We start from the raw sequence: 72,089 nt of genomic DNA, 5'->3' as shown, positions 1-72,089 counted from the left end.
ATCTGTGTTTTTTCCAGTACCAGCAGGAAACTGGTTAGGAGGTTTCATCAGTTGGTTGATTTATATGAAAGAACATAGATTTCTGTGCTCTGGATTGTGGCAATAGTTTTCAATTTGTTTTGACCTTTTTTCCACTCCTGTCAGTGGCAGCAATTACTTTTGTTGACCGCAGCTATATTTCTAGGTCTTTTGGGGATATAATATTTTTGGCTGGTCCTGTGTTAGTTCCCACCCCCTCACACAGTGCAGTTTCATGCAGAATGTCTATCTGTCTCTTGCATGTCATCCCTGCATCTTCCATAATGTAGCGCATCCTCAGTAATCCTGTACTTGATGCCATAACAGAGGCACACAGTGATATTTTGTAGGTAGCAATCCAGAAAACAACAGACTTACAGCCACGTTAATAGAGTATTTCAGTAAATAGGATGGTAGTGCAGTGTATTTCTGTGAGGTGATCTGTTTCTGTTAGTGGCCACTGGGTGGAGGAAAAACTGAAAAAGCTGAAAGTAGGTGCGTAGAAGAAAGTGGCCTGATTCCCAGGACATTCAGGGCGCCTGCAAGTCCTCTTGTCTTGCTGACAATACTCAGCAGCTCCTGGAAATCAGATCATTTGTTTAGGTGCCTGATTTTGAAATATGGCAGGCTGGGACTGGGCTTGTGATAATTCCAAGACACAGTTTAGCAAAAAGGTCAAGAAAAAAGTAAGCAATGACTGAGCGAACGAAGCTTGGGCAGCTTACGGTGGCACGCTGAGCCAGCACCAGTGGAAACAGGGTTTGGAAGGGAGCTTTTCAGGAGGAGATTGCTAAGACACGTCAGTATTTATGCTTGCTTTTTCTTTATAATTTTCCTCCCTATTAATTTAAGGTCTGGGGACCAGAGAATTTGCAAAAAATCAGTGGGAATGTGACTTGGCCATACAAATACATTTTCTGCCCGCGTGATGTATTGCATATAGAAATGAACTATGGGCAGAATGATTTAAAATACTTTTCCTTTTGATCCCCCTATTAACCTGAGGTTATATGCAAGAAATTACTGTTTATAACCTAGTTTCTTCACTCTCCTGCAGGCTGGGGATGAGACGCCCCTTAAGTTGCTGCTAACACTTCTGCAGCATGGGCTCAACATGAAAATGAAGCAGTTGCTTGGAAACCCTCCTCCTCTTTCTGCTACTTCTTTTACTTTCTCAAGATGCCTTTTTCCAGACTATTAATTGTAAGTGGCAAAAATATTACAGGTGGAGCTGCTGGTGTCTCTTGCTGTGAAGGTTGTGTAACGTTGCCTCTTACGAGCCCCTGTTCTGATTGGCGTAGGCTTTGCCAGACTTCACCCATTTTGAACAAAATTTGGAGGGAACTTGCTGTGCTGGGTGTCTCCCTAAACTCCTTAGGAAATTTTCAGCCAAAAGGATTCCTAAGAACAATACACTGGCCAAAAGATGTGGTGAACTTTGAGAAGGTAAAATATCTCAATGCTTTGAAGCAAGAACCTGAAATTCTGGGGGGAAAGGATTGTCTGGCTCTTTACCTAGGGATATAAGTCTTACCATTTCTAATCTATGAACGTTTGGCTAAATTGTAGGGATTTCCATAGCTTAAAATTTGCAGGTGGCCCACAGGGACAGCTTTGGTGTATTTAGCAGCTAAAACCAGAAGCAATTTCAGCCACACTGGCTACTCTGGACCTAACTGAAGTCAGCCCTCCAGGGGTTATGCCTTATTGAAGGCATATACAGAAAGTGGATAAATTATGTGCCAAGAAATCCTAATTCTGACATATCTGAAATTCTGAGTACTTCACTTTGCAACCCTAATGCTCTTATGGGATAGTTTTCTTGTGCAAAGTATATATTTTTAAATTGGGCAATTGAAGCATCAACTGCATATATCTTAGAATATCTGTGGCACTTCTGGTATGCAAAACTAAATTTTCCATACAATTTTATTACTGTCAATCTGTTGGGAATTCCAACAGGCATGGGACCCCATATCTTTGATAACGGGGATGTTTGTTAGTGCAAAAGGCTATGTGTAAAATTTAAAGTGTACGGATCCATAAAATGCCTCAGGATTGCCCCTATTATCTGTAGGAGACAGCCCTACAGAGAATAAAATGGGACTGGATAATTCTGAGAAGCGCCTTTCCTGACGCTGGATCAATGATTTATTTTATTTTGGAAATCTCTTCTGAGGAGTGGGGTGGGGGCAAGATAATTCTGAAGAGGGTTTAGCAGCGTGAGATCTCTTGTGCAACTCAGCAAATAGCTGGGCAGTCTGGTTACACAGTTTCAAAGTACACTAATCATGCAAATATTTTTTTGAGTGAAATAGTAAAATGCCGTTTGTTTCAGTGGCATGCAGAATATGATACATACTTCAAAATTTTTATGTGGAAAAAAAATATTGGTGGGAAGCCCTGGATTGTAGGAGTGAGGCAGGAATTCTTTGCCTCTCTATTTTTCAGATGTTACTACAAACCATTTTTTTCCCCCCTATGTGCTAATGGCAGCGCTATGTAACTGGGTGTTTGGAGGCACAGAACTATTTTTGTGTTCAGCAGACTCTCACATCTTTCTGGGTCTGCATCTCCTAAATGAGGATGGGATGAGAGGTATCTGTAGGTTGATGGAGCTACGAGGCATCATTTGGGTAGAATCAAATGGGGTAGGCAAGAGATCAGACATTTGTTTTTGACTGTGAAGCCTGGTTTAAAACAGATGTATTGCTTTATGGTCAACAAAGGACTACCTGAGCTACCTGCACCTTCTTTTTCCACCTGAAAATTCTGTTTGGAATTTGAGGACTTTGGCAATTTTTGAATGTTTTAAATATGTGGAAATCCTGGAGACTCAGTACCTTGCATAGATGGTGTGCCCAGGCAGCTTGACATGGCCCAGCTACCCATCTTGCTGGGCCTGCTCTGCCCACAGCATCTGGACGTGTAAGTCCCTGGGATGTCCTGCTTACAGATGCTACAGCCCAGGCCTACCTGCCTGAATGCACACGGGTGCTACGTCTCAAAATTTCCATATCCCAGAAAGCTGGCAGAAAGTACATGTCAGTGGTGCTAAAATACGGCTGAAAGCTGTGTGCATCTATCGGAAGCTGTGTGCTAGCATTCCCTCACTCAGCAGGGGTGTGATGAGTTTTTCATTAATATTAGCTCTCTGGAAGGAGCAGATGGTGCCAAGATCTTGCACCTCAGAGCCAGAATTACAGTTTGGAGCCAGCTGCATAATTTTCATTAGCTCTAGAGTTTCACAGACCCCGTCTAGCCTTCATTTACCTTTGTAAGCGGGCTGAGAGTGCCAGCTCAATGAACTGATGTATTAAACGTGAATAACACATTGAATGATTATTCTGAGCATCAGTGCTGACTGATGAGGGAGTGCCACGTTTCCAGCCTCTCTCTTGCTGATGGCATATGTTGCACTCACTGATAAAATCTGTAGACTCTAGAAAACTGCCTCTCGGGTCACCTGGAGAAGGTCATAAGGCAGCAGCAGGAATGTTCAAGGGCAGGATGGCAGGAAAGCCTCTGGCAGTTCTACATAACTGCTACCTGGATGGTGAGACTCTTGAGAAGAGGTAGCAGAGAGGCAACCTGGGAAGAATGGATTGTAGCAATATTTTGTACTTGTATTTTTGTGTATCGGATTGGTGAATGTGGCATCAGCACAAGTTGATGAAGATAAGTTTCATAATACTGAGGTGATAAACAGAAGCATTTTTAATGCTATAAAGGACAATGACAAAATGAAGATAAAGATACCGTGGTGGACCAATGAGGTGTAATCCTTACAGATAGCGCAGAGAGGGAGAGGAGAAATCAAAGGATCTTTAGGCAAGTTACTCAAAGGCTTCTAAAATAGAAATAGCAACTTCAGGTTGCGGTGGTGTGGTGGGTTTCCATAGGCTGGTTCAATTAACTATACTCCGCTTAAGCTCACTAGGAATGTGTTCAGACACATGACTGAAGATACAGTGTGTGTAGCTTGTACCAATAGCAAGTGGAATTTTGAACATTTGGCTTAAGTAATGCAATGTGTCATTTGCTTCCCAATGCACTGTAATCTGCTTTAAAACACAGATGGGTTGTCTCAATACCGTAGAGCTACAGACTTTAAATGTCCTGTTCATGGCAAAATAATTTAACTCCAAGAGAAAGGATATCTCCATCTCAGTGTTTACATTCATTTGTCTAACTGTTCTGACACTGGCATACAACCGCTCTTCTCCAGGATCTGATCAGCATACAGAAGTCAATGGGAACATTGCTTTCAGCTTGGCAGGGGCTATAACCAGTACTGACAGACATTATTGCTCTTGCTACACTGTAAATTTGGACACGCTAGCTAAACTGTGCAGTCTTTTAAGTGGTGGTTGTGAAAGGTTTTTAAATCTTGGGGTTTTTTGTCCCTTGATGGCTTTTCCTTGTTTGTTTTTTCTTGTTGATCCACTTGGTTTGATGCAAATGCAGCGAAACCACCCAGGAATACAAAAAAAGTATCAGAAAATAACTTTCAGAACACTTAAAAATAACTCTCTAAGACTTCAGCTAGGTATAAAGGGGTCTCATGGTAGCATTTCTTTTTTAAAAAAGAACTTGTTGATTATTACTACTGTGTCTGGATTTAATGGAATGTAATTTATTCTTCCCCTAACAACTGGCAATTAAACACAAAAGGTGAAACAGATCCCACTGAAGTGAAGGGCAAAATTCCCACTGTCTTTGGTGGGACCAGGAATTTCACCCGAAGTGTATGTGGAGAAATACTTTGAACACGATGTTAAAAGCTATGCTTTGTGGTAGTAAAGAGCTTTTACTAAGCCCACAGCTCTAGCTGTTCACATGATGTATTGGTTTTTCTGACTACTTAAGGGCACGTGTAACTAGTTATAAAAGGGGAATTGGTGGGTGTGTGTGTGTCTTTCAGGCAATACGTATAAACAGGGCCTCCAGGTACCAGCCTGTGTCTGTAAGGTGGAGGAAATGTATCTCTTGTAAGAGAGGGAAGTCTTGGCCCAGCCTTTATTTCTTTTTCCTGGGCCAAAGGACAGCTTAATCAGCTCCACCAGGTTTCTGCTCCAGCCTTAGTCACTGGGATTAACTGTTGTTGTGACTTCTTTAACCAGGTTGGTTAATGGGTCCATGTTTCTTGGCTGGCTGGTACCTACTGCCCCCATGCAGAGTTACACAGCTCACGGTAAGCCAGTTCTATGATATCCACTTAAAAAAAAAAAAAAAAAAAAAAAGTGCTGTCCAGTCACATTGCTTCTTGTCTGCCTGGTCGCCAAGGCTTCATTAAGAAAAGAACTACTGACCTCATTAGTAAATTAAATAGAGTTGGGCTGGCAACATAGAAATATAATTTGTGGGGTAAGAGAGAGCAGGAGAGTACCTGAGGCAGGGATTAATAATTATTTTGGCCCAAACTTCCCTCACAGCAAAGAGATTCCCGTTTAGCTCCAACACCTTTACTTGTTGCAGGGACTGCCGGAGGCTTATCTGCCCCCCTGAGTTCCAGCCCGTTTTCTGCTTGCAGGTCTCTATTGAGGTCTCGGGAGGAGGAAGGGAGGACAAGAAAATTCAGCATAAATGAATGAAACCCAGTCTGGAGTGGGAACACGGCAACAGCTGCTCCCAGAGCCTGGGAGCTCTTGTGGGGCTCTCGGCTGGTCACTCGTAGGGATATTGCTTGTTACAGCATGGGAGTAGTCAGTACAGGGAAAAAGAAATGTTTAACAGCCATAAAGCTGAATGCACTGATTTCACCACAAAAGTGCATTGTGTTCTACTTCTAAAATGGCCCCAGGTGCATAGAAAACGTGCCTGCGCTGGTCCCCTTCCAAAGGGTATTATGGGTGCCCGCCACATGGAGGTTATTTACAAGTTCAAGCAGCGATCATTGTCCATAGGGCTTTAGTTCCAACAGATGAAACTCCCACAAAACAGCTTCTGCTTGATCTCACCAAATAAGCCGGGTAGTTTTGTGGTTGGCTGGTGTGCTGGTGAAAGCAACACATACTACTGCACTTTGCACAAACAAAGGAGGGCCCAAAATGGGAGAAGCTTTAGCTTTCTGTTGATGCTTCTTCCAAGGGTATCTTCTCCTTCTTCTCAAGTTTGAATGTCAATAACTTGGAAGTCCTTTGGTAATACAGTTTTCTTTTCTCACTTCGACAGAGTAAAATTAAACTGCACGGTGGTATAAATGGATGTATGGGGTTGTTTCTGACACTAAATGCCCCAGATTATGCTCGCGTGCAGGGAATTGATGTTGGACCTACTGTGGTCGTGGGACAGAACGACAGATTCTCTTCTCCCCTGATATATATTGCATGCCTTGTTCATTCTTAAAACAATGCAGGTTTAATATTTGTTCACACTACAGCTGCATGTGGGCTCCTGTAGTATGAGAAATGGGGGTTCGCGGCTTTGGTCTTTTTTTCCATGTGATTGGACATGAAAAGATCGACTTGAAGAGATTTTTCTGGCAGAAATAGGGGGATCGCTGAACATTCACTGGAGCTTTTCTCATTTAAAGATAATTTGCTACATGCAATGCACATAAAGGAAGGAGTCACCATTTAGAGAGGAATATTAACAAAGGATCTTTTTGTTCCCAAACCATACCCTATATAGTGAATACTGTGGCTGTTAAAGAGATTTCCTGTGTACAAAGGGTAGGATACAGTAACAGTTTTTCAATTAGTATAATATTAAAAATATACAGTAGGGTAGTACAGAGCTGAAAAATGGTGTTTTTGTGATATAGTCAAGGGAGTAAAACAGTGAAAAAATACATTTTCATCTAGCAAGAGCTGACATATGCATCCACTTCAGGTTTTGTTAATAATGTTCTTAATTTGCAGTGTGTCATAGGAGGGCAGCATTAGTTATTGTAATGCTGTATTTATGATGTTATCAGTAGCAGAGCTGCAGTATAGTTTTCAGCACAGAGCAGAATTCAGATAACTGGGGATTTAACATGAAAGTTCAATAACAATAATTTAATATGTACTATGTACAGTTCGAATGATAGTTTTTCTCTCTCTCAGCAGGAAATAAATGTGCTGGATCATTAAGCCTTGCTACTCTGTTCCCCATTCAGAAAATAAATATACGTATAGGTCCATATCGTTCCATGGTTTCATTTTATGTAGTTACATTGGCTTTAGTGGTGTGACATTGATTTACAGCAGGAAAGTATCCAGCCCAACTGTCGAAGATAGTATCTTTATATGGCCATAAAAGTCATGGAAGAAATAATATCAGAATATCAAAGGTATTGACTGTATTTTAATATAATTTGGTAAAAAGGAAACGGGTGGATTGAGGAAAAAGTGAGTTTACTTTTTGGTTTCTGACTTCTAACTTCTGGTTCAGACCAAGTTGTCAAAGACCAAACAAACACTGATTTCTAAAACTTTTTCCAAGTGAATTTATTGCTCATGATACGTGCTGAATTAACAGCCCTGGAGACTGAAGCCTTTTAATTTGGGTGGATTTCAGGATTCCCACGCAAAGCCTGATTGTTTCCACTTTTGGGAAGGGACTCTGTCTATGTGTCCATCGCGCAGTTCCAGGCGTGCTGTTGATGCTCAATAAATAATCATAAATACCAATAAAATCAGAGTAATGTGATCTACACAGCTGTCCTGGATGGGGCTTGGAAGATGAGACCCACCTCGTGCTGGGTCCCAGTGCTGCTGCTCCTCTCCGTGCTGCCTATGGACCGCAGGAGCAGCTGCTGGCCTCTGCCTGGTTCTGTAGGGGCTTTATAGGGAGCTCCAGCCTGCTCTCTTTTTTTCTGTTCTCTGACAGATTTAGGAATCTCCAGCTTAAAGGAAGGGATTTGTTTTCTTCCTGCTGCTAAAAGCAATTTTTCACTGTCCCTCCTGGGGTCAGGCTGCTCATTCCACACCTGAAGCTGAATGTTTTTCGAGCCAAACCAGCTGGGATTGCTATACCGTTTGCATGGGGTGTGAGGAGCAGCCTGGCTTTCGGAACGGAGGGAAGGGTGCCGTAGAGCAAGTGTTGACCCTTCGGCAGCACTGCCACCACGCGTAGCTGTCCGTGTACTTGATGAGAATTAAGAAGAAAGGAACTGCAAGGTTCTGTGGAAAATTTCTCAAGCTTAATGTCACATAACAAATTGAAGCTGTTACAAGTTATAGAAGTTTCCCGTCTAGCTTCCCCTTAGACTTAAGCATCGGCCCTGGGCTTGGTCAGTTGGTGAGTGGGGGTAAGAACACCAGGGAATACTCTGCTCCTGCAAGGTGTCAGCCCAAATGTTGATGGTTCCTGGTGTCACCACAGGAGCAAAGGCTGGTAGCACCTTGCAGGAAACACACACATCTTGCAGGACTGGTCTGCAAAGTCTTTCTGCTTTCCTCATCCAGTAAATCTGCTGGATGTAGTCAGTGAGTGGAGCAACAGGCTTGAAGTGTCCTATATAGGGGATGTATGTTGGCGTTTGGACTTAGTTATGTGACCTTGCTACTAAGAATGATCTTGAGCGGTTCACTTATACTTGGAAACAAGAATTTGACAAAAATGACCAATATAGGATAAGAATGACGTATGCTAAAATCAGGATGTGGGAGAAATGTGAAAAAGCTGAGCCAGGTTTTTGCCCTTTGAAGACAGGGGAATCTCTGTGTAATAAGCTACCCTTTATACCAGAATAAAAAGAAATCATTCTTTCTTATTGTTGTCAAATTGGCATGAAGTATCGCTGTGAATACATCTAGCTGTTTCCAGTTGCCTTTAACTGAGCTAGATATTGAATATTTGAGTTCCTTATAAGCACAAGATGAAATTATCACCATTTTCCAGAAGGCTCACAATGCAGTACAAACAATTCAGCTAAAGTAAAGTATTTTTTAATAATCTCTGAAACACTGTAAAGATTATTTCCTTGTCTGTAGCTAGAAAGTGCTACAGTCCCTGCCGCTGCCTCCACAGGAACAAAACGTTGCTGGCTCACAGGCACTTCCTATGGGAAGGCAGAGAAAGAGTCGTTCCTTACAGCATTCCGTATCCAGTATCTGCTGGTTACGGGGACAGTGATTTCTGGTAGTTGTTGGTCTCTGGCTGTTTATCAATGGCCAGAAAACCAGACATTAAACTTTCAAGGCCATTAGCAGGACTTGGGCTCATGTGCTGAACTGATTGATGCTGCTGTATTATCAGAGTTGGCGTCCTTCAGACAAAATAAGGGAGGGGGTTTTATTTTGACTCGCTTCAACTACAGCTCCACCTGCAAAGGGAATGCCTTGTTTCTCTTTTATTAATGAAATTTTGGAATTTTTTTCCCCCTCACTTTCTCTCCTCTGTTTCCCCAGCCTCCCACCCACCGCCCTGCCAGCTCAGCATACTTCTGATTAACAGGAAAAGATTGTATCCATCCCTAATGTTAACCTGGTCTGCCTCTTTGCTCTTGTGGGAATGAAAAAATCCAATGGCATTACAAAAGGAACCATGAAGACTCCTAATGTCATCCTGTTCAGCATTCCCCTTCTTAGTAAAATAAGCTTTAATATTCAGGACATTGAATAAGCTGTAGCGAGTGCCAATTTCTTGCTTGTGTACTTGTTGCCTTGCCAAAGTCTCTTTGGCTCTCCAACAGGGATGCACAATAGTAGAAATGAGTAAAGCGAAATACCAGATCCAGCTCTGATCAAACTCTGGAGGAGTTTTTATTTAGATTTGAACTTTCTCACACCCATTTCTATGCAATAGTTGCTGGTGCTTGGTGGCTTGCCACAGCATAAATATCATATACTGGCATGTGTTTAGCTTTAGAAGATTACCTGGGAAAAAAGCCCTTCCAGTTGCAACGCTTTGAAAGTTCTGTTTCCACTCTGACTTCCCTCACCCCTCCTCACTCGCTTTTTAACATCTGCATGTGAATATAATAAAGTGCAGATTGGAGCTGGTCATTTACAGAGAAGGAAGAGCACTGGCGTTGTAATTGAGATGTTACGGCCTGCCTCTATGGCACATATTAGCTGAATAAAACATGCAGTCAATAAAGTGAAACACAACAATAAAACTAAGCCCTTTGGTGCTCTGTTATAGGGTGTTATGCAACATAGAAACCTGCAGTCATAAAACTGCGAATGAGGGAAACCTTACACTTTCAAGAACAAAGGCATCCAAGCATTAAGTTGGAAACGGCACTAAACTTCCATTCTCTGTGCACCTGGAAGCAGTTAGTTTTAAAAGCCATACCAGTTTATACCGTTCTCTTCCAATTTAAATAGGGCCTTCATGTGCTCTTGTTAGATGCTTATACAGAAACATGGTTTTAATTAAGGCATGCATTGATCCAAGTCCAAAAGATACATTTATTTCGGAAGATAAATTCATTAGCCATAGGCATAAAAAGCTGGTGTTCTTACTGAGACAATTCCAGCCTTGGGAATGATGTTCTGTATCCTTCCTAAGCGTATAGTATGCCATACAGCTCTGTTTTGTATGGCATCCATCAAATATACTGTATCCTTAAGCCGTTTGGCATAGTTAATTCTGAGAAATAAAGGCAAGCTGAAGGAAGGAAAATTAAGATGTATAAGCATAGGAGGACAGATGTTTTCAGCTGTCAGATTTCACTAGCATTTATCAGCAACTTCTATGTGATATTTAGTTATGGAAAATAAATCCTGATGAATAATTTATTGAAATATATGAGTTTCAGTAAATTGCCCAGGCACAGTAGCAAGTTTCTAGAATGTCTTTGTAGGTATTTATAGCTTAAAGATATTTTTTCAGTACTTCTTGGGGTGTAAATGAATAGATCTCTCGGGGACATGCTGTATTTCTCATCAGAGGGGCATAACTCACTCCCTGTACTTAGAAGTTGAAAAATGTGTAATGTTTTTCACAGTTCTTACTTTGTTAAAATCTATTCCCCCAAATATCCTCCCATGTGTACTCCTGAAACTTCCAGGGGCACGTGGAAAGCATATAATGGAAAAAAATACTGCACAAATAAAAATGGCTATTTACGGCCATTTCTTTACAGTGGTAAATGATTAAAATGTTTATATAGTGATATAAACTATATACAGGAAGAAGTTGCAAAACGATAATGCGAAAACTTAGCAAGAATTAGAAATTTGGAAAAAAAACCCTTTTCTGCCTTGCTTTCTCCCTCTTCTACTTGTAGATAAAATTTGGTATAATGTGCCAGTTTCTGAAAATGTATTAATGTGCACGCTTAGAGATGCTAAGAATGGTACAGCATTTTCTGATAAACGCTTTAGTAAAGTCTGGCCTTTTTCCATGAACGCAGGCTTGAAATGATTTCAGGCAAACATATTCTTGACTATCTTCATTCACAAGAAAGGCCCCATCTGACTCCTGACCACTTTCATGCTTGATGTTTTTTATGGACCTCATTTAAAGTCAGGGCACATGACAGATGTGCCTTGACATCAATGAACTTTGAACATGGCACTGCAGGTTCAAATGCTTGCAGGCCTGGGTCATTAGCGTGCCATCTGCTTTCCATGGGGCTGCGAGATAGACCTTATTGTACCGTTTAAAGGGACTTGGATTGCATGATGAGAAATACTCCTCGGTGACATATATCTCTTCTTTGATTTTGCTGTACCAAGCTAAAGAAAATAAAGCTTTTCCACTTTATTACTGCTCATATTGTGTGTTTAGACCTCGTTATTTGCACCTTTTCTTAATGTGGAGTTAAATATTCAATATCGCTTGCAGATTCTTGCTCTATATAAATGTGAGATTATGGGATACTGCATCTCCTAAATCAGTAAAGTTTGAACGGTTCAGCACCAAGATTTTAGTCATGAAACACTGCAGAGATAAATGAACCTTAACATGTCTTTTTACTGGTATCTGTGGATGTAACCATCACAAGGCTGGATAACTGTTTGAACTCAAAACATTTAAGTCCTGGATGGTGAAAGTATTGATAGCCTGATGACCTGTTCAGAGTGAATAAACTTATTGTGAATTGGTTTGTTGCAATGGTAGCATCGCTACAGAGACTCCCCTACATAGTGTATATTTATCTCTTCTGTTTTCTACTCCACTTCAGGAAAGGCTCAGCATGAAGTAAACTGACAGTTTGCCAAAGCTACTAGATATGCATTGAAGAAGTCTCTGCTGTACTGTGTGTGTCTTTGAATATAGATTACTTAAAAACCCATAAAAATATGAGTTAAGGCAATCAGATTACTGTATTTACCTTTAGTATGGAATTTTATTAGAAAATCCATTTACTTCAGTTCCTTAAAATCTAATCCTGTTTTGTTTTGAAAAACAGAATATATATGTTTTCCTCACATAATATAGGGTGGTACTTGTTTCATTAAACTTCATTTCTTCACATGTAAATGCTAGTTTATGATTTTGGAGAGGTGGGAAGTCTGAGGATGCAGTGCTTGTGGAAAGAAGTTAGTAGCCATCAAATAGTGCTTTTGTTTCAGCCATCAAATAGTGCTTTTTTCCACCTCAGCGTTTGCTTGCTTCCTGTTTTATTTGTTTGAAGAATTATTACAAAGTTTTGAAGTGATCAAACTGATGGCGTTTTTTTGCTATTAGAAAGGCCTCCAAAAATAATAGAGACATCCACTCCCCACCCACCTCTACAGCCAGAATTAACAGAAAATTCATGTTTGCATCATCACTAGGGGAAGATGTACTGGAGAAGGAGGGAAGGCGGCAGTGATTTTTCTCAAAAGCTTTATGATCTAGTAACATCAATTAAGCGCACAGCCTTCAACCCGATGAATTCATTTTTCCTGTCACTTTTCTTGCTGGCTCATTTGACGAGTTTTCATTGGCATTTGAAGGACATGGAAGGAAAACCAAGATTCCGCTCAGGAGATATTTTCCATATTGTTCCATTATTTATGTCAGAAGTCCTTTTTGTTCTGTATCAGTATGGCACCTATTATAAAAGGACCCTGGTCTACGATCAGAGGTCCCACCTGTTACTCTGATTTCAGAGAAGGAAACTGGATAGAGAGTTTGGTTCACCCCCGGACATGTTTAGATCAGAAAAAACCTCAGGGCAATGTCAGCTTTGATTTGAAGAATTGCGGGTTGCTTTTTTTATTTCAGGCAAAATGCTTACCCAAACTACGGCAAATACATGAAGTAATTTTGTGGCCTCTTAAATGAGTGTAATATAACCCAGCTCTCCGGCTCTGGCTTTCTGCCTCCAGTGCTGCTCTCGGAGCATTAAACAGAGGGGCTCTGTTAGAGGTGAACCTTCACGAGTTCTGATCCTCAGAAATTTGCTCCTTTCCTAGTCAACAATCCTTAGAGCTTTTTCATGTTCAAGTGCCTCATCATGCTCTTGTCTCCCTCTCTCTGGAAATTAGTTTCTCATTTAGTATAGACACAAACAACATACCACATACAATGCGTGTAACTGTACTACGTCCATTCATGTTAAACTTTGAACATACAGATCACCAATGAACACAAAAATAAAGGTCATAGAAGGTGAACTAGTATATAAGATACTATGTAATATAGGAGAATCCTGATGGTTTTCCAAGATTTCTTTTTAAGAATTCAACAACATACCATTTACTCAATATTAGAGAAGGATTTTATAGACTAAATAATGGTTGTTCATGAACTTAGGTGCCAGCATACAGATTTACTGTGGTGAACTACAGCATTTCTTCCTTAGAGAAAAACACAGCCTTGCTCAACATCCTCCACTAAAATAAGCATTTTAAAAGCACTGGAGTTACAGTATAATTTATAGTTATCATTTTAAGCACTGAATTTTCAGCCCATTTCCCTCTGTTTTCTCACTGGAGAGGAATGTTCAAGGACTGTAATATCAGCATGTCTCCTATTACAAAGTTAAACTCCAGAAACATTTAACAAGGTGAAAGTTCTAAAATTAGCCCGTTTTCTCCAGCCCACACATCACACACCTGTGGGAGAACATGGCCATGTACAGTGTACTCTACACTTTCTTCTTCATTACAAATCAAAACACTCTAACCTCACATACAAAATCAAGCATTGCCTATTTTCATTAAGTCAAGAGTGCTATTAATTCCAGATGTGAACCATTCCATTTATCCTTCTCGAAGCTGGAAAAGGTATTTTCCTGTACCTGCGTCTGGCTTTTTGCACGTGATCTTTCCCTCACGTTCCCTGGCCTGCCTATTGCACGATGCACCCCTGAAGATTTGTTGTGCAGCTGGTGCGCAGTAAAGGTATGTCTACACGTGAGGAATTCAGCTAGTTCAAAGTTTTTAACTTTCTCCAGCACCCTTTTAAGATATTTGATCAATATGTGCTCACTTTCTGTACTTTAAGTGTACTGCTTGACCTGCGGTTGCTGAACTTGGGGCTACAACCCCCTAATTGTCCAAGGCTGCTTTGGAGAGGTATATGACAGTTACAACAAGCCTAAGAAAAAGAAAGGTTATTATTATTATATGATATAGGGTCTTTTTTACAGCTAGAAAAAATTTAGATGCTTGCAAACAGAGAAGGGTAGAGAACCATTGACTCAGATAATTTGTTTTCAAAGTAAGGATCGGCTTAATCCTGAACCATTGTTGGATGTTTGCGGGTCTAGCTTATTTCTTAAAAACTATGTGTTTCACTGATGGCAGTTTTTTAGCTGGTCTGTTGGCGGGAGCTTCTTTGTGAACAAAGATGATTTCCCAGGAACCACTGCAGCTGAACCAGTTTGCGGTACAGGTAGTAAGTCTGTAGTAGTAACTAACAAAAATGACTGCATCACTTCATGCACTGATGGTTTCTGTGACAATTAGGGTTTTTTTAAGCATTGATGTGATGGAAGGAGCAGATCCTTTAGTCAGTTAAATATGTGTGGATTTGAATAATCTGCTTGACTGCCAGTTGACAGTGAATTTATCTGAGGTAAAGGGCCCATAGAAGCTGATTTTAGCTGTAGTCCTTCCAACACAAGAGGAAGAGAGAAAGCTGGTCCTCTCATGAAATGGGCACTGGATGTGACTCGGCAGACCTCAGAAAAACTTATTAGTTCCATTGCTACTTGACTAAGCAGCAGTGCACAATATATTGCTGCTGCTAATGAAATTTTATACTTGTGTTGATCTGCACAGCAGTAAAAATTGATTTTGATCCTAATATTAAAAAAGGGGAACAAAATTTGGAATATACGGATAAACCCATCAACAGCTGGTCTTGGGCATAAATTTTACGGGAGAAGTTTTCAGGGGCAGCGATTGCATCTTTGATGTGTGCTGGCGTCGTGACTAACACTAAGGGGTAGCAATCTATGCCTGGGGCTTGCAAATGCCACGGTAAGACAAATGATTGTTAAGTTGGCCTTGCCACTGCTAGCTTTGTGATGTATCTGAGTACATAAGTGTTTATACAAATTATTTACGCCATATCTTTGCTTTCTTTGTATTTCAGGACAGCACTTAACCAAGATAGAGAAGTAGGCCTGTGAACAACCAGGGGGAATAAAATTGTCACTGTATTGCTGGCAGACTTTGTAATGAAAGTGCCATGTAAAATTTTTTCCCTGTTTTTCTTTAACTAAGAATTAAAAAAAAGAGTGTTTAAGGCATAATTCAAGTCGAAAATGACAATTATTTTTGTTGGAAACATGATGGAAAATAGAAAATTAGAGACAGATGAGTCACATGATTCTTAGGTATAGACCCAGCATATGAAGTTCACTGCTTGGACTGCTGCCTTTGCAGCTGAGAAATCCTTTAAATTATTAATTTATTTTTAAAGTGATTCATTTGGCATGCTGAAGTAAAAGGAATAGAGGAAAAAAATTTTTTTTCAAGTCTACTGTATACATAGTTTGGAGATAGTAATCTACCAATATTTCCAGTAAAAATTTTTGTTGTGTTGCTTTGGGTCTTGTAAAAAGTGAGTACTTTATAGCATTTTCCAGCTATCTGTTCTCTAGTGGACCTTAAATGCAAAGACTACAGAAAAAGCCTCTTCTGAAAAGTTACTTGTGTGCCACTGAAACACTGACTGCTAGTAAATTAAAATAAACAGTCTTTGTATAATTTATGATTTGATTGCTTTCAAGGCTGGAGCATGGTGCTTGCAAAAGGACTTAATCTTTTATTTTATTTTTAGCTGGCATAGCTTGCAATGAGAAAAAGCATCATGTTAATCATATGTAAAAGGAAACGCAGGTTTTTTATGAGAGATAGAAGGGGTAACATTTTCCACTGTGTTACTGTAATACAGTACATTGGGAAAATCCAAGCTGTCATTCATTAGGAGCGGTTCTTGCTACAGGCTGGCTGTCGCTGAACATTCCCCAACCAACGGTGCCCATGAACAGTGGGATCAAAAATAACCAGTTGGGAAACAATAAAATGAGAAGGAGATCAATGATGATGAAGACGTCTTGGGAGCGAAGTCCATCTGCACGGTGCTCTTAAAGAGCTGTTGACTACATACAGTGCATTAGCATGTTAAAATGCCAGGGAGAGAAGCCCTAGAGCAGGAAACTGGCTTTCTGATAGCTACATGAACTATATAAAGGTTGTGAGGGTCCAAGCTCCGTGGCCCTGCACAGCTGGTGTTGGATGCCATTGCTCAGAAATCTTCATGCTACTTTTGCGCAACAAGCGAGTCTCTGTTTTGAATATGAATGAGTGAAGTCAACTGCCCCTTAATTTATACACGCTGTCAGAGACTGTCCCAGGGTTTGGAATTAAATACTCCAGCACAAATCTCTTTAAACCTCTCCTAAATAAGAAATTATGCTAAAGCTCTTTAGTAAGGAGGTTCTCCCCCCGTTGAAATAAAAATCAATTATGTTTGCTCTGCTGTGAACAATGTCGCTCCGTAGCCTTGCTTTCTAATTGGGTAATGCCTTAATGACCTGCTGGGAGGCTATGATGCATTGCTTTGGACCCTCTCTGCAGGCTTTTAGACTACCAGTCAGATGTCAATGAAGCTTGACTCAACAGGGGTTCTTTTTCTAAAATTCCATTATTCATCAGGGTTTATGCACTAAAATGATCACAAAATAAAACCTTCACATCAAGCAGAGTTAAATAGAATTATGGATGCTTTACTTCATTGTTAGACTCTGAGATTGTCACTGGATTAAAATTAGGTTCTTTTTTATTTGTTAAATTTGATGAAAACATTTTCTCGGTTTTGGGTTTTTCTGTTAAGAAGCATTGAAAGAAGCAACTTTAAAGATTTTTTTTTGGTGTGTTGATTTTATTTTTTTTTAATAAGGAGGTGTACATGTATTTTAAATGAGTTCTACCTATTACTGTTTATTTTAAACCATGAAACAGATGTTTAAAAAGTCTTATTCACAGTCAGTTAGTGATAAGTATGAAGCCATTTATTTCACTTAATAGGTTTGTTGAATCATTCTAGTTTTCTATCAGAAATGGGATAAGCAGGATAAAAATCCTACATTTGCTTTATATTTTCTTCCTAATGTCTAATAGAGACCAGTGAAGAGGAATTTTAAAAACCTCTTATTAGCTGTTTTACGAAGCTAGTGACTGAAGAGGGGAGCTGCTCGTTCTGGAGAACATCTCTTCCAGAGCTACAAGGACCATCACTTCCTTTGTATGGAGAAGATGCTTTCCATGATGAGAGCCTCAGGATAGGTAACTATAAGAAAGGTAAATTTAAGCTGGAAAAGCATCTCTCCTATTTAATACACACATCCACACATACATACATCTACATACACAGATATATGTATTCAATTTGAAAAGTAAAAGGAAATGACAAGAGTATGTTTTTATAACAGCCTCAAGAAAAGTTTTATAGCCATTTAAACGCAAGTAATTCTGTTATGCAGTAACAAATTAGGAGTTACCAGGGCAACTGCATGTAATAATTTATTCATACTACCTCTGGAACACATACCACCTGCTTAACGTGACTGATGGATGTGTTGTTTGAAATACATGTATTTCCAAATTAGTAAGGAAGTCAGTCATAACATTACAATAAAATGGCACCTTTCCCTCAAGTTTATAAAGGTTAGTGAAATGTACAAAAATACAATTGCAAATAATTGAAATGTATAAACAAATGAAAAGTTTATTTGGCTTTACTTTTTCAGATCCAGATGTTCTGGAAAATTATCTGATTTTTAAGTTTTAACCTTCTGTTTTTAAAAATAAGGCCAGAATTAGAATGTCTTATAATCCACATAAGTGAGATATTAATTTTTTGTCAGAATCCTCCCTGTTCAGGAAGGTAAGAGATTTTCTGCAGACACTTCACCTTCTTCTCACACACTGAACATTGTATTTTCAGTGATCCAGTTCTTTGAGTCAGAACTTCCAGGTCCTTGTCTCCTGATTAGTTCCATCACCTTTACTTTTAACAACTTTTAATGCTATACTTTGTATAATTGTGTAGCGTATAGGTACACTTTTATCATTTGGAACTCAGGATCCTCTCATTTGACTGATTATCACAAGGAGGAAAATGAATTGATGTTTCCTTTCACACGTGAAGGAGATTGACACAATTGTTTTCCTAAAACCTTGGAAAGCTGCATTAAAACCGCGATCCAAATAATTCAAACAATACATCTTAGTCTGGTATTTAGATAATTTTTTCACATTTATGAAGGTTTCATCAACTTCTGTATCTCTTCAATTGCAACCTAGGTCATGAAAGGTAGTCCTAACCAGAGTTACCTTATATCTGTTAGCAACTTCTTTAAAAGCCCATTTTCTCCACTGTTGTTCATTATTTAAGCAGTCTGCCCTAATACGCTGTGTGTTAAATTGTCTCCAGGAATGAACACCCACCACCGTTATGACTGACTACACAGGTTTCTCAAAATAACGTTACCCAGATCCGGTCTGCCTCTGCGCACAATTAGAATGATAAGCTTTGAAATCTCAGAAGTTTGCAGTTTCTTAATATGAAAAGCCTGTAATTCCTGAATAATATATTGCACCTTGTCAAGAACAAAGCATATTTAGAATAATTGGAGACTTCATAGTTTAGTATTGATCAATTACTTAAGGTGAGAGCATGAGCTGGAGATCTGGAATGCTACAGGCTCACCAAACGCTGCATTTAGGAATTTAGACAGGCTTGTTATGGATTCAGCCCTCATGTCTGATCTGTAAATGCTAAAAAGCTGTTCTGTTTTATAACACCATGCCCCCACCCCTATCGTGCAAGAACCATTCTCTGCACATCTAATTCTAATCAGTAAAGTAAATAAACTTGAACTTGGAATACTCTCAAGAGCACTTGCTCATGTTTTCATAAACACTTAGGAAAGGACCCAAGTTTCTGGTAGCTAATATTAAAGCCTTAGCTGCAATACTCATGCCGGCTGTCCCAAACTAGAATTTCTTCCAGTATGCACTTGGAGAATTATGGGACTCTGGAAGGTGACATGACACTCCACAGGAAACCATAAAGTCTTCTGGCCCTGAAATACAGGACTGCAAAGCTCATTAGATTTACTTTATTCATAATCCTTCTGGAGGTGTCTTTTCTACCTCCCTCTTCTCCACGCACTCCCCCCCTACCCCACCCTCCCTGCCAATACTTCTGTGGATCGATTTCATTGTTGGGCTTAAACAGTTGTGTTTTAATGTTTTATAAGGCATGGCAGGAGAAAAGTCTGATTTCTATTTGAAACAGCACAAATAACTAAAAAAATCGTAACGCAAATGATACGATTGCCCGGTGTTAAGCTACAGTTTTAATGGTTAGAGAAAATTAGTGGGCCAATGGGACATGTTACCAACTTCACCTCACAGTGCAGACCTAGCTGCTCTCCAGGGAATGAAAGGTTACATTTAACTTTGATATACATAGAATTTTATGGATTTTATAGAAGGCCACTGTCTTGCTAATGAGTGAATTAATGGCTTGTGTTTGACAAAGCTGGACCTCAGACTCAGGGTTGGATCAAATCCTCAGGTAGGGAGATTTCTGCTTCCTTCAGTCCTTCTGGGTGTTGTCTTCTTAAATGCCCCAAAATGTCTATTTAACACTCGAGGATATATCTTCTGAAACAGTAAGGCTCTAGGGGAGCTTACCCTGGTGTATAAGATTTTTCCAAGCTTGCTTAGAACCTAATTTCTTAAAATAGTACTTAAGTGTTATCCAGGCATTATGCTGTTCTCTTTGCAAGGAGTTGGGTCACCATGAAGGATTAGGTGCTTAACTTATCCTGCCTGAAGAGATACATTTATAATTTAGGCAGCTTTTTATCTAACTATGGGGCAGCCGTTGCAAGTTCTCAAAGAAAAAAAATTAAGTTTTAATGAGAAAACCTGCTAATTCTAACTTAATTTTAAATATTCTATTTCTTTCTTGTAGTATCATAAAAAGAAAAATGAGAAAGTAACTGTTGGTTCAAATCCACATGTAGAATCTTTGCGTTCAAATCTATGTGCAGAAGAAAAGCACATAATGATAACTGTGCTTTTTTTGATACCGAAGAAGGCATCTTTTGCTCACTAAGTCTGCAACAATAGCTAGAATTAGCTTATTTTATACTGACGCATCCATGCACGTACCTGTGCATACACACTCTCCGTGAGAGTGAAACTTCTGGCTTAGCTCCGGGAAAGCAAACCAGCAAATTTCTGGTATAATAGATGTTCATCTGAAATTTTTGGCTGTTACACTTATCAAAGACAAGAAACGAGGGCTACAGAAATAAAAGAACTGCTGTGGATTTTCAGCTTCTACATGGCTTCCATCCCTTTGTTCTGCAGTCCCGCTAACTGGAAAAACTACAGAGAAAAGTATCTTCAGGTGGCAATTTCTCTTCTGATCAGTTTTACATGTTGTAGGAACTGAGGTTTAGGAATTAATTTAGTAGCATAAGGTTTTCAGGATTTGCATGACGAGCCATAATCAGACTCCTTGGATGGCTGAACTGTAAAAGATTGTCTTCCCTACAGCCTGACTGCTGCATGCTCTCTGCTCCCTGCTGATGTCCCCAGGGTTCCCAGTGCTCCGCCTGTGAACATCAGGATTGTGTTACAGCAAGACCCACCATGGTGTGTCTCATTATATCTACACTGAAATTTTGGATGTAGCTGTCTATGACATCTCATCCATTTGATCTCAGATTTATGTCAGGATCTCGGCTGATAATTTTGCAGACTTCTGCAAACTTTCTTATGTCTTAAAAACATAGTCTTCCTTTTGTGGTAGGCTTGACTACTATAGTAATGTTTTGGCTTGGAGCTGAACGACAGCTTCTTTTCATCTTTACTTTTCTTTGCTTACAGAAATGTTGACATTATTAGAATATGGCTGCAAAAGATTTTGGTAAGTTTTCAATTAGTGGATTTGTAATGAATAGTTTACGTATGACATCATAGCTTTTTCCAGGCCAAGACACTACTATGTGAGGTCATTTTAAAAACGCTAAGCTGAATTCATAGTTACTGTTAACTTTGAAAAGAAGATTTATAGAAAAATAATACTTTACCATTGGAGTGCTGGCATTTTCTGTCTTTCAGATGCAGAATCTGGTTTTGCAGTCTCTCTACTGCTAAAACCCTTGCTGAAATTTGTTCGCTGCAAGGTGTCTTTCTATGGAAAGATTACCTACTATCACCTAAAAGTGACTGGGATGTCTCTGTCTTTGTACAGAGATATAATATACGGGAGATATTAATCCCTGCCCTGACCAAGAAACCATTGTGAAGAAATGGAAGTTCAATAATTTCATGAGCTTACTGCTGAGTCCTTCCTGTTTTCTTTCAATTCATCTTGCAAATTGCTCTCTTTTTATTGCTTTTAATTTCAGGAAACATTTGTGATTTGATAGTATTTTCTGGCATTCACCGAGATCTCCTATGCTATAGCTACATTAGCAAATAAATCAGTGCAATAGAAGCAGATTAGTTGACTGAAAAAATTGGTGCTGAGGCTTCTGCATCCACACTACATGTTCTTTGGAGATTTTTCTTCAGAATAAATTCAGTCTGGTCATCAGGACTAAATTTCCACAGCACAAACATGCTACGAAGCTGTCCAAAGCTGCAGCTATTGGTTCAAACCTTTATGTCCCTGTAAGTTGGTTAACACCTGATGACAGTTCAGTCCTCTCTGGAAGGAATCAAAGAGAATTGCTCTGTCAATCTGACCAGCACGTGGTGACGGGGTTCAGGTCGGGGCTCGCTTCGGAGCTGCTCTGCTGCTGCAAACCAACACACCCATGTATGCACAGGTCAGCTGGCTCTGATTTCTCAAAAGGGAAGTTTTCTGAATGTCTGAAAACTGGATCTCTGTAAGATATCTCAAATTGAACACTCAAAACACTAGTCACTTTGGAAAGCGTAGATCACAGTCAATAAATGATAAAAGGTTTAACAGTGTCAGTGCACAGGAGTAATTTCACTACCATTAAAAGGAGTACTCTGGTACAGAACTGCGTAAAATTTTTCCACTGGGAAATAAAGTGATACCCAAAATTTGGGTAAATTTTGGAAATTATTTCAGCCAAAATTTAGAAGTAGGATAACATTTTAACATATCAAAACATTTTCTTTTACAGATGGCAGTTTTTCAGAATGTTTCAAAATATTTCACTTTGGGTTGAAAGGTGTACCTGATTATTTTGTGTTTTGTTGTATTGGGGTTTTTGTAATTCTGCCAAAAAGCCAGAAACATTTCTGTTTCAGATAATTTTTTTCCCTGATTTTTTTTTCCCCCTAAACCACAAAATGGGAAAATTGATTTATTCACTTGCTGTTTCTTATATATTTAATTAACTTCAGATGTCGGATCTTAAATTCTGATCTTTTCCAGGGTAAGGCTGTGTCAAAATTTTCTGTAAAGCAGTTTTTGTAAATCAAAGCATTAAATAAATAAAAGGAATAGAGCTCAGAGCATAGCTGCTTCACTATTCTTATTGTCAGCCAGAGACTGCTATATTTTAAAAAGATTCTTGTGCTCTGCTTCTGGTTCCAGCCCAAACCAAGAAGTTTAGACACTGGACAAAACATGGAGAGAAGGGAAGTGAAAGTACATACTGTTCTGGTATAGCTCTTGCTCCATCTGAACCAGTTCGCCCACTCACTGGCAACGAGAATCTGATACGATGAGGTCTTGTGGCCATGCATGAGCAGACACTCAAGGGGACAAATGAAACCCAGGGCTCTGCTAAACTTGCTCGGGTGGCAACGTGAAGCACCACCATCCTTGACTTTTTGCTTTGTGTGGTTGCTTCCTGTCCTTCGTAGGCACTCCTTGCCCCTGCAACCAAGCAGGAGAGATATGTGCCTGTCATCTCTGCGCTTCAGCCCAGTGTCCAAGGGCAAGCCACCTTCCTTGGCAGTTTAAGCAAAAATGTCAGTTCTAAGCAGAAACCCATCTCATCCTGCTACGTAGCTCTGGAGGTGGACACAGGGCAGAGGAGTGTTCAGCTACTGGCTGCCTTCTCAGGAGTCTGCCTGGCAGAGCTCTGATAGAGGCAGCCTTAATTCAAGCATATGAGCGCAGCATTTTGTGTCTGCAGTATCTCTTTACAGTATGTATGTTGGAGAGGTTTTGTAATATGCCACACAGTGTATTGGAATGTTTAACAAGGATCCACTCCTATACTGGTAACGTGAAATCCCTGAACTGGAAATCAAGCTAAAAGCAAACTCCCTCTGGTCCTCTAATATCCTACTACGCTTCCAACAAACTCCATTGTTAGAGGATATTGAAGTGCTTTGCCAGGGTGATGCTTCCTTTCTGAGGAAACACAGAGGTCAGGGTTTTCAGAAGGTTGACTGATTTGTCCAATATCACAGTTTGGTGGCAAAATTTAGCTCCCAACACTGGGTCCAACCAATAGTTATTGCTACCTCTCTTAGGGATTAGTTGATTTAAGTAAAGTGTCATAAAGTGGCATTATTTGAATGAGCTAATAATTCTGAACTACCCTGGAGTAGCCGGCAAATCTGCAGCAAGCAAACAAACATAAAAGCAAAGGAAAAACGCTTGTCACAATTTCACACGTGAATACAGACATGGTAAACTTCACCAAGCTGATGAAAGGGGTAAAACATCCCTACAGCATATCTTTACTATGCAATCCCGTTTGACACACTCAGTGCTCCTGGTTTTTGTGGGAGCTGTTCCTGGATTTCGTCTGTCTACGAGGAGACAGAAATGCTCTGCCCTAGGGAGAACAATTGAGGGGAAAAAGTGTTTCTTAAAATCCTCAGTAAAAGCCTCTCTGCTTTATCTAGAGCTCATTAGAGAGTTTAAAGAAAACCCAATGTCGTGTTTAAATGCTTTTCCCCCCCTTAGTTTTATAGATAGTTAAGTGGCACACAGGTTCTGTCTGTCTCAGCCATCAAAAGCTAAGAAAGGAGGTTAAAAGACCCCAGGGATCCTTCACATTAATTACTACCACTGTCAGTTGGTGTGAAACCATGTTTGGGCCTTTTAGAAAGAAAGAGTGTAATTTGTGCTTTCAGTTTGGGCTGAAACAAATCCTGAACATAGCGATGGTATATACTCACGTGTAAAAATGACTAATTTCTTTCCACCGAATTCTTGTAGTTAATCTGGAAAAAATCTATGGGAAACCCCCCTCACCCTACCCCAATAATTCCAAGTGAATTTTAGCAACCTGAATTGGCAGAGTCTGTAAAACTGGCCTGAATTAATTGGAAGCCTAATCCATGGAAATTCGCTAAAAATGCATTATTCACTCCAGTGTAGCAGCAGGGAGGAGAAATGAAAGAAGTAGAGAGGAAAAGCAGAAGCAGCACCTAAGGCAAAGGGCTGTCATTTGAATTTCATAATCAAGGGTGAGACAAAGACATGTCTTTGTCCAAGTAAACCACCTTCTGAAAGGGAAAATCTGGTAGAAAATACAGAAGTACACAGTCTGAGCATTGGGGCTGGTTGGACTCTGCATCTCCCATCATTTACAGTGGTGCACAAGAACAACTAAAGTGAAATGAAGTTTCTATAGCGCTGCAGCCCAGTGAATGGGATGCATTTGCCCCACAGTCTGCCACTCAATTTTGTCTTCTGTTGACAGCCTGCTGAGGGAGACACACACAAAATAAGAACTGAGGTGCACCCCAGACACAGGAAAACTGGTTTGAAATCTCTTCCCACACCTGCATCATGTCCTATGGGATGGCAAACCAAAAAGAGACATTACATGCAAGCTACTAAACACCTGTGTGTGTGCAGAAAAGTGGCAAAGGTTGAAAAGATAGTTAGAAATTATCCGGAGTACGTAGATGACAATTATCTTGACAACTGGCGATTATCTTGTATTACCTAACAAATGTATCTTAGGAGGCCAGAGAAAGAATGGGAGCTGGAAAGAAAGCAGATGAAAGCCTGTTTTTCATTCTCAGCTGAAAAGCCATGGACTATAGCATAGTACTTTCCCCTCTAGTTATGACTGTAGGTGTTGTAATTAGGAGTGACAACTTCAAATTAAGCCCACTCCTGAGTAGCAAATATCCAGAGAAATGTTTGAGGCTGTTCCATTGAATGGCCCAGGTCCCGAGCAGGGCACTGCTGCTAAAACTGGCACAGCAAAAGGGGAGAATGGTTGTCTGCAGGTTGAGAGAGCTGAACCATTTCTCTGGGCTGAGCCAAGCACCACGGCTGAGCGCGGGACGGGGACTGGATCATGTTACTGAGCAGAGAGGAGCAGGATTAACTCCTTTGGTAGCAGTGAGTTGTTAGATCAGTTCAGTTCTGAATCCTCATCTTAACTTGCCCTGTCCCTGCATTATGGTTGTCCTAAAGTCTCTGGTACTATTTTGCACAGTACTCATCCTTTTTGAAAAGATACCACGTTAATCTACCCCAGAAAGGTGCATAGTTTGCCTACCAGAATTTGGCACATAGATACATGTTTACCGCAGGAATTCAGTGTTTCAAAAAGAAGAGAGCAAATAATGGAAGCCTTCCTTAAAGGTGGGGAAACTGAGAACAGATTCTTGTGCTTGCAGAAATACAAACTCTCATTTTCACACTCCTCAGCAGAAGCACAGAGAAAGTTAAAGCATGGAGCTGGCTTATTATTTTTAATTAGTGTTGCATCCCCGATACACTATGACCTGCTTTTTGGCTTTGCCACATATGTGTTTTATGATGTGTAATCTCCCAGTGTCTGTTTCCGTCACCTGTAAATGGGGCTGTATGCAGACACGCTGCAGGGCTGTCCACAGGCGTGGGGAGGAGGAGGAGGCTGTGCTGCCTCCCAGTCACTCCCCAGTGGCTCGGCTCGGAATTTGCATGTAAAACTGCTCCTCTAGTTAGATGTGCACACCTCGCAGGGGGGATGTGGAGGTTAATTAATTGCTGTTTGAGAGCTGCTTGAAGATCTTTGGATGAAAGTGCAACCGAATATAAAATGATTAAATTAATTCTAGGGTTGGTGTAATCCTCATACAAGCAAAGAAGGATAAGCATAGCCCTCATCCACCTTCCATGCTGACCTTCACAGGCACATGCGTGAAGTGCTTCTGCATTCCTTATGGGGAGCAGATAGGGCAGAAAGCAATTTTGTCATGGCCTGAACTTCTTGCCTTTTGCCAGACTCTTCTGGAGAAGGTAGATGCTTCAGAAAGGCTTAACGTTTTAAAGACTACAGCTGACTCTGATGGAAGTAATTTGCCACACCTAACACAAATTGTTTGGTGATGGGATGGGATGGGATGGGATGGGATAGGATAGGATAGGATAGGATAGGATAGGATAGGATAGGATAGGATAGGATAGGATAGAGGTGTGTCATACAGCAGCAGTCCTCTGCAAAGAGCTAATGAAGGGCCTGATCGCTTAGACTTGAGTAGCTGACTAGAAGCAGCTGCTGCAACTCTGCCCCAGTCAAATGGGGACAGGAGGCAGAGGCATGGGGCTGTTACAGGAGACACTAGAGGGGAAGTGGAGGAGGCAGGATGCAGTGTGAAGGAGGAGCACCACAAAATTCTTTGCTGTTCACCAGGTATTTTTGTGTTAAAGTAGGAAGAAGTGGAGAGTGAGGCTAGGATAGGCTCTTCTCCCTTGCTAGCTTGGAGAAGAGATAAAAAGGCAAAGGATGAATGAGATCTGTAGGGGGGCAGAGTCCATGGCTCTCTGGTCTTTGGTATACGAAATAAGCCTTTTTGCTCTGAGAAGGGTGAGACCTTGAGCTATGTAGATAGAAAAGTTTGGAGGTTTTATGCCCAAAATACGATATGAAGAGATTGCTTGTGGGTACTCTTGGGGCCCTTTTGCAATTTAAAAATCAATTGCTGTGAAAACTCTGTAAGCTTCTCTGTAATCTCTAATATATTTGATTAAAAAAATTGTGTATGGGTAACGATCTGAGAAGCTGGGCACGTGTCTGGTTACTCTGGAAAGTAACTTCTGCTCTAGTTTACAAGCCTACATCAGTTGGGAAGCATTTGCAGAGATCAGCCTCCTCTTAATTTTTCTACTTGATGGGGTACAAGTTTCCCTTCTGTAACAATCTTTCTCAAAAACAACAGTAACAAAAAGATTTTCCAGAATTCAGGGGCTAAGGAAATTAATACCACTGTAGTTCTCTTTTTCTGCCATGTTAGAAATCCTTTTGCGTGTGTAGTACTAAGGTTGTTAGGAAAGCAGAAGGAATGGCTTTATCAACCACCTGGATGGACTCTTTCTTATTGGCAGATACAGTTGTATCCTGGTTCTTCTGATCAAGAAACGAAGCAATGATATCTAGTTAATCCAGGTGTGACTGCTACAACCTATGAGTCTCCCACCAGTTTTGTATGTAGTAAAAGCCTCAGGTATTTTTCATGTCTCTACATCCAATTACAAAGGCAAGATCGAAGTTTTGGGTTTTTTTACTTTGTATGTTTGGGCAAAGGAAGGACTGAGTTGTCTTCAGCTGTCTTTCTGGTGGTAGACTCTGATTGGGAAATCCCTTACTATCTCCCAGGAGCAGCCTGTTAGTCACTAATACCTGAGTGCACCGCACTTGGCCTCTGGTTGCACAAGGAGTCATATGCTAAATTCTACGCTAGTTACTTGGTTAAACTTATTGAACTGAAATGTTGCGTAGACCTTATCATTTGAAGGGAAAATGATACCACAATAGGACTTAATGAATTGCGTGCCTATGAATGCAATATAGCGCAGAAAATGCTCAGACAACTGCATAGCTGCTTGTCTTGCAAATGCAGCAGTAGAAAGCTGTGCTCCTTCTCCTTTCCCAAGCATGGTCAGAACCTACAAATTAGTTTTCACAGTGACAGGGTGTAACCATTAGACATTAATGTGAAACACATGCGCACTTGTGTTGGGTTGCAGTTTTAGAATGCCTGGTTGTGATTCCAGGATTTAGTGATGTTAATTTGAAGGCTATCATTGACCTCTCTGGTGCAGGATCAGACCCTAATTACTAATTTATAGGTGTGAGCTTAGCATGGTTCATGGAGATATGCTACCATCTCGTTGAGGAAGGAACATAGTCTGCTGTTTATTTTAGTTCTGTTGGACAGTAAGATTAGATGTTGAGATTAAGCTAAATGAATGGTTCATTAATAATTTATTTATATCCATATTCATAGCTTGAATCAGTGTTGTCAGGGCTTGTACTGCAGATTCTTTCTGATTCCTGGAGCTTTCCAACCAGCTGCATCTGGCACTTGGGACTGGGATGCAGAAGCAGAGTGGTGGTGGTGTGCAGCAGTAGCACTGCTCTGTGCTGTTCTGTGAACGCCCTCTGCCACTGCAGGGGTGAGATGGATAGGGATGGATAACTTAAACCAGGAAAAAACCCAAATAAAAATATCAGATCTGAATATAGGGGAAGTACTTTGTGGGGCAACTGCTAATATCGGTGAACTTCCAGGACTTTTCCTGTCCCCTGGAGAAAACAGAGCATTTTCTCTTTGGGGATGGTCAGTAGAACAAATATTTTTGTGATTGCTTGTCTCAGTAAGAAAAAGTTGCAGCAATGACAAAGCACAGCTAATAAAGGGGAAAAAAAAAAATAGAGAAGGAAAGGTGAAGCAGTGAAACAGAAAAAGAGGGTAAAAGACAAAAGGTGAAAAGAGAGAAAGGTGTCAGATTTCTTTTGGCATTCATGTGCTCTGTATATAGAGTTTGAATATATTTTCCAGAAGAGGATTTCCCCTTGCATTTGCAATTCAAAGCTTCTAGCAAATTCCACTGTTTCCCTTGGCACTTCTTCAGCCTCTGTGGATTTTCCAGTTCTGTTTTTCAGATGCAGTGTAACTGTCAAATTGTGGGGTTTTATATTTTTCTTCCCTGAAGTTATGTGGCTTAAGGTGTTTTGTGGCATTTCTTAAGATTTTGGTTCAAAAACTGAAAAGATGCAGAGACCTTGTTCTCTTTTGGATTTCTGGTTTAGTTCATGGTCTTTAGGACTCTTTGGATATATGACAATGTTGCCTGTCCTTCTCCACTTTATTCCCTTGCATGAATAAGTGAGTAAGAAGATTTAGGGTTCTCTATGGTATGGGTAGGTGGTGATACGCAACTATTATGTTCAAGTAATGGGGTGGTTGGGACGTGCTCATAAAAACCCCATACCACCAAAGGGGCTGATATATTTGGGGTGATAAGTAGAGAAACAAGAGACTTGCTACATCACTGTCTTAAGAACATAAAAGCATCTGCCCCACATCGTAGCCAATTCCATTTCCCTTGTATGCTTATCCAAAATGTTCTTTTTGGCTAGTCATTTTGAAATTGCATAGATAAGGAGATGATAAAGGCCGTCTAACAGTAAACAGTACAGATGGTAATTTGCTTTATTTTTACCTCTCCTAGTGTATAAAATTACTGGTTTTTAACAGAGCCGTGCTTTGCATGCATGAAGATAACAAGCTGAAAACATTTCATGTTTGTCAAAGCAGGACTGCAAAATAAAACTGTGGTCACTAAAGCCTGGATGTCTGGAGAGAACCTTTATGGTGGAGAGCAGAGAAGTAACTAACATGTGGCTCTTCAAAAGCCCACATGCAGTGAAGATGTTAAGAAAGTGAAAATTGTTTCAACTTGTTCTGAACTGAAGTAGAATCCTGCTAATGGATCCATTACTAACATGAGGACATGCAATAAGGTTTTTCCTAATCGCTGCTGTGATGGGCTGGTGAAAGTTTTGGGATAAGCTGCAGTAATAGCTAATTGTATGTGGAGGCTTGACCAGGCAAAGGGTTTCAAAGGGCTGCATGGGAGAATTCACTTCACAAGAGGCCCCTTTCAGATACTCTCCAGGTTTGGAGCTCCTTTCCTTTTAGTACACATTCTGGGAAAGCACTTTTATAATCCTCCTTTAGAGTTATTGCGAGTGAATGCAGTGATGGTTCAATGAAAAAGCATGAAAACAGTAATGGAATTTCTTTTCTTTTTTTTTTTTCTTTCTTTCTTAATAGGCCCTTTAGAAAGTCAGACCATATGTGTAGAAGCCTTATTAACCAGGGGCCGGGTTTGGAAAGAACTGTGGTAAATTACCAAAATGAATTTGAAAATAAACCTAGAAAGCACATATTCAACTTCTAAATTGGTACTTGGAAAAAAAAAATCAGACCTATAATTATTTGGTATCTTATGACAGTTCAAATAATCTTTGGTGTAATTTTTATAAGACTGAAACTTATTAGGCAGAAAGAGTGTTGTTAGGAAAATGTTAGAACGCTGCATGTTTCACTTTGAAATAGCTTTCTTAGAAGAGAAGTATAATTTTATATTCTCTGTATCTTAATACATTTATTGCAAAAAATTATTTTTGATAGACTATGTAAATGTTCTGGATGACCTACATAAGAAATATGTAAAAGCATTAGACTGTTTTCTGTAGCTGAAACTTAGAGAAAGCCAAGACTGGAGGTGGAGAGAGAAGGCATTACTTCTCCCTCAATGAACAAGGATTTTTTTTTTAATAATTCCAAAATATTTTTGGTCTACAAGTGTTTGTTTGTACTTGTTCCTAACCTGTTACAGGTATGTGCATTGTAGGGCCATGTTTTTGGTTTTGGGTTTTTTCTTATTCCATCATAAAAATGATGAATAACTTATGGAAATAATGGGCAAATCCACACAAAATTCAGATCACGAGTCTTCTGTTCAAAGGTCTCGGAAAACTATAATTTTCACCCTCTCATCCATAATAAGAACCTATCAGATGGTCACTTTGTGGAAGGGGGAAAAGAAGAGCTGTTAATTCTCTATTTAATTTGAACAAATATTGATATCAGAATGGTTGGTGGAAATTTGGTGTATTTCAGATCAAATGTGCATTGCAAATGTGAATATGTCCTTTGGAGAGAAGGTATTTATTGTTTCCCTCCCCAAACTGCTGTTAGTTACAGCATGGTCTATCTGGTTGAAGAAATACCTTTTCTTTACTTTCCATTAACTGCTTTTTCAGATTTGCATGTGATCCTGAAAACTCTTCTGGCAGAAAACCCTCACAGCGCAATCTGCAGAACTGAAGTAAATCTTTAATTCAAAAACTCTGGAGCAATTTACACTTCTTTACGGCTTGATTCTTTTTTTTAATTCACTGATGAATTTAATATTCTTATTACTGAAACATCTTGGAAATTACCAAATAGACCATGTTAGTGGAAAGTAATATGAAAGGTATAAAGTACGGGAGAATTTTGCATATTATACAATTCCCTTTATCTATTATACAGTGCACATTGGTCTTGCTTCTAGGTTATAAAATCCTTAAATTTTTCCTTTTTTTTTTTTTTAAAACTGGTTTCTCATGTTATGGCTTTCTGATGACAACAGAAAGGCAATGTTGGCTGTTGCGTTTTAACTGTCTCAGTAGGTTGCTGTGGAACAACTTTGTCCTGTTATGGGTACTTTGTCTTTGGGATTAAGATTTTTCTAAAGGTTCCTGCAAACAATGTTTGAGAATCAAGAATTTGAAACATTGTTGTGCAAGATGATTTGAAATAAATAAAAATTGATAAGCATGTTTAAGATTACAAGAAATAATTGCTTTTCTGTCTAACTCTAGGTAGAGGAGGAAGAGAATGGAAAAGAACAGCAGAGAGAACACGATCTGCTGGTTTTTGGATTATTTTTTTTTTTCCTCTGGTGTGTGTTTAAAATCCCTAGTGTTTAGGGAAATGGTCAGTCAGGGAAAACGGGGTAGACTTGCTACCTTTCTGGCTGGTCAGATTAGAAATAGTTGCTATCTGACAACTGAAACCTGCCAACTGAAAAAGTCTGAAGCAACATGGAGTGGAAGAAAAGCTTGCTGTTCTACTGTTTCACTCTATGTGAAACAGCAGTCCCATAGGAATAAAGGATTCTTCTTTAGCAACCTTATCTCAGAACACATCAGACTCCCATATCTCAAATTACTGGAAAATGAAAGACTTTTGGTGGATAAATTAACTTTGGGCATGTATTTTAATCATAATAAAAGGCAATGTTTATTTAGAAATGTATTTTTCCCTATCTTGATAGTTTACTGGACACACTAATGAAGCACAGCTCTGTGGTTCATTGTGGAATCACACAGATTAGCTAGAAATTCTGCTGTGAATTAACATAGATTTTGCTACAGATGGAACTGCAGGCGAGTCATCATTATGGTTTAAACCTATTAATGTTTACAACTGTTTCTTTAAATCAGATTTGTTTTTAAATAGGATGATTGTGAGAATCCTTTCGTGTTTTTAAGATGAAAGAAAATGACCAAAGAACTGGTTAGCTGTGGCATGATTTAAGAAAATAATCATAAAAAATTGCAATATAGAACTCCTGCTCTAAGATTTCAGTGATGCCTGTCAAAAAAAAGATTATTCCTATTATCCCTTTTTGTAGAATTATTATTGTAAATCCCAGTAGTTCTCATTGTCTGAGTTTCTGGAAAAATCAGATGAATTGAGTTGCTTACTTGACATGGAATATAATAAACTCACAGTGTAAATGCCTCTGCTTTCTCAATAACTTCCAGTTTATCTTAAACAGGACATCTATTTCTGAACTCCCAATTTAAATTATGTATTCTGGATATCTACTCTTTCACTCGCTCCTAAATGTAACTGGATCCAATTGTATAATATTCTTTTTTCTTCAAGAAAAGTCTGATTATAAATGTGGGCTAAAGAGCATGCTGAAAGGCCAGGGCAGGTGTTGGAAACCTGGGATGCTGAACCACCATGTGCTTTGCTACTGGTGAGATGATGTCTTGTTTGGCAAACAGCTGAACATAGGAGGAAGTGAGGTTTAGCCTTGGTGTAGATATCAGATGATAAAATTGTATGATGCCCCACCGTTCTGGGCATTAAGATGAACATTAGCTTCTGCACTTGAAATTTCTCTGTAGCATCATGGATTTGCCAGAAACTCTCCACAGTGCTGGTCTTGCTTGTATTTTATAAGAAACAGATAAATGACTCTTTAAAAAATAAAGAAAAAAAAAAAAAAATCCCCCAGGCTACAGCTCCCAAAGAGGCACTTCATTTTGAAGAGGGGGATTAATGGAGGTAACTGTTTATGTATGAAATGTATTTTTGCTTTCTAAGTAGAGTTCCAATTAAGTGGCAGAATTATGTCATTTTCTTGGCTTACTGGCGAAAGCTTTGCTATACATTTGGACGCTAAATTTATTTTCCTCTTTTCAACTATGAATTTCCATGCTCCTCTGAAGTGGAATGTTGACAAAGCGAGAGAGGGTTACTTGCAGATCAAGTGCGTCTCAGCAAGCTGTCCATGCTTTCTTTAAGCTTTGGTATGGGAGCAATTAGTGCCATGTCTGAGAAGTTAATGCCAACTTAATACCCCTTCTGTTCTTGACCCCAATCCTCAAGAGTTCATGAAAGGTACCTGTTGCAACTACTATGTTTGTAATGTAGGCACATACACGTTTGGAACAAGTTTCTGAGCATCAATTGGCAAGTAAACAACTTCTAGTCTTTTCTGATCGTTGCCCATAAAGAGGTTTTTAAAGAAGAAAGAGTTGAGGCTCCTGAGAGGCCTTGGCTGATTAAGTGCTTTGTTATTTGCGTAACAGCAATAAATACAGGATTGCCTCAAATTAGACACTTGTCTATCATAGCGCTGGCATTCAAAACTTCAGGATGCTTTGAGGTCAGGCTTCAAATGTGATGTCCTTGGTAAATATAACTGCAGTTCAATATTAACATGTCAGAAATGTAATACTGAAACAACAGGATAGGTTATCCTAGACTTGATGGGATAAGCTACTACATAGGTCACACATTAATGGATTAATTTGATTATTTTGGGGAGCAAAGTCACATTTGACAGTTTGCTTTTAGAGATTTTTTTTTTTATAATGAAATCTCCTAGCATCTGCCATTCAACTTGTTTCTGCCTGGCCAAGAAATCACTAGGAATTTTTCTTTGTTAGAGTAGTTACATCACCGCAGAGGGAAGATTGCTGAACTTGCAAGCTGCTTGTTTCTGCTGTGCAAGCATTCAATATTTCACATGATAACTTTAATAAATTTCATGTCTCTGTTTAGAGAGGTGAGCCTAATAAAGAAACAGATATTTAAAAGTTATTTTTAGTTAACATTTAACATGACCAAGGCAAGTTTCAGGCAGGTTAGTGGGAGGTGAGAAGTTTGCAATGTCTTTAGGCAGCCAGTTCCCCTGATCTTTCTTCTGTGATTAAATTGCTGTTTCTAGATGCAATCTTGCCAAATAGCTGCTGGCTTTTTATATAAATTACAAAAATGTAACAGTGAAGAATAAACCTGATAAGCTGTATGAAGGTAAAGAAGAGTTGCTTATGCTCTTCTTTTGGCTAATTGCTTGTATTCAGTAGTTAGCAAGAGCTCTCTCCTGTCTTTTTAGCTGCTATGAATTGCTTAGCGCATAAGCGGCTGGAGCTTAAAGAATATTTTTTGTAAGCAGATGCAGCAAAACATTTATGCTTCTATTCTGCATCTTTTAAAAGAAGTTTATTCTGGTTTTGTGTTAAGAGTTGAGGTACACAAAGAGAGAAAACCTGAGCGAAGAGCTATGTATAACAAAGCAGAGGCTGTACATCATTAAAGTGCAAGAGGAAATTTTGTCCTGTTCCCTAATCATGGGGCTCCTCTTCTGCTAGGCAGTCTTGCCTGATGTGTGTTCCAAATTTTTCATTTTTTTTTTTAATTTAAGAAAAAGACTTCTAGGATGTTACTTGAAGCAACGCCTGAAAATTATTGTGTTACTTTAGAAATATTTGAGGGGATTCATCTCTTCATTTCTGTGACTTTGGAATAAGGCAAAGTGGGCTAGCAGACAGCAATGTCCTCAAAATGACAATCAGTTTAAGCAGGAGGGTCAGAAAAGCTGGAGAAGAAAATGGAGATGCTGCCCTGCAGCCTGCTGCGTTAGGAAATATGGTGACAGAGGAAGGAGTGGATAAATACACTGCCCCTCTGCAGCAGTCTTGCCGTACGAGTGCTTTTCCCTGTGACCTTCTCCCTCCCCTCTCTTTGGAGGAGGCGTAGAAAGGGACAGCGGGGATAGAGCAGAAAGGAAATGTTAGTCTCTCTGGTATGGAAGTCTATAATAAACTTCCCCATGACAATAACGTGTTTTTAAAGGTAGCTGCTCACCTCTGGGAAACAAAACTAAATGCCCAGCTTGGCACTTTTTTGGAGGTGATCTTGGAGTGTATGGTAGCTCTGAGGCCACACACTATGTACGGAAAGCTATTTATTCATTATGTCCTGTAAACAGAGGTAATTGCCTTGGGTGCTGTGATAGTGCCATGTGAAACTGGGTAAACACAAACTAGTCTAATAGGACTTAGGTTAGTATGAATAATTAAAACGCAAGCAAAATGCATTCATGGCAGCTTTCTAATTCTCTGACTCTGTCTCTTCACTCCATCTTGTTTTACAGGGCTCCGAGGAGAGTGTCCGTGGCAGCCACCTTGTCTTGTAAGCCTTCCCGCTGCTCCTTGTGAGGGGTGTGTGCTGAGGAGGAAATGGCTGCCTCTCCGCCTCCCAGGGGCTCCCCAAAATGTAATGTGGGTGAATGCTGCAAATCCTCTGAGGAGATAGTTATGTAAGCAGACTCTTACAGTTTGTAAGCAGTAGCTGTTGTTTCCCTACCCTGAGAAGTGTATACAAATTTTCCCTCTGTTTTCAGGCCTAGTCAGCAGAGAGGTGCCTGGCTGGAGGGCTATGGCACCACTTGCTGTGCCTACTGAGCAGCTGACTGGGGCCTGTGGTTAGAAGCTCCTACATGCAGGAATTTGCATCAGAATATGGCCCGAAGCAAACCATCTAGATCAAAGTGGGAAGTGCTGTTCCATAGGCAGTAGGAAGGCTTCGCTTTGTTCCTCCCTCTCTTTTTACAGTCTACCTGCATCCTCTCTGGGACACTTGTGTGAGTCAGTGCCAACCCCCTTTTGAATTGTTACTGGGAGGAACAATTTTGAAGTCATAACAATACTTGCTGTCTGTATGTAATATTTTTTTTGCTGGCATTGTTGATGTCCTTGTGTTATACAGCATTGGTTTTGACTAGGGTTTACAGCATTTGGGTCTAGAAAGGAATCTGAAAGTAATTAAAGTCTGTGCCAGTTTGGTGAGTGTGTCTTATCGCTCTGTATCCCAGCACAGTTGTCCCAGTGCTATTTTTTATTTATCGTAACCTCTTGCTTGCTTTCTCTGGAAGAGGGCATTTTTTAAAGTTACTTCCCCCATGCTGTCACACGTTCCATTCTAATCTTCCTCCTCCCTACTGTAATTCTGATTGGAAAAAGTGATTTAACTTCACCACCGCTATATGTAGATGACATGGTAATGGCTAGCAACCTCAGGTCAAGGGACTATTTGTCTTTACAGCTCCACCAGGCAGGATTATTGCAGGCAGGAATGTCACCCCCAACAGTGGGGACTGATGGAATAAACTGGGATGTTGGTATGAGACAAAAAGTGGAACTTTAAATATAGCCTGAGCTTACAGATCTTGAACTTTGTATTTTTCTGCTGAAACATATCTGGGATATTGGAATGTAAGTGTGTGAATAAACAGTCTGATCTATGTTATTTCTTCATGTGACCCACTTCTTAAAGAGTTAAGTAGGTTCATGAAGGATATTTTAATCTCTGAGAAAAACACACATTTAAATTCTTCTCTGCTGTACCTTTTAAAGAAAAAAAAAAAGTTTCCATGTCCTGCCGTCCTTTATTCTCAAGAAAAAATTTGGAGGAAAAATCTTCAGCTGCTATTAAGTTCTACCACAACCTTGTAAAACAAAACTCTAAGGCCTTTGTGTTATCATCCCATTAAAGGTTTAAATGAAAGGAAATTCAAAGTTAAGTTTGTATCTGATAGTCATTTTCTCAGGCTTATATACTTGCAAACAAATGCGCGATACTACGTGTTTAAAGTTCAAATGCTCTAAGCAATTAAACTGTTCAGTTCTTAATCATAACGTGCAGCAAATATCAGACTAAATATCGGCCCATAAGTATAACAGCTACCTATGGTGGAAGTGCCAATAGCTCTATATTTATCCTTTTGCCAAATTAGTTTTTAATGCAATGGCAATAATAGGAACTTTGTAACTATTCAACATTCATATTGAAACAATCAATTTGTGTTTAAATAGAGTTGAATTCTGATCTTCCTCAGTCTTGTAAGTATTCATGTTTTATGGAAAGTGAGTTTCAATAACAGTTCTCTTGCTAAAGATATTAAATACATTATTTAAAACAGAAGTTCCTCTGGCTCTGACTTAAGTTGAGCCTCCAAGTGTACTGTGATAACTAACAGGGAGAATGAAAAGATGTTCTTAATTTTAGAGAAAGAAAACTTAACTTTCACTCTGGAAAGCATTTGGAAAATGATGCTTCCTTTGTGAAACTGCATCCTGTTGTGTGCGTGTCCCTTTGCAATTTAGCTGAAGAGACGTGTAATTCTAATATGTTTGGTGATGCTTGACAGCTCACTTGGTATGTTTGCAGTTGAGGAGGTATATCCTATGTTATGTCCCGTTGTGATTGCTGGTGCTGAGCAGCAGTTTGCTTGTCTTGCCCTTACAGCTACTCCAGGAGGCAGGTGAAGCCATGGATTTAACTGGGCAGGTTGCTCTGTGGCTTGCAGGGGGAGAGGCTTTTGGGAGGTGCCTGTAGAGGTGAGCAAGTGGGGAGCCTGCAGCAGCAATTCAGCCCAGGAATTGCTGAGTGAGAAGAGTAACCCCCAGGCAAGTTTCATGGGTGATGGGAAGGAGGATGACCTCCTGAAAACTCAGCTGTGGCTGTATAACATGTGCTGTGAGACACCAATAGTTAGACTGAAGATAAGGACCAGCCCTGCAAGTATGGGTCAGAAGGATTTGTATTTAACCCTTGCATTTTAATCTAGTTCACTCAGTACATCTTAAAGCGTTGACAGACTCTTAAGGACCCTAATGTGCCTTTGTCTGTGTTTGTTTTGAGGAAAATGGACATTTTGCTTGGGGTAGACACATACAGTGATTGCGTGTGACAATTCTCAATTTCAAAAACTGATGTTATCCAAAATCATCCCCTTTTTTCATAGCCTGATTGAGTTTCATGAGGTTCCTTGACAGAAAAGCTGAGATTTGCCAGTATTCTGCTTTTCATTGCTGTTAGGCTGGCCTGTACTTGGGGAATAAAATGTTGATGAAAACTGGAAAGAAAACAGCCATCCCACACAATCACCACATCTCACAGAGTGATCCTCCTGCAGTTTTCCGTTATCTTCATGCACCCAGTTCTTATCTTAAAAGAAAATAGATGCTGCTAAGGAATGGTAAAAAAAAAACAAACCAGGGATACCAGTGCTTGGAAGCTGAAAGCCGTGCAAGGTCCAGATTTGGCTGCACGGTGTATTAGGGATGCTGTGCACCTACCTTTGTCTACTTGTGTGTTTTTATACCTTGGAGTTTTGTCTGGGCCCTTACAAAATGGTTGTTTGGGATTCTTTTTTTCCCGTTCCCTCGGGTGAAATGCCTGTCCCTCTGCCTAGTACCTGTACAATAGGCGGGAAGCTTGCTGATGTGTATTTTTGTGTGCACTGCGTGGTGTCTGTGCTTCTATTTCTGACCAAGATCCTAGATGGATTATTAGACTCATGTTGTGTATGAAAGTGCAGATTACTTTGGGTGCAAATGAGACACGATCTGCCTTAATTCAATCCCAAGAACTGATTTATTTAAATAAGTAAGTTGAAATTTGCAGGGTCACAGTCATTAGGAAAAAATGTGTGATTTTTTTTTTTTTAAATCAACAAAAAACCTAAACCACCAAACAAACCCCCAATTGTTTTCCCTAAATTGATTGCAAATGTGCAAGCATAAGTAACATTTGGGTTTCTTTAACAAATTCCCAAGCGATTCAGCAGTTGCCAAGGTAACAATGCTACTTTTAATAACAATAAAGAAACCATACAAAACTTCCACATTTCTCATTGTCTAAGATAATGTTGCCCTGATGCGGCAATAGCATTATTAGCATACACTTTCTTTTGTTCATTGAGAAGCATGTCTGGTTCATAAATTGGTTGTACAGTAGCGTCTAGCACAGTGGGGTCTGGGATCACTAGGACTCCTGAATACTACAGTCGCGAAGAAATAATAAAGTATTTTTTAGCTCTCCATCCATTTCTTAGAATTTCCTTTCTGATTTTACTTCCTGTGGCTGTCATTGTAGTATGTGGTTGCCTTAGATTAGTTAGTTGAATATTACTGTGATCTTTTTAATGCAAAAGCATCAGTATGTTATAAGCAAGTCCTGCAGATAGTCTTCATGATTAAGCTATACTTCATAAAACATTGAGAGTACTCTTTTATTATTCATGGGAAGCTGTGTATTACTAAAGAAAACTTGGTTTCTAGTACTAAAATATTGTTGTTCTTGCATCTTTTAGAGCTGCCCTTTTCAAGTCTAAATGGATGTCTTCTGTTGGGCTTTTTTTCGCTCCCCCTGCCCTGAAACTCGAGCTTCCTCTGAACTTTGGCAGATAGCTCAATGTGGTTACTGTGGATATAAACTCTTAGGTCTGGGTGGATTATTTGCATTCTGAATACTTGACCTCATATTTCATTCTGAGTTTTCCACCTTTCTATCAAGATTTTGGCACTTCACAAATGAGAGAAACCTGTTTTCCTGCTTATTTCTGCAGTCAAATCTGCGAAGATCATTCTTCTTTTGGCTTCTGTAGTTGTGGCAAAGTTGAGTCTTTTAATTAAAATGGTCAAAATAAACATTCAAGAGAATTTCACTGGAGATGTGGGCTATGTTATTTTCTTTAAAAATGCAAAAACAAACAAACCTCCTGTTGCTTTTCAATATTTTTGTTTTGAGGAAATTGCACTGAAATTGCATGAGTAGTTATAGACAACTCTGTGCCACCAACTGGGATTCTTGTTGCATTGGAGATACTAAAGTTTAATCTATGTCTCTAAATGCAGGCTATTTTAAGTTTATCTAAAAAAAACCCACCTGAACAAATAAAAAAAAAAAACCAAACCAAAAAACAACAAAACCCTCATAGGCTGAAGATGTGAGATGTGGAAGGAAATTTTGCAGCCTTTGCTAGTACTGCCTCCTTTGGCTGGTCATCTCTCACCAACACTTAATGACCTCGGGTAGGTGAAAGTAGGATTTAGTTCATTGAAAGATTAGATGATAGTTTCTGAGGTATCATCTACACAAGTGTCTAGTTCAAAGCAATAATGTATTTTTGAATTTACCAGTTTAATATGCGTTAGTGTGGATCATGGTGTGCTCCCGGTGCATGTGAATGTGATTCCTTTCTTCTAGAAAGAACACAATTATTTCCAGGAGATCTGCTGCAGCTGCACACCTAAGGCCTCCAACCCAACCCTGATGTGGACACAAAGGTCTGAACCAGTGTCCCACCCTCAGAAACTTCTCCAATGTGTACTGAGCACTTGTGCACCAAAGGCATGTCCTCGAGCTGATGAAGGATTTTTACCACACCCTTTCTCTTCTCAACTTGCTATAATCTTCAGTCTGTCATATGGGATTGGTTGCATGGCATCAGTGAGGGTTGACTGAGGATACATGCTGCGTTTATGAAGATCCTGAACAGATCTTCAGGTAGGAGTGCACCTTGTAGCACGTAGGGCTCAACACTAGTGTTATGGGAGAGCCCAGAGGAGGATATTGCTTTTGATATGCATCCTTAGACCTTATAGAGGCAAGCATGATGTCTAGGGAAGCCTCTTTGGGCCTACTCGGTGCTACTGTCAGTGTTGGAAACCCCTCTGTTGTGTTATAGGTGTAAGATCATTGGTACCAGCTCTGTATCTGCGTTAATTGTGCTACATAGATTGTGTCTGTGCTGGGAAGATAAGATACTTCAGGATTAAATCTAAGTGAGTGCGTATAAACTTGTATTTTTAATGTTTGTCTAGTGCTTTTTCTTACATGAAATAAGAGGCTACTTTATCTGACTCTATATGAGGGCATATTTTATCTATGACAGCATCAAATATTCAAAATTTATTTTAAAAAGTTAGTTAAGTTAATACAGAAAAACTTCGGGCAGAAAGTTTGCTGAAGGCCTTTGACCCAGTGAAGTCCTCCTTTTATTTGGCCTCTATGCAAGAGTCTGTTCCAAGTTGATTTTGTCATTCAGATTCTTTTTTGATTACACTAAGATGCTTTGGGGCAGGAATTGTCTTTTCTGGTTTGTTTGTGTGGTGCCTAGGACAATGCGGTCCTTGCCCCTGCTGGGGCCACCTAAGCAAATAATAGATTATGGCAATGGAGAAAGATAGCTCAGGAACAGCTTACTTTTAAAGAAAGATATTTCCAGACAGGGGATGTAAAGGAAGAGCAGAATGGTGGTGACCATTAATAATGATCTGTTATAGGAACAGACTGCAGCAGATAGTATAACTGCCATAATTTACAGCTTGAAATATAACAGTACTGATTTAAGCTCTGGCCAAGATAAAGTGTTTATAAATCTTTTCACCTCTATTCTGGGAAAACTTGTTTTTAGGATAAGTATATGGTGGGCTGTGTTTTAAGAAGTGCAGAGCAGTTGTTTCTTCACTGCAAATTTCATTCCTCAGTTAGGACTACAGTAAAGGGTGTTTGTGCTTAAAAAAGCCAACAAAATGCTCTCTAAAATATAACAATATTGCATTCTGCCTCTCTGTCCAGGCATGCATACACCAAAAGTGCAAATTTGCCATTTCCAGGGAAAATTGTTGCCTGTTAGTGGCCAAAGGCTGATGTAATAGCAGACTGATGAATTCAAGATGTAATTTTCCACATCTTTACTATTTCACTGTTTGGCTGGTGTTCATCCTGCTGTTATCTGGTTTTTCCTTAGTGCAGATATTATTGATAATATTCCCAATATAAAAGAGTTGGTGCTTAGTCTTCCATTCTTCCTTTTTCTATTTCACTGCACTTATGTGTTGGGCAAGAGTTTTAACAGAAAGAAGTCTGTAGCTTGGTGGTGGCCTGTAGGAAAAGGGAAAACATGTTTTGATGTTTTTGTGTGGTTGTTTTTTTTCCTTTTGGCATTTGTTGGTAAGGGGATGGAAGTATTTGAAAGTATTTTGAATTGCCTGATTCTGCTTTGTCAGTGTGCCCAGTTCCTGTGCTCAGCGCTCACTTCCTGAACAAGTGCCTTGTTCTTTGCTGAACACATCTGTGACTTTTTCTGCTTAGGAGGTGTCACTGGATATTTTATCTCCTAATGTTTATACCCATGATCAGCACCCTGTGTGCCATGGGCAGAGTAACGTCTCATTTTAAAATGCAATGCAATGCCTAGACCCAGTCAAGTGATGCTGGAAAGAGATGTTCAACAATATCTTAGAGAAAATGGGGCTAGAGGGAGAAGTTTAAGTCAGTGTCAAATGGTTCTGAGTTTTACTTGGATTGATGGGCTCCTGCTGATTCATTAGTGGATCTGCCAGTAGGACTGCTGCTACATTAAAACACAGGCCTGCCCAGCCTTGGATGGAAAAGCAGGAAATAGCCTAAATCCAGTTAAGGACTGAGTTATTACAAGCTTCTGTCCTGGCCTAATTGGGAGCAGCACTGGACTTAAGAATATAAAGGCTAAGGGAGTGTTTGAGCTTTTTCCTGTAAAACTTCATACTCGGCAGGAAAAAATTGTGCCAATTACTAGTTTCTTTTTTCCAAATTATAACATTTGGCTGTGAAGACAGCTGTGAATGAAGCACTGATACTATTTAGATGTTTTATTAGAGGTAACGTAGTAACATACTTGAATTCAGAGAAGCTTAGGTGACACTTTGATCAAGTTTCAATCAAAGGTGATACTGCCCAGGGCCAGAGCTGGCAAATACTGTCCCCTTTTTCCAGTTGCAAATGAAACTTGACTGCTACTATCATAGCTGCTACTTATTGCTGTAGTCACAAGCGTGTTTTATTTATTTTCACTGCAAACTGCTTGTTAACTATTCTCTTCCACTATCCCCTCTTTGTGGTGGATGCCTTGACACTTGGCTTACACAGCACGAGAGTTATTTCTGCATGGATGACAGAGGTTTTTTTTCTTCTTTACTGCCTGATTATTTTTCTAAATGATCAGTTACAAATAGATTGTGCAAAGTATTTCAAGAAAACTTCAAATAAATGTTGCATCATGTGGAATACTGATATCTGTAAAACTTTTCTTGTTTGGAAGTACTTCAAGTATCCTGTCACCACCTTACCAATGAACAACAAAGAGCAGCAGAGCCAATGCTTGTATTATGTATCATTGAAAATGTTTGCTAACAAGTGATTCTGAAACTTGATCAGCTCTATCAAACAAGATTTTGATAGGTCAGTTGAAGGTAGTGGTTTTTATAAAAAAAAAAAATTCCAACCTAAGATGTTCTGTGCTGAAGCATTTAAAGTCTCATCATGAATGTTTGAAAGGGATGATTTTTGAGAGCAGAAACCATTTCTACCCAAAAGATTCATTAGAAAAAGGATGGGCTGGTTGAAGGATTTAGATCCATTCAGAGAGCAGGAAGCTGATGTAATTCAGCAGTTTTTTCCAGCGTCAGAATATGGAAACGTGCTGCTGCTGAGAGGTGCTTAGTATGTGTAGACACCAAAATACTTCAGGCTGCAAAGTATTCAGGAGCAAAGACAGCATTGAAAAAACTGTCTAGCAGGTTGAGATGTCTGAGGACCATTACTGCTGTCACTGAGTGATGGAGTCCTGTTTTTTCAAGGTTGTTTGGTGGGGTTTTTTTGGGGGTTTTGTTTCTTGTTTTAGAAAATATTTTCTATGACATGACACTTATGGTCATGCTAATTGCCTTAATGAGTGCCTGAGACTGGAATATGTAGAGTTGTGAATTTTGTCTGATCATAAATCACTTTGCTAAACATGTTGTGGCAATTACTGCCTAAGATCAAACATCTTTGGCAACAGCATGTTGTTTCTGCCAGTAGGCCTTTTTATTAATATTATAATTTTAAAAAATGGAAAAGGAGTTACTGATAACCCTTCCAGTAATACTCAGAGCAACGTTTGCTCTTTAACTTGGTAGTCACTTAAAAAGCATTGTACAGGGATTCAACAGAAGAAGAATGCGATGTATCCAAGGAAATGGTTCTGAAGAACATTCCATATAATCACTTTAATATGATGAAACTAGGTAACTGGACACTTTGTTATGAAAACATTCATAATGTTGGGGAAATAGTGTTCCTATTATTTATTGCTGCTTAATGACTGAAAAGGTAGGTTTGAAACATTGATAGAACTTCGTGAGCAGTACTGATCAGGCTTTGATTTGTAACTGGGTGAAATAAAAATCTGTATTTTTGGTAATCTCGCATGTAAGCAAGCTGTTGGATGAATTCAGAAGAGCTCAGAGATTATGAACAGAGAGGAAAAGCTGGCTTTAAAACTTTTTTTTTATAATCATCCTCAGGAAATGGGAACTGTATGACATTAGAATGTGCCATCCAACATAGCTACGTTTTCTGGAAACTAAGGTAGTGCAGAAACAAAATCTGTGGTGAGACTCTTTGCTGTTCTAGTGTCTTCTGTAACTTGCATCAGTTATGTTCTCCCTTGCTCCACTGGCTTAGTATTTGGATGCCAGTGCTGAACTTGAAGTAAAAGAAAAAAAATTGCAACCCATTAGGTCAGTGGAAGGCTTCCTTTTCTTCTCTCTCCCAGAGACCCACTGAAGCCAGGAAGTCAAAGCAGCTGTTGTATTCCGATTTCAAGCTGCCCTTTCCATCTATGATGGACAGCTGTTTGGTTTTGGCTTGGGATAGTTTCTATACGGGGCAAATGCTCTGGAAGGAGAGAGGAAGTTCATGAGGGGAAAAACTGATCTACTGAACATCGTCACAGGAGAGATTTGCAAAAATGGGATGTGGTAGATAAGGAGTGGCAGAAGAGACTACTTAAGAGTGACTGAGGTTCTTATGCAAAAAGCAGGAAGCGAACAGCCAAGCCTCAGGCATAGCAGGGAAGGCTTGTGAAGAATGAGAGTGTACTGGGGAGAACTTACTGCAACTTGGAGTCTATTGCTTGCTTTAAAATGCAGCAAAAAGCCACAAAACCTATTTTCAATACTGTTGCTTTAGCATTCACTCTTGCTTTTTGGTGGAGTTTTATGCCGATGACATGGAAAAGTATTGCATTGCTCACTCTTTCTTTGTGTGACACTTTGTGGAAGTGTATATGCACAAGCCTGTGCATAGTCATATATAAGGTGGTATCTTCTGCAAGCAGTGCTGTCAAGCCAGCTTGTCATATTGTTAGGGAATTACAAACTGGATGGTGGGTCATATTTGTAATACGTCTGGCTTAAGATCTTTGGGATCAGACTTTCCATAGCATCTGACAGAGCTGAAATGTGTTCCTCTCTGTTTTCCTATTTAATCTACAATTATTTGTGTGCTTTGACTTACTTATTTCTTTTTTTTGCATAAGAACCCTCTGGGCACATAAGATAGCCATAGAAGGGCACTTTGTGTTTCTGTGGCAATCTTCAACCTGTGTTTTTCCCCAAGCTTGGGTGCATGCCAGTGTCCGTGCATTCCCTCTTCTGTCATTGATTCTGAATTCAAGATTTTTTCTTTTTTTTTTTTTTTTTCTTTAGGGAGAAGAGTTGCTCTCTCTCTCATCTTGCCTGAAATCAAATATGGCAATTTTTTTCCGTGGTAGTTCTGTTTGCATATGGCATTCAGTATTTTGCCCCAATATTATTACCTGCTATTAACAAGCTCCCACATTCCATTGGAGAGTTGCTTGCTTCTAGGCAAAGGGTGAAATGGAATTTATACAGAAAGCCAATAAAGAGCTTTGAGGTTCCTTATAACAAAGGGCCTCAAAGATATCTTATTATTTAGACTTTAAGCCAGATTTGAATTTTTACTTTCTCCTTTTTCTTTGTGACATTCAGATCAGGTGGATAGTGACATTACAATCGCAAAAAGGCATTTTGGTGTTAATTGCAACTTTTCCTAAAAGACTAGTACTTTCAAGTGTATTTGTCTGTAAACTGTTCTGCTTTCTTTCATTTGAACAGAGGTTTTTGTTTCAAAGGACAGTACATGTATGAAGTGGGTATCTCTCTGTGAGGTAGTATTATTGTAAATGAATTTTTTTGGGAGGAGATAGCATGTCTTTCATTTTTGCTAAATGAATTAGCCAGGCTAAAGGAAGAAAAAATCTAGGCTTTCAGTTAAAAGAAATTTTTGTTTCCATGAAATTGCACACCTATAATTAACAACTGGTCATGTGGCTGTGCAAGCTTTTATAACGAAAATGCTTGTGCCCTTGATTATCTGACTTACAGTGGCAGAACAGGCTATTTAAGTCATTGTGATAAAATGAGTTGAGCATCATGGCACTTAAACCTCTTGAATACTAATGGATTTAAAGCACAGACTTTGAAATGGTGCCCACTCATCCTCATGTTATTCATCCTGCTTCCCTGGCTCTGTTTTCTAACCGGTGATAGTAGCACTCAAACATCTGGACATCTAAAAAAAAAAAAGTTATAACAAATAAGTATTTGATTTAAATGATATGTGCAGTATCGTCTGGGATGAAAAGAATGCCAGAAGGATGTAGTATAGTGTTATTTGCTCTACGTACTTAGACTCTCCTGGAAAATTAATTTAGTAGTGGGTTTTCAAGAGAAGTGTGTTTTGAAGGAGGAGGGTGGTGGTGGAGTTTTTCATTTATTCACCACACTGAAAATCTTTAGCTGCTGGTAAATGTAAGGCTGATCTATGTAAGGCTTACAGTCTGCTGTTTCTCTGCAATACTCTTAGCTCTCCACTGCCACCCTACTCATGCCTATCATTGGGAACACCTTGCATATGGATTTTCAGAAAAATTGCATTAGATTGGTAGGATGGGCACAGCTGCTTCTTAGACTTCAGCAATTCTTCAGACAAACACTTTTTGTTTGCAGGGAGTTCTCTGCAAACTTAATGAGAAAAATAACCATGTACACCTTTCATTAGTGTAAGTGACTCAAGTTACGTTATTGTTTGAGATGATTACTGTAAATAGGACAAAGAACCAATATTTACTTTTGCTTTAATCTTTTCCTAGTGATTCATAGGAACTGGCAAAATTAAGCAATAATTAGGATCTTATTCCAGTATAAAAAAATTCCTATCATCTAGGATGTGGTATTTCTCTGGTTAGCAAAGGGAATCTGACTTAAGAAAATGCCTCACACTTTCACCTCCTGGTGAAATTGGAATATTACTTCTGACTTTGGTGTGGCTGCATCTGTTGGAGAGTGTGTATGAATATCTAAATTATGCTGGATGTATGGGCTATAAAATGGTTCGGGGAGCATAGGATAAAAGTTGCTGTATGAATGTGAATTAAGGTATCTGATGAACTATAGCTTTGGGGCGGGGATGAGGGTTTTTGGCTAGGGCAGCTTATTACAGCCCTTCTGAAGGCACTAGAGCACTGTGTTTCCAACTCTTCCTTGTTGCTTGGCTGGTCTGGGTGATCTGAATGCTGCTGTATTCTGTTCTATAACAGGCACTTCTGAGGGCACCTGTTGTTGATAATTTAAAGGATACACATTTAGTCACACCTAATGGATTTAGATTTTGCAGAAAAATATTGTGATCTTGACTAAGGAAGACTAAAAGATAAATACTAAGGGCTAAAATGCTTAGAGCCCTTCCAACCAGTGATTCCAAGTGCTCTTGTAGAGTAGGTCAGGAAGGTGCAGAGCCAGAAGCAAAAATTTTGCTGCATGATGGAGCCACAGCACCCTTCTTTCCAGGAGAAATCCTCATTCACTTACTCCTAGGATGCAGGGCTTTTCCTGGGGGGGTGCGACCTATACCAGTACTTCCTTGTTTTATTTCCTGTTCTTCCTGGCATCACCACTCTCTTTTTCCTTGTTCTAGTCTCCCCTCTGGGAACTTATCCATTCTCCTTTAGAACCTAGATCTTCAAATTTACCCTCTTCTCCTTTCTCCCCTGTTGTTTCCTCTAAATATCTTGGCTTCAATCCTCTAGTCTTCCCTTGTCCTTAAAGGCCTTCTGACAGTAAGTTTAATGGAAAATTTAGCTTCCAAATCTTCATCTGGGCATGTTTGGGAAAGAAGAGCTGCATTAACAACTGGAAGTTCTCTATGTGCTATGCTCTAGGGAGATGATGCGCACAAAAAACATGCCAAGAAAACATTAGTCAAGGTCAGGGGCAATCTAGCCCGGACTTGTCTGGGTCAAAACATGCCTCTTATTTCCAAGTGCAAGCAAAGTATCTATTTTAGATGTTTTTCTAAAGCAAGGACATTTTCATTTGTATCATTCCAAAGCTTCTGTGGGCCATGGGTATAGTTAGATTCCTCTGATCAGCTTGCAGTCTGTAAAGATATGGTAGATGGGTATCTTTTGGGTGGCACCATTAAGATCTACCTTCAACCCCCTGCTGTCCCCATTAGCAAGCCAGTGGCATCAGAAGCAGCTGATTCTTGGGACTGTATAATGAGTAACGCTTGTGATTGATTACCTTCTATTTTTTTGGAAGGCTGATGCGTAAAATTTGTCAGTTTGGGATCCTTTGGAGCTAGGAACATGTTTGATCACATCTGCTGGCAAGCAGAGGCCAGGGGTGTGTGTAAGGGGGGGTCTGGCCATGGGTTCAGGTGACTGCTTTCCTGAGTTGTTTGCTCTGGCGCTGCCTGAGATGAGAAAGTAGGGGATTTCTGAAAACCTGTTTTGCTCAGTCACAGGCTGCAGGGGAAGGACATTCCCTCCCGCTCTTCCTTCCCTTTCTCTGGCAGTCCTCATCTTTTCTATCTTGCCTTGGGGCTAAAAAGGGGCTGGAAGAGAGAAAACTAAGAGCACTGGGAGAGGAGCAAAGATGCCTGTAGGGTTAGGCAGCATTTAAAATGGGGTTGTCCAGAGGGTGGGAAGGGAAGAAAACTTCTCATTGCCCCAGTCCTGGTAGTTTTCTTAACTCCATCTATACACTCAAAAGTAGGAGGCCTGCAAATACCTGTACTGATTCAGTAGATCAGTAATTGAGGCCTGTGAAGGAGGCTTGTCAGGCAAGGTCCTTGTTTACTTGTAACAACATAAATGTTTGTTTGAGAGAACATGTTTGTTACTCTTCCATTGCAAGATGTATACCTACCTCCTTTCCTGGGTGTCTAAACACAGAGGCTGTTACAACTGCAAAAGATGTAGCACTGTGGATCAAGGAATAGCAAACCAGTTTGCATGAGATTACCAACATCCAGAGAAGAATCTGCAGGAAATGATTTATTTACTGACTCTTAACCTCATCTTCTCACTGACTCATTGCAGGTAACTTGCAATTTGTTTGATGCCAAATAAAATCTACAGAGGCTTGTAGGCCTCTCTTATATAGACAAGTATATTTACAGGTAGTTGGTCAGATTGAAACTGAATATTATGGTTTCATTTTTATTAGACATATAAATCATATTTTTTGTTTTTCCCTAAAAGATCTCTGATCTGCGAATGTTCCTGCCAATAAACTCACCTACTGGATTATTCCTGGAAGATGAACAAAAGAGTTTATAAACTCATCATGTAAATTATTTCTGTTAATTTGAGCAGTTTTGCATGAAACACTGTGTTGTTTTTTTTTTTTTTGAGGGGGTGCACTCCTTTAACTATAAAATAGCTGCTCGCAAAGCTCCACCTTGACCTCTGTTTACCTTTGAGGGCAGCCAACTTCTCTTTTCGTCATTTTATGTATTGAAATTAATGGGGTTTGTCTTGTTCAGCAGAAAATGTCTTGTTTCCTGAAAAGCACCCTGAGATGTTTTTACACTACCATTCATGCTTGAACAGACATGGTAAGTACCAGAAAGTCTCACTCAAGCTGTTCTCTCGAGACTTCCAGCTCTGCTTTGCAGACAAACTGAGTTTTCTGAACTTTTGGGTTCCTGTCCTAAACCAAACCTCTGAACTGCTTTTGAAGCCTGCCTGTTCTTACAAGAAACCTTAGTACAGAGGAGGTTTGTTTATGAAAGGATATATTAGACTCCTTCATTTGCAGCCAACAAAAGCAGCTTGCTCTCTTCCTGGCTGCTCTAATTGATTTTTATTTTTTATTTATTGTTTTGAAGTTAAACAAATCATAGATTAAAAACCCTCCAACCAACGCCTTTAGGTATTTTTGCCACATAGTAAAAATACAAGTACTAGTGCAAACAAAAAGCAAACCACTGTATAATGGTGCTTGCAGATGCTTTGTCCGTGCCTATTAACTTGTTCATGACCACACCTCTTTTCATGGTCTTTGTTGCCATTGCTCTGGGTTTGTGATCTTGGAACCAGCAGTGGTAGCCTCAGTTCAGATGAAGCTGGCAGATATGCAAGAAACACAAAACTTGTTTTGGTGTAGGTATAAGAGTAACTGAGTGAATATAATAAACAAGGATTGTTTTTAAGTGGGCTCTATTCAGTATTTCCTAGGAAGAGTTTAAGCAAGAATATGCTGTCAAGGTTCAGAACAAAGAGATAATTCCACTTTGGACCCCAATTCCTAACCCCAGAAGAAAAATGACAATTAAAAATAGTCTTAAGAAAACAAAGCTTTGTATTCCCTCTTAAACTTCAGCACAAACTAAATCTTGTAGTGTTTTCAATCTGGTTAGACTTCAGCTGTCAGTCTTTCTCCTTTTCCTTTCTATTGCACTACTGTTGGCAGCATTTAATGAATTTTTAAATGCATGTGATAAGTAGTCTGGGTCACTTAATAGAATATGAAATGTCTTCGTGATAGAAGAAGCTTTTTCTAGAGTCATGACAAAGCCATTAAGGAAAAATTAGCTTTCTTTGCCATTCAATTTGTGAAACAATACTTCTACAGAACATAATTAAGTTTGAATTTGTAGCAAATACACAGTTTGATCTTAACCTGTGTACATTCACAGGCCTTTTTACACATTTTTACAGGTGTGGTTCCTGAGCAGTTATTTAGGTTCTTGTGTGCATCTAGCCAATTCCAAATCCTGGTACTGGATCTCTCTTCCCTGTAGCCTTCAGTTAAAAGTCATTGCTGACTTTAACTGTGACCTATTGATGGCCTTCCTCCAGCATGTGCTACTTCAGATGTGAAGGACTGCTGGGTGTGTCTACTGTGCTTGGTATTCTTCAAAACTATCAATGGGTCAGATTCAAAGCTAAGTGATTAAATCTCTCTGACATCAGTTGACTCCCTGTCTATTCCTTATTTATAAAAGCAAGGTGCATTTATGAACCAATGATGGCAAGAAACCGCAGATCTTCATGAGGAGATCAGAACAGGAGGCTGATCGTGAAAACGAATGGAGAATATCTTGTGTGCGTTAAGATTTCATTCTGAGCAGATAACGCTTTCTTCGTTACTCTGAGACTATAAATTTATGCCCAATCTTGGCAGAGAGTGATCTCTTCTTGTTTCATAATGAAACTTGTTTAATATATTAGTAAGGAGATAAATTTTTTTATATGCCAAAAGCCTGTCTTTGGAAATTGTACAGTCACCTGTATTCTGTGTTGCTAGATAATGGGATTATTTGAAATTGAAAATATACCCATAACTTTTGCATATTACAGTGCAGTGAAATTTATCGGATAGTTTGTGTAGCATTATAGCCTTTTTTATGTTATTCAACTAGCAGTCATTTGCCCGAGTACTTTAAAAACAGCAAAAAAAACCAAACAAAAAAAAAAAACCAAACAACCCCCAAAAAAAACCCAACGCAAAAAATGACCCAAAACAAAACACAAACCAAAAAAACCCCTGGTGGTGGGGAAAAATTGTTTTACCTAAATGTTATTTGGCTTTCATAACACCTAATGCTTTAAGGAGGTCTGAAGTCATCTTCCCCGCTCCCCCCCTCTCCCCCCCAATATGTGAGAAATATCTACTTATAGGAAACTGGTAAATGGTTAAAATTTCTAAAAGAACTCATTATAAGATCATGAGAATTAAAAATGCTAAGAACTGTAATCGGAGCTAGTTCTACTGTAAAAGTGGGCTGATGCAGTGCTGAATCAGTCATTAGCTCTGAGGACAGAGCACTTCGAAACAGTCCATTAAGGCAAGAGATTGCCCAATTAGATATTCACGTGGCAGTTAAAATTGCATCAGAATGTTAACCACTTCCAATTTTCAGTCAAATGGCCTTTTTAAACTTTGACTGAAATATTCTTAGTTCTTGCTGCATGGCAAGAGAGAAATAAGTGCTTGAAATACTTGTTAAAAATAACCCAAAACCCCACATCCACCCCAAGTTCATGCCAAGTTCTTCTGTATGTAATTTGAAAGGGCTGTGATATTCAGCTTCAAGTATTGAGAATTTTAAAGGGAATATTAATATGCCCATGTAATGTTACTGTACTAGTGACAATGATGCAAAGATTCCTTTGTAAACTGAGGCACAAACAAATGCTTCGAACCAACTGATCATCAGAACTTTTGATGCATTTCAGAGTTTGGGTTATCTTCTTAAATTGCTAAGGGAAGAGAAAGAAATCATAGTCAGACATTCAGGTTGAATTTACCTTATTTTAAATAGATTTAAATGCCATTTGTATTCTTCTTGAAAAAATTACAGCAGCCACTTAAGGGGGTGCCTTTACTGTGTGGGTCCACAATTGCTGTTAAATTCAGTCTCATTAACCAGTCTCCTGAGAGCTCTTGGGAGTTGTTCATTTTTTTTTCTGGTTATTTTTTTTCTTTTTTAAACATTGGTTCAGTAAATAGACAGTTGAAAAGTACCTTGGGCTAATGGAGCCATGGATCCTCCAGAGCGACACATCAGTAAAGCTGCGGTGTTTGGTAAAGTTGATATGAATAAATTAGACATTATAATACTAGTCAGATATTTGCACCTGTCTACTGAAAACAAAATAAAGGCACAGGTCAAATTGCCTGGAAGTCTGCATCAGTGCTCCGTATTCCTGTACATGCCACACCAGTACAGTGTCAAGTATGTTAGAGCAATTTCTTCAGGAATGACAAGAAATGCTCTAATACTGAGGCTGAGCTAAGAGATGAATGCTCCCTGCTTGCAGGGATGGCTATTTTAAAGGCAGTGCCAGGGTTGTTTGTTTTAGGAGTCAATCAGCATCTCCAGATACTCTTAAAATTATAATCCCAGCACTGCTGTCATGGCTACATTTAGAAAGCTTGTTTTGAAATGTTTACAGGAATATTCAAATTTGGTTAATTTGAAGTGTCTGATATCTTGAAAGTTTGTTCTGCAAAGAATCAACCTAAGAACACCTTTACCCCAAATTTGGATTTTTTTTTTTTTTTTTTTGCATGTGAAAAGGGAAGGAACTCTTTTCTTCAGGCACACAATGTGTTGGTGATGTTGATTGATTATTTAACATTTCACCATATCTAGCTATAGATGCTTGCTAGGGGAAGTCGGGTCCTCAGTGACTGGCACTGTGGAGTGTGTGTGTATTTCGCTTGGGTTTGGTCTTTATGTGTCAGACTTTAATGAGAAAAAATGAACAAAATGGGCTGTACCAACACTCTTTGTGCTTGTTCTGGCATATGCGAAAGATGTTACTGTTCTTGCTTGAAAAGTCATAAGGAGAATTGGGTGGGAAAGAACTGGGGAATGATATGTGCTGTCATTCTTTGATTTTTTGTTGAAACAGAACTGATTTGTCCCTTTACTAACATTTTGACGTAAGTGCTGTGATATAGTGTATGTCGTGCAAATGCTGCTCAGCAGGACTCCTTGATATGTAGAGTTATTCCCTTCTGTGGTACTGTGGCAAAACCTGGACAGTACTCAGTGGGTCTGTGTTGTGCTGAAAAACGTAGGAATGAACAGGGAAAGGTGTGTGTTTAATAGCCTTGCTCAGTCTTCTCCCACACTTTCTCTGTCTGTCTCTAGTGTAAAATGGTATAACTTATCCCTCTGTGTGCTGCCCTTAAAAAAACCAAAGAAAAAACAACCCCAGAAAAACCCACCACCTGAAAATGGAGAGATCCTGTGCAATGTTTTGATTAATCTGTGCCTTTAATCTATTCTTTTTCAATCTTCTAAACCACTCTATAGCTGTGTTATTCTCTTACTTGAGTGGAGAGATTAAAAGTTAGCCTCTCATAATTTAAATGCTCTGTTGCTTTAAAAAATGGGGAATTCTTCCTTCACCAGAAGAGATCTAAAGAAAGTTCAGCTAAATGGAAAAATGGCAACTGCGGTGTTTCTTTTTTTTTTTTAACTTTTCAGTACAAAGGGCTGGAGGGCTATTAAGCTCTTTCACATTTGTACGTGCTATATATTATGTATTAAATGCCAAATAGTTGGGATGAGCATGGAGTTGGTGGTATTTCAAGTTACGTGTGGCTGTGATAGCATGAATGGAGGCATTAGGCTAAAAATCATAGAAGAAAAGCAGTATGCCAAGTCTTGGATCTATGAAAGTAAAAATACTCATAGGATCTTGTGATGCCTGACTTTATTTTTTCAACCTTATAAAATAAACTAATCTTGTTAAGGAAAAATTCTTCTATAGCATAACTGGAAAAAGTATCCAGTATATGGTTTCAATTTAATCACTGCTTAAACAAATTAATAAGCAGTGGATGCTGTTAGATTGAGGCAGTCATTCATTGGGCTACCTACGGAAGTAGAGTAACTCTTTCACTCTTGTTACTTTAGACTTAGGAGCCCAAAATGTAGCACAAAGTAGACTAGTAACTCTTTCAGTGAGAAAGCAATGATTGAAAAATACGAGAAAATTATTTAGACTTATGATGAAAGATTTGCAGGTGCAGTAACTATATGCTAGAAATGCAAAGATATCCTTTAATCATCATTCAGATTCGTTTCTACCAGAAAAACAACACAGGAATTGTTTCAAGATATAGAAATGGTAAGTAGTATGTGGCAAGCGTAACGGGTATCTACCAGTATTGCATGGGGAAACAGAGATGAAAAGCTTTAAGCTGACTTTACAACAAACAAATAAAAATGCTCAGTTTAAGAGATTCCTGAGGTTTAGAATGTGACTAACATGTAACGCCTTCATTTGAGAGGGTCAAGTAACATACTGGAAAACTTTAGACTGCACTGTTTGATGTCATTCATGTGGAAAGTCTTAGAAGCTGTTTTAAAGTTTAAGTGAATTTTAATGACCCAAATGAGAAAACACTTGGAAAAAGTGTCATAAGATTAACTATTTACCTGCCGAAGTATAAACTAGTCCCATTGGCAGGCTGCAAAGGAGTATGAAAAGCCACAAAGATCCTTCCAGAATCATGAAACTTCTGAGGAAAGCTGCAAAGAGATGATGCTGAGTATTACAAAGTGGTGGTAGCTCTTTTGCCATCAGTGTCTTGCAGTTCTCAATAGAAGCCAGACAACAAAAATCCTGTCTTGAATATGCTTAAAATCTTTAAAGATGTTAAGAAAATAGTGTATTAGTTTAATTAAAAAATTAAAAAAAAAATAAAAAAAACAACACAACAACCCTACCCAATATAGAATCATAGAATCTTCATGGTTGGAAAGGACCTTTGAGATCGAGTCCAACCAAACAACCTACAATCTCTGCCACTAGAGCATGCCCTGAAGTGCCTTGAGGGCGGAGGTGGGGAATGGTGCAGGGGGCCAGATTCAGGAAGCAAATTGGAACCATCAATAAGCTTCACAGGTTATAAAGAGACTGTAGCGTGACATCTTAGGATTTCCAGTTTAGAAATAAACGAAAAGGCACAACAAATAATGAAGCCTCCCTTGCTACAATTAGATACAGGATATTCAGATCGTTTAATTTTCTGGTCATAAATTGCAAAACACAGTCAGTTAGGAAGCTATAAATAGGGGGGAGGGTGGCGGGAAACCCTAACAGACAGTTTAAAACATCATATATAATGGGTGAGATTCCAGAGCGTGCTGCCCGGGAAAGACACTTTCAAGTGAACATAAAAATCCTTGAAGTGCTGATCCCAACATGCACAGCTGCAGTAAAGAACGCAAACAGTGTTACTGCCAGAGGACAGCAGTGTAAATAAGGGAGCTGCCATTCTCGTTATCTGCTGGTTGAGCACAGGGTCTGCTCAGTGTATCTTTGACAGGAAATAGCCACTCTTAATGGGATATGAGGGAGATGAATCCAACTGGCACCATAAATCTTGGAGGTGTTGGTAAGCATAAGGAAATTAAGATCCTTTTCACTGCAGAAAGGAGACACTTTTATTACTTCTTTTAAAGTGTATTTTTTTCCTAAGTGATATAGGTGCCTATTTTGAAACCATTTCATTTAAATATAGTAATGAATGAGGGAACATAATCTCAACAGGAGAAGCAATCTGAGGCTTGAGTAGGCTATTTTACACAAGCATGATTCAAGCCAGCTGTATGCTAGTTTAAAATAATTCGAAGTGGGGTTTGGTGTGTTTACCGTAGTGCAGCATGCAAATTCAGGCTTCCGATACAGTTGCCCAGGCAGTGTTGCAAAAGACGTGCTCGGTAGATGATAATTAACAGCTCCAAATGGTGCATTCTCTCTTCCCCTGCTAATCTTGGCCTCCAGCATCTCTCATTTACCAAATCCAGTGGTAATCTTTTGGATGCAAGTGGTATCTCTTGGACTAAGTGGTCCTGGGTAGGTGTGTGGCTCTCCAGGTGTCACAGAACAGTGATGGAGAAAGTGGGTGGGAACGGGAAGTATGTGTATGTCAGTGCAACATCTTTCACAAACAATTGCAGAGTTAACATTTGCATCTAGATTGGGAAAACTTGGTTTCCAAACTTCAAACGTTTTTGGATTTTCCCAAGTCCTAATGCAATGGCCAAAGGCATGTTCAAAGCTGTGATCACCAGTGCAGATAAGACAGTCCAAAGGACCTAGCTAGGCACCTCCTGTGCCAAGAGGTGCGTTTCCTGGAGTTGTGTTAGGTGGTTTGTGGTGGGCTTTTTTTGAGCAAACTAATGTCTGTGCCCATTTGATGGACAGTTCAGTAAGAATCTTTCAGTGCATAAGCTGGCACGCCGTTTCTGTAACGTGCTCATCACCAGGGTATCTGAGCACTTTGTTTTGCATTGGTAACTTTAGAGCTTCTGCTAATGTATAGAATCATATTTTTCCACTACATTTCCCAAAAGGCCCTTACCTATTTTTCCTGTACCGGCTGGGGACTTCACTACAGATTAACACACCACTCCCCACCCTCATCCTCCCCAGCCCTGCACCCAGACTGGAGGAGATGGTTTATTCAGATTTCCTTCTTTCAGAACTGTGCAAATTCCTCAGTAAATGGGCTGGCACACACCCCGCACAGCTAAGTGTCTGTGTGTTGGTTTTTTTTTTTAATTCATATATCCAGACTAAAAATGTATCGCTATCTGCAAATTGTTTAAAGTCATCGTGCCCTGCCTTGGAAGTCTATTTTAGAACTGTTTTCTATGAAATCTGTGGTATGGTTCTTGGTTGTTTTTTTTCCCCCCACCCTCTCCGTGTTACAGCTTTGCATGCAACCCAGATGCTGAACTATTATGGATGTTTAGTTACGTATCAGTGGAAGAGAAATTTAGTATGATGTGCTGAGGGTTTTATATTCCTGTGTTTGATTTCTGATCAGACTTTTCTGAGCCTAAGAAAGAAAAGGCTTTTTCCTACTAGATGGAAGGGCTTCAAATTCCCCTGCATCTGAAAGACAATGTGTTTCTTTTCTTACTCATATTGCTGATAGTGATTTCAGTAATTAAGTTCTGATCTTAATAGCACTTGTTTTTACTCCGTTGCCTGCATATTTCTGATCCTTACTGGGTCATCCTCAATGTTGATACTAACAATAATGAGGGATATCTATCCCTTTGGGCAAGCCTGTAGGTTTCAGTGGGAATTGTAGATGTAAGTGTTGCCAATGAGGTAGCTTGTGCAAAAATGATGACAGTTTATTGAGGAAAACTGGTTTCTTGTATCCATGGGATTGCACTGTGTAAATTGGCTGGTTTTATTTGCTGAAGTTATATGAAATGATCACACTGACAGCTCATTTGACTGGTGTCTCCAGTTCCTATTCCTCGCATAGTCGTGTAGCATGGTCAATGAGCAGAGCTTTGAGCTATTCTGTAAAGTTCTTCACGTTTGATTTGGGCTCTCCCCCCTGAGAAAACTAGGGTTATAAAACTGTTGGTTAAGCAAGGGTTTCACAAAACAGAAATGGAGAAAACTGAGTAATAAGAAGGGATACCAAATTCTCCTGTAACTTCAGGGAACCTCAGAGTGGAAAAATTCCAGGAGCAGGGGTATCTGGCTTGTGGTATTTCTTTTCATTCCTCCTAAAAAATAATAAAATAAAAGTTGCACTTAGGAAATGGAAGATTCAGAATACAGTAATACAGACCTTGGGAAATGATCAAATGGAAACTTGTCTGCAACAAATTGCTTTAATGATCAGCATGAATGTGTTTTAATTTGGATTAATTACAGCCTGGGAAGACTTTACTTCTAAATAAACTTCAGGAAAATGTCATCCATAATGAATATACTAAATAAACTTCGGTATAAATAAGTGGGTCATGGCTCTCCTTCCCACTGAAGACTTGCTGTGTTTAGAAAATGTAAACAAAGCCCTGCGTATATACTATACCTTAAGGTATTTACGTAATGACAAAAGATCACTTTTTCATTTTCCAACCATCACCAAGGGATTGCAAAGCAATCAAACTTTAACAGCCAATTAATCTCTCTAGATGATGTTTGTGTAGCACTTAACCAGTTTCAGTAAATTAGATCCCTGTGGGCTGGGCTGTTATATTGATAGAAATGTTACTGCTAGCTGGAGGCATTCATTTACTAGTTTGTAAGAACAGCAGTATTGAGAAATTGTGAGCATATGGAAACAAACTCTCTGTACCTTTTTAAAATAAATGCTGTTTAAAAAAAAATTAAAAAAAATAGGAGGTTCCTGGGAGTCACTCAGCATGGAGCCTCACTAACCTAAATAAGTAGTTTGTCAGTTCTGTTGGACTAGAGAGACTGCTGTTAAATTCCCTGTAAGAAACAGAAGAAATCCATTGGGAGGCAGCTGTGGCTAAAGAAAGATAATTTATTGCAATAGCATCTGCTTAATCTGCTCCTTTAACAGTTTGCTTTACTTAGAGTACTTCTCCTGTGCGCTTAAGTAAAATACATTAAAATAATTTAAAAAGAAAAAAAAAATCTCCAGGACAGCAAAAGCTTTTGGTATAGTGTCATCAGAATGTGTTATCACAGTGTATCAGAAGTGTCATCTTGGAATGAAGTTGGAAACTTTCCTTTTCAATGTGGTGGTTTATAAGGTATCTGTACTAGTTTTCAGGCTCCCTGTGTGTGAGTTGAAGCCCACAAAGCACAATTGCAAATCTCCAAGTGAAGAGCCGCATGACTGATGTTGATGTACCCATGGCAATATAGTACAATTACTAGGTGCTGGATTCTCTCTGTGTTCCTTAAGGATCTTTATAGCCCTATGATTTCTATACTAGGTTGGTGTAAGGATTGCCTTTCCCACCGTGACTCTGGAGAAGGGTCCTGGGGACTCATGAATGAGTCTGTTCCTTGCTTTGGCCAATTCCAGCTGGGAGCAAGGCAGGAGCCCTGCATCAGATAAACTGTTCCTGCTTGCGGCTGTGCACCAGTGTTGCATTCAGGATGCAAAGAGGGAGAAGGGAGATGACTGAAAGCTTTTTTGGTAACAGTTTCTGATCCATGGAAATGTCAGAAGGTCTTGAGGGAGAAATTAATTCCTGGCAGAATGAAGGCACTCTGTAAAAGTCACAGTTTAGATTGCTGCTCTTGAAGCAGGTATGTAGTCAGTGACACATGGCTGGGATTGCATACTGATGTTGGCACAGTAGATGTGGAAATTCTGTGCTTGAGGTTGGCTTTTCCTGGTAAGGGTCAGGGAACCTGTGGAAATTCAGAACTTGCTGTTGTTACCTGGGATATGTCAACCCAGGAGTGTCATGGTCTAGCCTGTTGGTAGGTCAGTTGGAGACGCAATTGCTTTATATATATTTTTGATGATTGGTGAATGTGCTCAGTGTGACTGGATGCTGGCCTTTGAAAGAACAGGCTGCTCAAATGCTGCTCCAGCCTGTGGTGGTACTTTGGTTCCCAGAATTCACTTGCTACAAGCTGCATGTGAATATTTGAAGACTATAAAAGCTGTTCACCATTCTGTGGGTGTCTGCTAAGGAAAAAGCAGAGCCATGAGCGCCTGCTGAGGAAGACAGGTGGTAGCAAATAGGAGTTGACCTTTGGACATGATTTCCTGCTCTATTCCTTCTGATAACTCACATTATCATGCGGTGGCTCATGATGTGGCCTGACCATATGGTGTTGAGCAGGGGAAGGTTTAATTACATTGTTAGACAGGCAGCACATACACTTGAAAGGCCAAAGAAAGATGATAAAGGAAGCCTGTAGCTATATCACATAGACATTGCTGAACTTTCTGATTATGGCCTAAAAATAACAGAACAGTTGAAGTTGGAGGGGACCTCTAGAGGTCATCCCAGCCCAACCTGCCCCTACTCAAGCAGAGCCATCTGGAGCCAGTTGCCCAGGACCATGTCCAGATGGCTTTTAAGTATCTTCAAGGGTAGACACTCCACAATAACTCCCTGGGCAACCTGTGCTGATGCTTGGTCACCCTCACAGGGAAGAAGTGTCTCTTGATGTTCAGACAGAACGTCCTGTGTTTCAGTTTGTGCTCAATACCTCTTGTCCTGTTGCTGGGCTCCACTGGAAAGAGTCTGGCTCCGTCTTCTTTGCAGGGCTGAGTACAGGGGATGGTTTTTGCCTCCCTAAACCTGCTGGCAATACTTTGTCTAAAGCAGCCTGGGATACCATTAGCCATCTTTGCTGCAAGGGCCCGTTGCTGGCTCATACAAATAATGCCATTTGCTTACGTGCAGTTGTTCTTGGTGGCCTGTTTGTCAGGACTTGGTACTGGTTGCAGTGCTGAGAAGAGTTTGAGCTCTTTAAACAGAAGTGGTAAGTGCTGTATCTGTGGCAGTTGTCCCTTGTGGTTAGTCATGATTGACCCTTACTTCTACCAACCTCTTTTAGGTGTTTTCATTCTAATGCCTTTCAAACACTGCTCTGGAATTCTGCAGTGAATATGGGGGATTGGTAAATTTAGCTATAGTTCTAGATAGCTCCTTGTGCAACTGGAAGCATGATGGGGAAATGCCATGTGTTGCCTTATGTAGACAATACAGCAACTTTCATAGAAGGAATGACAATAGCTATTAATCAGGTAAGCAGAAAGTAGCATAGGGTATGTGGCTACAGTAAGAGCAAACGTGTAGGCCCTCATGGCTCTGTATCCCAGTATTTTAGCATGGCTTATGCTGCAAGTGTGTATGTTTAGAAATTCCACTCGAAAGCCAAATAAGAATTTCACCCCACACTGTAGCGACTGTAGCACTTGCAAGAGCAGACAGGAAGGTTTTTGAGTGTGGATATTGTGGTCAAAACACAGTTTAGAATATAGGGAAGCCTGTAGTATAAATGTGCTATTCATTACAATTTTTCTAACAAATCTTCTAACAAAGATGTGGTCTGAATGGTTGATAACAAAATGCTTTCTCAGTGCAATGATTTTACTTAATGTTTAGATGCACAATGGACAAGTTTGGGTAGAGGATATTTTTTGAGAACAGATGAACAACTTCATGCATTGAATAAAATTACAACTTCCTAAAATGACATGCTGGGAAAATAAATGCATCTAAGTGATACTTGGCTCTAGGGGTGAAATGAATGAACAAAACTACAGGACTATCTCCAGCCAAGCGAAGTTCTGACAAGGTCGTATAACAAAAGCACAAGAATATCACTCTGGGTTTCTAGTTATCGTTTCAGTATGTGCTCTGACCAGTGAAAGCATTGCTAATTTTGTTTTGCACAGCTGTTCTCCATGTCATGAGTTTATATTTTTGTATTGTGGGATCTTGCTCTCTTCCAGATATGCCTGTTTTCTGTCTATTCCTCAGTAATAAGTAGCTTTGAGACTGTTAAAATAATCCTCTCATAGTTTCAGCTGAAAGTGACAACAGAATGTTTTTCAGCAATATAATAGCTGGATATAACTCTGAAAGGTTATACCACGTATCTGCTAAATATCTTCACTCTGCAATGCAGGCAGGCAAATGCATCTGATTTTTACACCGTAGTTTATAATCAAACACTGTCAAAGCAGGAGTGAGTGGTGTAAAGATTCAAGAGGTGATGCTTCCTCCTGTTCAAGCACTAGATCTTCGCAGAGCATTTTAATGGGGTGGGAAGCTGCAGAAGGAAAACCATATGACACTTCAATGCCTCTTCCTGAGATCTGTGACCTGGGAGACTGCCAGCCAGAAGGGTACAAGTTGATGCACTGCTTCTGTCGCCTATGTGTGTGTTGTGGTCTGCACCCTCCTGAATACCTAAAAAAACCAAAACAAAACCCCAACATAAACTTATCAGCAGGGAAGCTGCTGTTTCCCGGAGAAGGTCAAACATACAAAATCTAGGTATATGGTGCAGGATGCTTCGGGGAGCAACCAAAGTTATGTTGAAGTTCGGTCCATGGGACTAGTCCTGGAGTGATGATTTTGAGCAACCTTTAGACTATCCTATCGAAGCACTGCTTAGTACCTGAAATATCAAATTAATTTTGTACTAGTATTTGAAGGAATTACTTCCTGTTTTCTTCAGACTAGTATGTTGCAATTCTCTGAGTCTCAGAGCTGATTTTCCTGTAAATTTGATCTGTCAGGTAATAATTAGCATGCTCACGTCTTTCCTATATAAGATGAGGGCGTTCAGTTCAATAACAGTTTAGTTCTAGTGGTATGTGTGTTTCTGTCATGGTCATCTCTCTTACACCAGTGGACGCTGGCTTTGGTCTCTATCTATGTTTTTTTTCTGATAAAAGGCCTCAAGAAAGTCTGTGTTCACCATGCCCAAAAACAATGATGCAGAAAAGTGCTGGATGTGAGGTTTGGTATGGCAGTACAGATGTGGAGGGGAGAACAGAGCTTCCTGTATCAGGAGCCTGTGGGGTTGGGAGGCCGAGTTTCCTATTTGGTGAAAATTGTTGAACGGTTTCTGGCAAAAATTCTTGGTTTTAAATTTCAATGGGTGAGGAGGCTCTTTGCATGAAATTACTTGTATGAAAAGCCTTCTAGAACGGGACAGGCCGTGTTATATGGAAGCGTTGATTGTGTTCCTTCTGAACTGCATTTTTAAGCCTAGTCTTGATGAGAACTAGTTGAAGATGAACATGATACGTGTTCATCTTGACTTGAATCTGCTGCTTAAGGCAGTGGAGAGAGTTAAATTCATTCAAAGAGAACTTTTAAGAAGGTATAAATTTTTCCCATTCTCTGTCTTTAGACTACATTGCATCTACAGAGCGGGGAGTGGGAAAATGCCCAACACTCTTGTGTTTTCTGGAATAAAAATTCTGCAGTAGGGAAAAAACACATTCAATCTCATATGCGTGTATGTGTGAACAAGCATCAGTACTCTATGCCCCTGGGACTGGCTCCTATCCAGAGGCTTACTTACATTGCAAGGGGGAGCAGGTGGCGTCTTTGCACAATCTCCAATTTCAGGTTGCATATTATCTTTAGGGCAGCTTTAGATTCTAGCCAGCACTCTGTGGGAGCTTTTTGGCACACACCATCTGGTAGAAACACTGAATCAGCCTGGTTTGGTCCTGTCCTCTGGCTGAAGTGGTGGTGGTGAAAATACTGTACAATTTTCCCTTTTTTTTTTTTGTGTCCTGCTGTGTGCAACTTCAAACAGCCTTTTGACTGAGGACTGCGAATTGAGGATCTGCCAATGGCAACCTGGCTCTAGATTGAATCTTCTGAGTTGTACTTTGAAGAAATGTTCTAATACTGAGGAGAGGTTACTAACTCTAGGACTGTATTGCGATCCTATGTTCCCATCTAAATCACCCTTTTTTTACAGTCTGGAAGAGTATCATAGTTCTAGTCTCTTCAAGTGTTGGTGTCATTTTGTATCTATAGTCACCCTTTTTTCTAGATTTCCTTTTTCCCCAGTGCTCTCTTGGGATTAGAAGCAGAATTGAACACAGTTTAAAAAAAAAAAGGGGGTAAAACAAAACTTGGATACCACCACAGGTTTGCAGTGACAGAGACATGAAGGTCTCTTATATTTCATTCTCTCCTGTTTGGAGAATTGCTCTGCTGTTTGATTCATTTTTTTCTTTGTTGATGAATGCCAAGTTAACACTTCCACACGACCATCCACAGATTTCTGAGTGGCAACAGCTGATCTAATAATCACTGTGTATCACGGTTGGATTGATTTCCCCATCACGCCTGCGGAGCATGACTTTGAAGTTACTGATGTTGAATTCCATCAGATAAGGGCTCCTGGTCTCAGCAAGAACCTTTGAGGACTGGCCAAGGAAACTTAGAAGTCACCAGTCAGGGAATAGAGTTATTTTGTATTTTAGTTGTTGGCTTTTGCTGTATTACTTTCATCTCTTCGCACCTCTGAGTTATTAAAGATTTGTCCAAAAAGAAAGAGTGGGGGGCAGACTAGATTAAACAGAATGCTAGCTGTTCACTCCTTGGGGCTTATAGGTACTACTGTATTGATGAAAAATGATAAATTTAACTCCTAAGACCAGAGGGGGTCTGAGGCTATATCAGCTTAGGCAGTGCTCCACCCTGGAGTGGCTACCTGGTACAGGGGTTAGAGAGAGCAAATGGCCATCCGGTTTGCAAAGAAGATGAACCAAACATTAGTCTCTTGACAACAACCCTCTTAGAAATGCTTGGAGTGCTCTACACAAGTAAAAAATTTTTAACTCATTAAATAAGTCTAACGACCTCATTAGGCCTCACTGAAAATGTAAGACAAAACAGCAAGAAGGTAAATATTGCTGTTACTGCTAACGTAGTTTTAAAAGTTCTTAGTTTTGTTATGCTTTCTTGTACATGATACCTAGCCATCCCAGTGCCACAGGCTAATATTTTCATTAGTATTCCTATTTATCATCAGTAAAAATTAGTTACATCTGAAAAAGCGTGTGCACAAGATAGATATAAACTGTGTCCTAGTGTTGGCAATTCTGTTGTTCATGCTTGTTAACTTTAGTGTAGCCTTAGGGCTCTCATGCTGACTTTGTTAAGCATAAAGTGCTGTAACTCAGAGGACTGTTTATGTGTTAAGCCTTTAAACTTATCTTTACAAATATTTCCACTAGTTTTACCATGTTCTTTACCTTGCAGCAGTTCTACATGTTCAAACTATACAACCAACACTCCTTTTCCCACCTTGCTCTTTTTCTGAAAGTGCATAGCAGGTCCAGGAGGAGAAACTAAGATCTGCAAACAGCGTCATCCCAGCAACGCTGGTCTTTCGTTGGCAAAAATCCAAGCTCAACCTTTGTCAAACCTAGTTAGATAATTCGCATTGATTCTAAAATGAAGTGTTCATTGGGGTTGGCCGTGAGAAAATTCCAGTACACTTCGTATGCCTTCCATGCTGATTCATGGGAACTGCAGAACACATTGCTCAGGACCTCAGCAATAGAAGCACCTTGCTCTAGTTATGATAGCTCAACTACTGTAGATACCTCCAACAGGTTACTGCCTGAAGACACTGCTGTTTTTTGCTCAGCCATGTGCTCTGCATCGCCTAAGGCAATGTTGGGATTTGCAGAGTCAGGAAAGAGGGCAAGGAAGGAGCATAGATGGGCAGGAGCTGAAAGACTTTGGGGTGGACTGGGAGTATAGGGCTGTGTGGTATTGGGACTGGAGGAAAGGGATATGGTGTTGAGGTCCTGATTGGGAATGGCAAGAGGTGCTATCACAGAAAAGAAGAGGTTGGAGCTCAAGCTTGAGGATGAGGTTTGGGCAGACAGACCCAGAGTTAAATAGAAGAGTAACAGAAGAGGCTTCTGCTTCTCAGCACTATTTGAGGCCTTTAATCTAAGACCAGTCCTGTTTCCACATCTATCGTCCTTATCTCTAAACAACAACAGAAATAAAATGCGGTGCAACTGTTCTGCTTTATTTGCAACTGTTTGTATACTCATCAGAAAGTTTCAGGGAGTCTTCTATTGCATATTACTAGAAATAAGACTGAAATGTGCTGGATCCTATGTTATACTGCACCCTCTAGAGAAGCAGATGTCGATATGTCTTAGTGAACAGATTTCACATTACTGTTTGGGTATGCGGTTTTGCTAGCAGTACACGTACTAAGATAGTCAGAAATGGCTAGTGATGTGGAAGCCTTCATTGCTTGAATCTTCAATTTTGACTTGGTTAACAGTTGTGATCTGAAGAATTAATAAATAAAATTTTAAAATCCTTGCTTTAAAAGAAATAGTGCTTGGTAAGCCACTTTTGGAGGGACACAAAACAGTTGGTGGTCAGGTGTCATCAGTTGCTTTTTGAAAACCCTGACTCCTAGTTTCTAAACTAACAGAATACTGAATAAGTGAAATGTCTAGCAAAAAGGAAAATGTCTGTCAGAGAAATATTCCTTCCCACTGTGGGAGGATGTTTTAAGTGTGAAACTTCTCCTTCAAACATGCTGCATGAAAGCTGCTTAAAAAAGAAAAAGTTGAGGTAATATTGCTGTCTATTTTGAACATATTTCAGCCTTTCAGTTCTTGGTATGCTGTTGTCTGTGGGTGAGATCCTGCACTTTCTCAGAGAACGATGGTGGAAGGCTGAATGTATGTCCATTTATATGCATCTATGGATTTAGTCACAGGCAACAGACAGTTATGTAAAATATATCCTGGGGAAAGGTGTTATGGTGTAACGCTTCTCATGATGAAATTCTTTAAATAAAAAATTAAAATGTTTTAGTTGAATCTCGTTGGTGATAGTGAGCTCTGCACCTCTCTCCATGAACTCCAGAATCCTTTAATCTTTTGCATTTGCTGCAATTGCACCTACTTCAAAGCATTGCTGCAGGCATTGGAAAGGATCCTGGCACTCGGTGGGAATAGGGCGGGGATGTGAAATTCTGTCATCACTTGGAAACTGCAGCCATTTCTGAAGTGCCAGTGTGATCTATCTTTACAAAAGGGCAGCAGCATTATGCAACTAATTTGGGAATGTAGGGAAAAGTATTTGTATTAGCTGTAATTTTTTGAAGTTTTTGAAAAATGTGTGGTTTTTTTTTAAAAAAAAAAACAACAAAAAACCCACCAAAAACCACAACACTCTATACTGAGAAACACTTAAATAATCTGAGGAGAGAGCTGAATATAGTATGGTAATGATAGCTGGAAATGGATAAATGCCATTCTATCTTGTGGTTCTGAAACCAGCCATAAGAAGACAAACCCTGAACACAGTCCAGATGTTGATATGTGCGGTCTGGTGGTACTGGAATGTAGCAGAGGGTCTTGGGAAAGAGCTGGAGATGAGGGAGTGAAAGTGTGAATTTGAAGAGGCAGGGCTGTGCTAGTTTTTATACAGAAGGTAGTCTGAATTTTAGCTGTTATCACCTGTCTGTCAACTGATCTCTTAAGAAAAAAAAATCTACTTTAGGATGTGTTAAGTTTTAAGGTGAGCAAATGTAGTGGGATGGAAGGTGAGGGCGGTGGTGCTTTACAAGAAGCCAGTCTTATGCTACTGATATTGGTAAGAACAGTACTTCAAACCTCCCACTGACTGCTGTGAGAGCGATCAAACTTGTAATGAAAATATTTGTTCTCTTGCAAGGCTGATATGTTTGTATGAATACACAAACAAGCATTCACAGGTACCTTAGTTTCAGATTGGCTCATATTTGAAAAAAAGGCTCAGTCACAAAAGGCTCAATCATTAATGGCATCTGCATACACTGAGTTGTGCTTTAGCATATGCAGCTGCTGCTTTGACTTGCAAAACTACAAGATACTGTTTTTCATTGAAGGAATTTAACTCTGGAAGAAGCTGTAAGCTTTTTATGGTACTTAGATTGTGTTTTATTTTAAAGGCTGTATAAAGAACATCCTACAATTAAATTTCAAAAGAATTAGGCACTATAATGCGTTTCAAGCTGCTACTGTTGTAAAGAATTACAATTCTTGCAATATAAAAAGTGACTAAACTGCTCCTAAAAGTGAAATCCAAGCACACTATAATTTTTTGTTGTGCAGTGCACTTAAGTTATGAATTCATGGTGCTAGGAACAAAAGGCGATTTCCAAGGTGCTTCCATTGTTGGATAAATCTTTCTCTTTTTTTTTTTTATAGTCAATGAATTTTCAAATAACCTGTACCACCAATCTCTCGCAGTAAAAGCTGAATCAATTAGAAGGATGTCTTTTGTGGATAAGATATATTTTAAAATAATGCTCAGACTTCTAAGGTTCGCTGTATTGCTGCAACAACTTTGTCAACTCTTAATATGAGTGCTACATGTCCGTGCTCACAATTAACACATACCCTAATGTCGCGGGAAGAAGAGCAATTTCCAGGTTAGAGCTAAGAGAAATACAGGTCATAGTGTCCAGAAGCTGGATTTTTAAATTAGAATAGCACATTCTATGATTGTAAAAAATAACCTATAAATATAAAAATAATTTTCTCTAGAAATTTGCTTCCAATCTTTAATTGCTGTTGGAAAGGAAGGAACTAGACTGCACTTTGATCTGTACTTAATAAACTTGATCTTGGTTTACACTTCCTTCTGTTATGAAAGATCAAAGGATGCTTAAAGCTGAGACCTTCTTGGATTTTGCATGTTTAACGTGATGTTATTTTGTTTTTGGGGTTTGGAGACAGTGCTGTTTCCTCAAGGCAATAAGCTCAGAATAGGTAGCTATTATTGAGGCTTTGTGATAACCGCTCTGTGTTAATGTTATAGATGCCCAAACAGAATATAATCTGTTTAGACCATGTGAACTCTCTTAACCCAGTTAGTTGGCAAAGATGAAACCAACCAAACAAAAAAAACCAAACAGCAAAAAACCAATTTACATATTGCTCAGTGCTTTGTAGAAATATGTAATCTTTCTCTACAGAGACTGTAAAATCCATAGGTGAACTATAGTAATCTCAGTCAAAAACTAGTACGTGCTGTACCTAAAAAAAAAAAAAAAATCATGACACAACATGGCCAATGCTGACATGAATTAATTTATGTATATTACTAGACATGACATCACTCATAAGGAACATGTGTTCCTTCTAATTAATCTTGTATAGGACACAATTTCTTACCTGCCCAGGCAAGAACAGATTAAGAATTGTTGTACATCTGTACAATAAGAGATCAAGCTGTCATAGTCACTCCAACTTTCTAGTATTCTGCATAGATGCATTTTACAAGTATTGTAATTGCAATATTAATGTTGAGTTTTTAATGGCATGGTTAAAATATAACTTTAATCAGTCTACTTCCTTCCACAGACATTCTGCTATGTAACCATATGCAAAAGAACCATGGTTTTGTTGCGTGATTGCATGAATTGTGGAATTAATGAGTGGAGGATTCTATAGGCAACAATAAGGATGTGGGGGAAACAGTGTATATTAAAAATTAAATTGAACTTCTAGATGAGATAGATATATATATACACCATCCTCTAGTTTTTAACCTTACTTAATATATGCACATCATCTACAATTATTGTATCTGCATATCCATGATTTGGATTGTCCCTAAAATTATATTTTTCTTATGATGTTTTCTGAATGTTTCACTTTGTCCAACATGATAGAAGGTAAAAATGAGCTGGTCCAGGATGGCTGGTATGTTAGATAACGAGAGGAAAAAATTACAAATGCAATTTTATCACCTGTTCATCTTTGTTTTCCCTTTTCTTTTTTAATTTCCCAGTTTGCTGTATTTTGACAAGAATTGCTTGCTTGCTTTCCCCAAAGCTAATCTTATTGGGCTGTAAGCAGAGTATTGGAAGAATCTAAGAAATACCAGTGTTCTAGGTTTTGCTAGCATACACTGTATCAACAAAACACAGTCTAAGGCGGACAGATTCTGCAAGCTCAGCAATCCTAAACTAGACTAATGTTCGGCTGTGAGACCACCTGGGGATCCTGGGTGCTGTAGGCACAAACCAAGAGGGTCAAGATCAAATTCTTGGCAAATACTAGACCACAGATGCTGAATGAGCAGAAAGACTTCATTTGGCATCATCATTGCTGCTGAGCTTGACAGATGGGAATAAAAACCCACAAACAGCCCTTCCCCTTTCCCCCAGTGAAAGCTTTCTGTTGATTTGTGAATGGCTAATCACACCCAGAAAGTAGCACTCTGTAAGTTGTCTCTTTTTGGGCTGATAATACCATGTGCTTTCTGTCCATGAAAGTGAAAAAGTTTTGAGGAAAGACAAAAAAATTCTCTTTTGTGTTTATCTCATGGCACAACGTAGAACAGATATTACCAGGACACAGATAAGAAGGAACTGTGGACCTGTGGCTGAAAAACAAGACTGGAACTTGTGTTTTGCCCATTCCAGCCTAATAAGTGGTTTTTAAGTAGAATTGTTCTGGGCAAGGGCTGATAATATAAAAATCTGCTAGGTTTTTGCTGTAAATCTCTATTAGGAACAAAAAGAGAAATAAGTTACCACTGCAGGACCACTAGGAGACAAATTTTCTGTCTCTATCACTGTCTTAACATTATGAACGAGTACTATCTTAATGTCTGGCATTGCTAATTACTGTTGTAGCTAATTTGTCCTGTCTCTCTCATACTATTTTATGACTTTCTATCCGATAAAGTGTATTTTTGACTTTGTTGAAAATAATGGTGTGTAGCTTTCCTGTAATTTAATGGCATTGTTTGCAGACTTACCAGGACACTAGTGCCAAGAAAAACAATTATTTTTCAGCTATTTTCCTATAGTTGAGTGGTGTCTCTCCTCTCTTGATACTTTATGACCTCAGAAGATATTTTTTTTTCCAGAAGGTCTGTAAGGCAAAGATTAAATTTCACTAAGGTCTAATCAGATTTTCAAAAAGTTGAGCCACAAAATGAGGTTGTTTCCCTGTCTCCATTTTTGACAGGTTTGCACTTTTTTTTCTTAAATTACATCTCTGACTTCCCTGCTCTGGTGATCACACACAACATCCCGTCTCCTTTTCAAGAGAGAGGAAAGCCGCGCAGAGCAGGCTGCTGAGGAGCTCAGTGCAGTGGCAGAGCTCTTGCTTCTGTTCTCCTGAAATTCTTGTAATGCCTTTCCATGTCTGAATTAGCAGTGCAAGGCATGAGAGTTCTTGGCTGCTACTGCTGATTTTCCTAGTACAACTATGGTGATGCTCTATAAACATCTCTAAAGAAAACCAGTGTTGTAGCCGAAAGGGAAAGCTAACAGAATATCTGTGTAATGTTCACGGACTTGACCGTAGGCAGGTTCGCTGCTGTGAGAGAGAGTGTTCCAGGTCATCGTAACATGCAACTCAGTTCAGCTCAGTTATACTCAGGTTAGTATAAGGTCTGTGCTTTTGGAGAGCTCAAAGTGTGAGTCCAAAATGCAAGTCTTTCACAGCACCAGTCAGCTAACCTACTGTTCTGCAGTAGGCGGTTACCTGATGCTGTAGACCACTCATTTGTTGATTGCCCATTAGAAGTGCTTAAAATTTTTCAGTTTTCTTCAGTCCTAATCTTTGTAATTGAGCTAACAGATAAGAAGTGTGAGGTGCTGGCTTCACTCAGGTCCATGGCACAACTCCCACTTACTTCAGGAGA

Source organism: Rissa tridactyla, chromosome 9, assembly GCF_028500815.1.
Source record: "Rissa tridactyla isolate bRisTri1 chromosome 9, bRisTri1.patW.cur.20221130, whole genome shotgun sequence".
NCBI classification, from domain to species: Eukaryota; Metazoa; Chordata; class Aves; order Charadriiformes; family Laridae; genus Rissa; species Rissa tridactyla.
The sequence above is the reverse complement of the archived record's forward strand: the minus strand, read 5'-3'. Positions refer to the sequence as shown.